The sequence below is a fragment of the Sphaeramia orbicularis genome, chromosome 24, assembly GCF_902148855.1.
Source record: "Sphaeramia orbicularis chromosome 24, fSphaOr1.1, whole genome shotgun sequence".
Classification (NCBI taxonomy): Eukaryota; Metazoa; Chordata; class Actinopteri; order Kurtiformes; family Apogonidae; genus Sphaeramia; species Sphaeramia orbicularis.
In genome coordinates, this window is record NC_043979.1 from 29389656 (window position 1) to 29458148 (window position 68493).

The 68493-nt window shown below is 36.6% G+C and overlaps 2 protein-coding genes across 2 annotated transcripts; both read right to left on the minus strand.

The window, feature by feature from the left end:
* Positions 1-27969: 27969 nt before the first annotated feature.
* Positions 27970-60571, minus strand: gpr176 (G protein-coupled receptor 176). Its single transcript, XM_030128944.1, has 3 exons — positions 59649-60571; positions 37763-38015; positions 27970-29581 (listed from the first exon to the last, which is right to left on the minus strand). Exons 1-3 carry the CDS (start codon positions 59932-59934, stop codon positions 28345-28347), a joined length of 1776 nt encoding a protein of 591 aa, XP_029984804.1. The 5' UTR covers positions 59935-60571; the 3' UTR covers positions 27970-28344.
* LOC115415389 (uncharacterized) lies at positions 32751-33575 on the minus strand. The gene has a single exon (XM_030128945.1). It carries the CDS (start codon positions 33492-33494, stop codon positions 32892-32894), a length of 603 nt encoding a protein of 200 aa, XP_029984805.1. The 5' UTR covers positions 33495-33575; the 3' UTR covers positions 32751-32891.
* Positions 60572-68493: the final 7922 nt, after the last annotated feature.

Consider the following 68493-nt stretch of genomic DNA (forward strand, 5'->3'; position numbering starts at 1 on the left):
AACAATGAACACAACTGTAGAGCTAGTAGAAGGAAAAGGTCAGGCAAATTAAATTAAAAAAAAAAAAAAAACACCCTGTCGCATAATGCTTTGTGCTCAAGCGGACAAATTTAGAAATGAAATGAAATGTCACATAGATCAGTGCCATGTGTACTAAATGTCTGAAGAACAGAATTAGCAATTACAGTCATGTTCAGGATAAAATGTCATCTCACTGGGTTGGTAAAATGTTAAGCATTTTATGTCACATTCAAATTCAACTAGAACATATGTCCAATGGTGTGCAGGGAATAAGAAAAAGTACAGTGTTAGAGCTCTTCTTATCATTAGGTCTTTATACTAGTATAGATTAATACAATAAAAAGAAAGAATCATGTTAATATTTCAATACTTAATGGATTAAATCTACATGTACATCATAGTGATAGCTACTTTTCTAAGATTTATTCATATCATGGTTTTTTTTTCATTTCATTTATTTATTTGTAGAGATTGACCAAGTTAAAATGTAAAAATAGAGATTAAAAGGTTAAAAAAAAGGTACATAAGTGCATTTACAACACAGTAACGCATACTCATACAAATTCTAACACATTATGAATTTTATGATGATTATTGAAAAATGCAGACTATTTTCACAGAGTATTACAAATAAAGAGAAAAATCTGGAAATATAGATAGCGGTACTTATATGATTATGATTATTATTGTTATTATATCACAAGAGATTGAATGGTGCAATAAAACTGTAAACTGGGAAAAGACAGATATAGTTGCAAGATGACTGATTTCACATATAAGTATTGTTGATAACTTGATTCAAGTGCATTTAACCTGTATTTACATTTTTCAGACCCATTCACAATCAGTCACTCAGACTTAGAGAAGGAATAAAGATAAAAAAAATAAATAAATAAATAAAAGACTGGGTTTTATATTTTTGGTCTGCAGGGCTGTAAAAGAATACAAAGAGCCTGTGGCAAAACACAAGCAGTGATGACTATTATTTAGCAAAGTGGGAAAGCAGCCTGTAGACCTGCCTTTAGGGTGCAGAACCAAAATGGGGTTGAATTGGGTCACAAATTGTCATGAACAAGAACACAAAAGCAGAATGATGTTATTATTACAGAATAAAAGAATTAATTAGAAGAGAAAAATATTATCATTGTTGACCAAACCATGTGAAATGCCAGAGATCTCAATCCTAAAGATGTCACAGAAAAGACCAAACAAGACAAAAATGACATAAGATGAAAATGTAAAATATGTAACATTATGGAAGCAATAAAAAGACAAAACACAAAAGACAAGTGACAACATTTCGACAGTAATAAAGTCAGCCATTTTGCTTTCCACTTAATTTGGGTTTTTTGGGGGGTTTTTTGGTGAAAGATGTGTTGCTACAGTTAGTAAAAATATACACATTAAAGAAATTTATATTTTTGTAAATTATTATTATTATTATTATTATTATTATTATTATATAATTATCAAATATCTTTTTGAAAAACTGATCATTTGGATCTTGAGCTGAAATTTTCAGAACCACTAAATTAGGCCAAAGGTCAGGAGCACTTGACATTAGTTTGCTGACGGAATGAACTATTGTATTTTGTTTGTCAATTATGGAAATTACTCCCATTTATCTGTGCATCAATCAGAATTACTAAAAAAAAACTAGTGTTGTACTTGGATATGAGAACACTTTTTGAAGGTATGGGTCTTATCTTGGACTCAGAGGAAAGAAATAATAGACGTGAGCAGATGTTTTTGTGATCTAAAACGGCATTTATGCGTGGACAAGAGGCTCTGACATGTCTGCATTAGTGTTAACAGAGCATCTCAAACCATCAGTCTTGTTTTTCTTGATGCATTCTGGTCTTGGTTTACACTCCATTATGAACCATGACATGTGGTTTGTTTGTGGTTTAATAATATTACATAATGGGAGGAAAAGTGGACTACTGGCCTCGTGACCGCATCATCTTGGATGTTGTAGTCGTTAATATCTGGGTTTATCCCCAGAATCCTTGTTGTGTTGCAGGGCCAGACTCAGACTCAGGAGGCCCTCCCTGTCACTACTCCTCAAATCAGCATCTGACATAAAACCCTGCAGAAATCAGAAGATGCCCCGGGCGAACACCGGCCTCCCAGAGGGATGATGCTCCGTCACCTGAACATCTCTGACAGGCCTCGGTTCAGCCCTGACCTCCTGCCCCCTCTGTCTCCAACACAAAACTACCGGTGACATGATTTAGACAGTAATTACTTCAAAATATCTTTCTTAGGTTATCTTAAAATATCTATATGTAATATTTCTACTAGAATTTATATTATATTGCAGACATTTGAACTGAATTTATTCACAAACTCAGGCCAACGTGTCACTGTGACTGTATGTGACCACTAGAGGGAGTAGTGACTCTGCTGGTCTCCTACAATGAGGAAAACTATCACCAAGATGGAGATGAATGCTGTGTTCCAGGCCACCCGTAACTCGTGTTTTTCCAGCCTTCTACCGGTGAAAATGCACTGGAATGGCAGTTATGGTGTCAAAAAAATCAGTATTTTAATCAAAAGTATTCAATTTGTATTCAAAAGTATTTAACCTGTATTCATTTGCATGCCAGAAGTTATTCTTAGTGTAATGTGTAGATTGTACCAGAGTAGCTGACTTCTATTTTCCTGGGAGACCCACAAAAGAACGAACACGTGAAGCCATCGAAAGAACCCGTGAAATTGCTGGAAGTTACAAAAAGGGGCGGGCAGAAAGAACATGTGAGCTCATGGAAAGTTTCGGAAAACGTGGTTTACAGAAGGAGTACACGTGAGTGGAAATTTTGGACATTCTGGGAAATAATTTACATACTCTGGGAAAAAGTTTAATATTAACATATGGTAATCAAATACTGGGAATTAGTTGTAAATGAATATGTTTTGACCAATCCTGACCGACACCAAAAAAACCATACCCTATCGGCGACAAGCTAAAAAGGGGGTTTCCGACGGGACTAGATTAATGTTCAAAATATGATAAAAAATGGGTGTGGTTTGTAGCTAAACCCAACCTACTTTGACAATATAAAAATGGTCTCCCAGAGCGAAAAGTCGGTTGTTTCTGCAGATATCAACTCAGTGTTTATTTTATGCATGAATAAACACTTCATGTGGCTCGAATTCGGCTCAATCTCCGATTTTGACTTGACTCTGTGTACATTTACTTGACGAAGCTCAGCCACATAGAATAGGGAGGACAGAGACATAAATTCAACATCCCAGAGTACAGTGTGGAAGAGCGTCAAAGGGACCAAAGAGGTCTCCCACCTGCGGCAGTAAATTTTACATGACACAGTCAAACCCATGACTTCCCTCCCGTGAACTCATACTAGATCGATGTACTCTCAGTTCTGAGTTCTGACGTCACGTAGCCCATGAAACAACAATGGCAGCCCCATAACAGCTTCTCTTGCCTTGTACGCCAATTTTTACTCCTCTGTTTCCCTCAAATAAGCAAGGAACAAGCACCTCTGGTGATAGAAATGACTGTAAACGAACACCAACTCCGTATGGTCCGCCATGCTGGTTCATTTACATCTAGTTACCACAATTCCTTGCGCTCAGGCATTTTGGCATGACTTGCCCGGAACATTACAAAGTCGTGAGTCGTGGTTTGTAGTCGTGATTTACGGGCTCAAAAACCGGCCTGGAACGCAGCAGAAAACCACTAAGAAACAACTTTTAGAGCTAAAGAAAGTGACGAAGGGATAAAAACTAGTAGCACAGTTGTTCGATTATGAGGCTTATGAAGTTATTATGGGATGTTATTATCTTTGCTAAGTCGGCCGTTTGTTGAACCACAGTTCAGACTAAACTGTGACAGTTCTGAACTTGTTTGGATGATTCCGAACAGATCTTTAGTGCAGCTACTGACAACACAAACCGTACAGAAAACAGAGATGATTTACAGTTTTAATGTGACTGTTTTTCTGGCAAAAACAAAGCTAAGTTAACAGGGCTGTAATGTAAACTATCAGCTGATGAGGCACATGAAGATTATAAGACACTGTTATTATGACGGACTATCAAAATAAGCTGCTGTGAGTTTCACTTGATGATACTATAATACAGATGTGTGTAAACAATGATTTTTATACTTTATTCAGTGAGTAATACAGTGTGTAGCTATATAGCATGGATTTATTGGTGGTTTTGGTAGTTTTAAGTGTGTTTTCGTATGTGACTTGTTACGCCCCGGCCTAGGGGTTCACCAGGGCGAACATAATAGGCTCAACTTTTGTCCCCTCCCAGCTCCCAAGCACACACGTCAGTCAAAAACTAAGATTCACAATATTTATTATCAGTATCTTGTTCAACTAAGGAAGGGTTAGGGGAGGGAGCGGCTAAAACAACAAACAAAATATCTTCTTTTACAATTTACTAACTTACCTAACCAAAATAAATGCAGGAAATAAAATACAGAAAACTTACCTAACTACCTAACAAAAACAGGAGAAAAGGTGAAAACAAAAGAGCCGACCTCCCCTACCAGAAAAAGGTTCAATTTAACAAAACTATTTACAACTACAAACAATCAGATTTTTCCAGGATCGAAGACTGACGGTCACACACACGAACACAGGGTTGGGAGCTGACAGGAGGCAAGAGCGAGCGAGGACAGAAGTTCCAGGGCCATTTTTAAAGGGCTGGGCAATCATGATCCACCAATCAGCAACCTGCAATAGACAGACACAAAAGGGCACAGCACACCTACAGGACGGGGGGAAAACACACACACTAAACAGAAAACACATACATATAAATAGACAAATTATGACCCAGGGTCATAACACCCCCCCACCTAAGTTTAAACATTTCCGCCCCTAAGGAAATGTTTAAAACCTAAAACCCAGAACAGAAAAGGGCTTCCATGGATTCAAATAAGTCATAACAAACAGGGAACTAATCAAATTAAAGGGAGGAGCTGGCTAAGTTGGCCAAAAGGTACAGCTGTTGAAGTCTATGACCGATTGCACTTTCGCCACCAGGCGGCGCATCTGCCGCAGCCGCACCCGGCTCCTCAGATAGGTGGCAACGGCTTTTCCTTGGATACCTTTGGCTGGGTGGAAAAGTAATGCAGCCCCCTCTAACCTATGAGAAACTCCACTCGGTGTTTTTGAGTTTTTCAACTGGGCACACGGAACTGAAACACACTGTCCACTCAAACAGTCCTCCTCAGGACTATAAGACGGGGTGGACACCCTCTGAACAGGGGTGACGCAGGACAACGGGGCCATGGCTGTCCTATCTGCGCCATCTGCAACATAAGACCTCAACATATTCACCTGGAAAACACACTTTTTCCTGCTATCTGGTTTTTCAATAACATAATTGGTGTCACTCACTTTACACTCCTCCTAAGGACCAGAAAACCTTGTGTAAAAACTTAAACCAACAATAAATAAAACAAGAAACAGATCACCTGGCTGAAACAGGCGCTTACGCGCACTCTTACAATGCTGTTTCAACATAGGTTTGGCAGCAGAGAGAGACTGATGGGCCGTCTCACAAGCAGTGGGTAACCGCTGTCTGAATGAACTGACATGGCCCAGCTCAAATGGTTCACCAGTAACTGGGACCGGATGTAAAGGAGCTGGGGGAATGGCCTGGTTATGCTTCTCACACACAGAACAAGAACGACAGAATTGAACATCTACATGCAAGTTATCTACATCTGGTTTTACATCGATACAAATAGTTTTATTCAACTCAGAAGGAGGGCTGCTCGATTCACGCGGCGCGCACAAAAAGGAGTCTGACAGATCCGGCAGATCACCCAGCCGGCGAGCCTGGGCACGCGTTACGGCGCACACCGGAAAAACGGTTGGATCACCGACGGCAGTGGAATTACCCTCGTCAGCAACGGGGCAGTCGGTTACTTCGGGTACGGCAGGAAAAACTTTTTGACCGGCCAAATCATTTCCGAGGATCAGATCAACCCCTGCCACGGGCAGCTGATCACGCACACCTACGCGCACGGTACCAGAGACCAGCGGACAGGTGAGTACAACAGAGTGCAGCGGCATGCGGAAAACACTCAGTTTTATTCCCCACACCAACAAATCAGAACCACAGTAGGATTTATCTGAGAACGGCACCACGCCGCGACGGACCACAGAATACTTCGCACCGGTATCTCTTAAAATGGTGATGGAAACCTGGTCCCCCTCACCTAGCGACAAAAAACCATGTGAAATAAAAGGACGGAACTCATCATCAAAAATAGGTTTTTCACATTTTGCCGGTTTTGTGGAAGACGCAGATTTACACTGTATTAAACCTACAGCAGAGGGATTTCTGGTTTTCGTTTGCTCTTTTTTCTTTAAAACCGGGCAAACCGCAATCAGGTGGCCTGGCTGCCGACAGTAAAAACACTCCCGGCTCTCACCACCTTCAGACACAAACGCACGCCGGGCGTTCTTAGGAGAACGCACCCGTTCACCATCAGAAGCCTCGCGGCGCACCGGAGTCATAAAGACACTTTTATGGGTCAAAGCAAACTCATCTGCGAGAACAGCAGCTTCAGAAAGTGACCCAACTTTCTGCTCATTCAGATACACAACTATGCGCTCCGGCAAACGCTGTTTAAATTCCTCTAAAAGGACGAGTTCTCGCAGCTGCGCAAAATCTGTAACTTTATTGGAGTGACACCATTTGTCAAACAAAACACCTTTTTCCCGCGCAAACTCCACATATGTCTGGTCAGGGGTTTTTACACACTTTCTAAATTTTTGCCGGTAAGCCTCCGGCACCAACTCATAAGCACGGAGAACAGTGGCTTTAACAAGCTCATAATCCAAACTCTGTTCAACCGTTAGCGTGGAACACACCTCCTGTGCTTTACCGGTCAGCTTACACTGGAGCAGCAGAGACCAAACATCCTTTGGCCAGTTCAGGGTGCCTGCTATGCGCTCAAAAGCACTGAAATAACAGTCCACCTCCGCCTCTCTGAACGGAGGCACCAGTGCTATATGCCGGCTCACATCGAAGCTGTCACGGGGGGAGTGTGGGGCTGTGTGTTGGACAGGTGAGTGGGGAGTAACAGGCTGACGTTCCAGCTCCAGGGCTTTCACCCTGAGGAGCATGGCCTCCAGCTCTAGCTCTTTGTGTCTTACCTCCACCTCCTTTATGCGCAGAGTCAGTCGGAGTTCTTCCGCCGACATCCTCTGCACAACCGGAGGTTCCGCTAATGCGGTGGGTGACGACGGCTGAGGCTGACGGAGCTCCGCCTCCACGTCACCAGCTCCTGCTGTGAACACTCCCCTCTCCCCAAGCTTCTCACTGAGGAGCTCCTTCAGCTCCTCCTTCCTAATAGTAGTAGGAAGCGGCACACCAAAACGAGTGGCAACCAGCATTAAATCCACTTTCCTACAGGCGTCTAATCGCTCCAGTGTAGGATGCGCAGTAAACGCTTCCAAATCAAAATCCATTACACACAGAAAAACCACAGACCAGAAATACGTACAAAATACTCACCGAACTTACCGGAAAAAAAAAATCACACGCTCAAAAAAACACGCGGGAAAAAATCGGACGAGCCCCCAAATTATGTTACGCCCCGGCCTAGGGGTTCACCAGGGCGAACATAATGTGCTCAACTTTTGTCCCCTCCCAGCTCCCAAGCACACACGTCAGTCAAAAACTAAGATTCACAATATTTATTATCAGTATCTTGTTCAACTAAGGAAGGGTTAGGGGAGGGAGCGGCTAAAACAACAAACAAAATATCTTCTTTTACAATTTACTAACTTACCTAACCAAAATAAATGCAGGAAATAAAATACAGAAAACTTACCTAACTACCTAACAAAAACAGGAGAAAAGGTGAAAACAAAAGAGCCGACCTCCCCTACCAGAAAAAGGTTCAATTTAACAAAACTATTTACAACTACAAACAATCAGATTTTTCCAGGATCGAAGACTGACGGTCACACACACGAACACAGGGTTGGGAGCTGACAGGAGGCAAGAGCGAGCGAGGACAGAAGTTCCAGGGCCATTTTTAAAGGGCTGGGCAATCATGATCCACCAATCAGCAACCTGCAATAGACAGACACAAAAGGGCACAGCACACCTACAGGACGGGGGAAAACACACACACTAAACAGAAAACACATACATATAAATAGACAAATTATGACCCAGGGTCATAACAGACTTCTCCCTGCTGTTGAAAGTTTAAATATCAGTACTATTAATAATAAAATTAATTAATTAATTATAAAAAAATAATAATAATAATAATAAATTTTTTGTGTGTTTTTGTATGCAACTGAGCTATTGTGACCAAGTAATTTCCCTTGTGTGGATCAATAAAGTTTGTCTAAATCTAACTATGTAGCTTTAGACCACAAACTGAACAGAAAACAGGTGATTTGTGGTTTTACTGTGGCTGTTTTCTGTCGGAGCTAAGCTAATAGCGCTATAATGTAGCTAAAATATCAGCTGAAGTAAAATGTGAAAATTATAAAACAAAATCAATATTTTGACTGCAAAACGCACAGATGTGTCTGTGGAGACATATCGTTACTTCATTGATGGTGTTTTTTTGTTTTTGTTTTTTACTGTGGGTGCGTTCTGCTTCAAGAGTTCCCCCTGCTCTGGATAGTTCAGAATATCAGTACTGCGTCTAATAGCTTTAAAAAATAACAGAATATGTGACACATGAGACACAAATAAGACAATAAAAGGTTTATAGCTGTTAAGAAAATAACCTAGAATGGGTTTTGTTTCAATCTTTTACGTGCAGATCATGGAAGAGACTGGCCTAGTCCTGCTTATTCCATCAACACTATGATTCTCAGGTTTAGGGGACAGGTTGCCATGGGGATTTGCTTCTGGTTGCCATTCTCCAGTTCATGTTATTGTTCCTCTTCTGTGTTTCTCACTCTCTTTATGGTCCTCTTCCACACACTCATTCACCACTTTACTGACATCTGAGGGTGTTATCACAAACCGGAATTTGTTGTTGTATTAAAAAAAAAAAGTCCCTGAAGGCATCAACAAGGGACATTTATTCAGTATACAAAACTATTGCTATCAAATGTGTTTGAAATATTTTACAATGAACAGATATTCACAGTGACGTATTATCCTTAAAATTCTATATTGTGCAAAAAAAAAAACATAGGCAAATATCACTATAGAGAAAATAAAATAAAGCTACATTTTCAGCTAATATCAATATCAAAATATAAAATAAAACAGAAATAATATTTTAATTATACTTCTTGGTTTTTCATTGAACTGTAGGCATTAATAAATATATAAATGTTCTTGTTTTTTTCATTTTCTTACTTGATAGGGTCATTTTCTTCGGGTAGCTAATGGACACTAAAGACTGAAGAACTATCAGGAGGTTGAGAGTTTTCCCAGAAAATATTTACTGGAAGGAGCTCATGAGAACAGACACTGGTTGAAAATACAAAATGGAGGAAATGTGTGTCTCTTTAAGTGGGTGAATGGTGTAAATAACAAAACAACCTGATCATATTCCAAACCATAAGGAAAACATGCCGGCTGACACTTATAGACACATTTTAAAGAAGACAAAATTACCTTTTCTATCATATTAAAGATTTAATTAATTAATTTAAAAAACAACTAATATCTATACTTAGAAAATGTGAAAATGTGATCTAATAATGGATCTGTCCCTACATTTTATGTTATTAGGGAATTTTCATATCATATTATTATCATATTATTTGTAACTGAAACTGAATAAGATAGTTTGTGTCTTCTACACTGTTGCCCAAAAAGTTGGAATAAAATATTTACACCTCGTCTCATGAAATGATTGTGACAATGTGATTTACTGTTGATAAATGAAGTGTAACTAGGACTCAGTATTACCCCTTTTCCACCAATGTAATCATTTTACCAGGTCAAAGGTGATTAATGATATGTATAAATAAGAATAAAAAAGAGGAAAGTGTCTGAAAACAAAATTATTCCAACTTTATGAGCAACAGTGTATATTAGTAACAAATAAGAAGCACATGTCAGCAGTGAAATGTTACTTTGAAATGAAATAACTTGGTATGAATCACTGTATAGTTTTATAACCTTAACCCGTAAAGACCAAGTGGTAGTTTTGTAGCAGTTCCCAAACAAATTTTTCTCTCTAATTAACCTTTCTTAAGTGATTTATCATCATTTATTATTATATTATCCTCTGTATTTTGCATCTTTCATTGTAAATCATGTTTTTTCCAATATTTAATTTCCTATATTGCATTTAGATGTTCATGAAAACTCAAAGTTATTTCAAATGCTATTATATCAAAACTGAGAAAACTGAAGAAAAAGTGACTTTTCAGCGCAGATATCAATAAGTGAACGACAGTATTGTTTGTATGAAATGCTGTAAGGCTACTTTAACTGGACTGAAGACATGATTGAACACACATTAATTGTCTTGCCTCAGGAAGTTTGCCAGCATCAATGGGTTGTCAACAATTGTGTGAGTATTACTGAGATACAGATTTTACGACAGTTGTTACAGACAATACCGTTTCCTGACTTTAGGGGGACCCCGCGAGCAAAATTTCCATGGTGTTGCTTTAACCCATAAAGACCCCGTGCTGCTTTTATGGTAGTTCCCAAATGAATTTTTCTCTCTATTTAACCTTTCCTAAGTGATTTATCACCATTTATTATAATATTATCCTCTGAATTTTATGTTTAAGTTAAAAATCTTGGTAATTTCCTGTATTTAATTTATTATTCTTGTAGATGTTCATCAAAGCTCAGATTAAAGTTGATGGTTATTATATCAAAACAAAGGTGAAGAAAAGGTGATTTTTTTTTTTTAGCTAAATATCTCATTAACTGAATATAAAACAATTGTGTCCATCCATTGTCATTGATCCAACTCCATGGGTTTTACTGGTGAATCAATGTTGTAGAAGATGATGGTGTTTCCATGTTCATTACAGAGCCTCTGAACTCCCAAATGGGTCATATCTGATGACCATGAAAAGATGACAAACTGTATTTTACACCAATTATTTGCATGTATTAATAGGATTAGTGAATGAACAGAATAACATTTTAATTCAGTAGATGCTTTTGGGTCTGGGTCTTTACAGGTTAAATCTACACCTGACTTTTAGAACATAAAGGTTCAGTAAAATAAGTTGCATGTCATGGTAAATAAACCATGAACTGATCTAATGTGAAAATGTTTCAAAGGTCACCTCGAAGCTAAACTCAGCTATTTCCTTCAGCTCAATATTTCACTAACACAGAGGATATTGATTGACAGCAATTACACATATTTCCCAAGAGTATTTACTTTCTTCCAATGGGGATGATGAAAATAGCCCTGTTGTATTTACAAATGGCCTTGTTTTTTCTAACCAGCGCTAATGAGGTAAAACACTTTCCCACATTTGGCTTTGCGAGGTCAATCAACTTTGTTACAGGCTAATTTAAACATGTTTCTGATGTTTTAACGGCACAGACTCACACATTTACATTGTCACTATCATCAGCGAGAAACAGGGATTTTCTCAGAGCGTGGATGGTTTGACATCATCAGCCTCCAGGGAGCCATCATGACAGGATTTTAGTCTCCGTGAAAATACTTTATGGATACAAGGAGGCAGAGGTGATGTGGAGGTGAGTTGAGCATCAGCACCAGAACCACAGGAATCATAACCTACAGGATTTTCACGCTTCGCGTTTTCACTGATTTCCATCCACATCAAGCAGAGAAATGTAAAAACGGAGCTGGTCAAAAACAGCGTTATACCGGTCCCAGGCTTTAGCAGCTGAGTCAAGATGACCTGACACAAACAGAGATCTCACCTGGTAACACACACGTTCACACCTACACAACACAATCACACACACACACATACACAGATCTGAAGCTTTATCTGCAGTGGTGAGTCCAGCTCCTGAATCAGACAAACCAACATTACTTCTACTTAGATAGTACAGCATTAAAAAATCTTGCCCATAAGTAGCTGGGATAGGCTACAGCACCCCCCCCAACACACACACACAAACACACACACACACACGCACAACCCTAGTGAAGATAAAGCAGGTTCAGAAGATGAATGAATGAATGAATGAAAGAATGAACGAAAGAACGAATGAACAAATGAACGAATGAATGAATGAACGCCGAAAAATCAACACTGTGATCTATCGTCACTGCTCCCACATTGACGGTGTATCTTAAGTTTGTAAGTATTTCACAAAAATGTATCTAAAGTCACTGCATATTTACAGCTTTAATAGCCCCTTAAGCCTGGTTACTACCAGATGCTTGTAGTATGATTTGCACTTCTTTTTCTAATTTCAGATCAATTTTTGCACTTTGAAAGTGTGTCAAGTATTTAAAGAACCTGTCAAACGAAAACAAAAAAAAAAAAAAAAACAAATGAAAAAAATTGCTAATAGCCTAATTTTACTGTATATGTTTAATTAAAGGGGTCATATTTTACTACACCCACTTTTATCATCAGTCCAGTTCTGAGGTCTCCACACTGGCTCCCTGTCTCTCAGAGAATAGACTTTAAAATTCCCTTGCTAGCATATAAAGCACTGAATGGTTTAGGCCCAAAATACATCAGAGACCTTCTAGTCCAGTAAGAACCATCCAGACCACTCAGGTCGTCTGGTGCAGATCTGCTCTGTGTTCCGAAAGTCAGAACTAAACATGGAGAATCAGCGTTCAGCTTCTATGCTCCGTATATTTGGAACAAACTACCAGAAAATATCAGGTCTGCTGAGAGTCTGAGTTCTTTTAAGTCAAGGTTAAAGACTCCTGTTCACTGCTGCCTTTGACTAAAAGGTTTTTGACTTTTTAAATTTTATACTCTCTTTCGAAACTCTGCACTGCAACTCTTACTTTAATATGTGTGTGTTTTTAAATTTTTGGATTTTATGTGTTGTTTTCTTACTTGCTGTTTTTAATCACCTTTTACATGTTTCTTTTATAATGTTTTAAATGTGTTTGTTTTTCCCTGTCATTGTATTTCAATGTCCTGTGTGAAGCACCTTGAATTGCATTGTTGCTGAAATGTGCTGTACAAATAAACTTGCCTTGCCTCGCTTTATTAGTATTTGGTACATTAATTTGTGTGTTTGGACCCTAGTAGTTCAAAAAGTTTGAAGTTGAACCCTCCAGGTGCTGCAAAGCTATCTTTACATTCATTCTGGCAAAAATCAAGTGGATTTCTACAACCTGTTTTAATTCCTGTTTAATTTGTTACGTTTTCTAACTAGTTATGTCACAACATTTCCACATATAAGGTCAAGACTTCCAACGAGCATTTTGCCAAGTACGCCATAACTGTTTATCAGCAGCACTGGTTGTAGTCCATACTGAAAATATGTCCAAACTTCGAGCCTATTACCTAAAATGTTCAGTTGCTGGTTGTATTAACGAACACAAGTGGTTGAACGGGACAGAGCAGCACAGCCAACAACCTGGAGGGGGTGGGGCATGAAGTGGCTGTACATTTAAAGGGCCAGTGCTCAAAAGGACCTTTCTGGTGTCATTACTCAGAAACAGGGTTGAGGATGGACCTGTGGTGTTTCATTAATAAAGAATTCAGACCCAAGCATAGCATTTAGACCAAGGTTCTAATAGTTTTGGATTTTTCAATACAGTTTAGTTTTATTTAGTTTTGACTTTTTTTTCTCTAATTCAGTTAGTTTTAATTCATTTTTAGAGCAGGTTTGCTAGTTTTTATTTGTTTTTGTTATTTTCTAAATGCTTAGTTTTAGTTTAGTTTTAGTTTTGCTGTCTCTTTTCTCTTCTTCGTCATCGTATTCAAATAACTCCCAGACAGGACTCTACTGCTTTCTCCCAACTTTAGTCTCCATGTTTCCTGGCAACAACGACAAGTGACGAGAAGTGTCAGACCGTTAAGTACCGTATGGTGTTGCTAGCTAAAATTGCTAGAGCGAAATAAATCGATTTCATATCAATCTGACATTGACAAAGACGAAAACGAAGGGAATTTTATCCCTTCGTTTTAGTTAGTTTTGTAAACACACAATACAGTTTCAGTTAGTTATCATTTTTTTCCTTTTAATTATAGTTTTATTTATTTCAGTTAACGAAAATGTTTTTTCAATTCTAGTTTTCGTCATTTCATTAGTTTTAGTTAACGATATCAACCTTGATTTAGACCACCACAAATCTTTTATCTTACTACTGCTCACAGTTCAACAAAAACAATGTCTACAAACGGGTACAAACACTCAAACCATTCTTTCTTTAGACTTTAAACTGTAGATGTTGCAGGTAACATTAGAGTCATTTTAGGTCAGGGACCACAGCCCAGTTTTATCTCAACTGGCCCAGTAAAATAATAACATAATAACCTACTGTATAAATGATGACACCTCTAAACTAGTGACTTGGTGATTTTTTTTTTTTTTTATATTACCATATTGTTACATATTTTCTTGAAGTGAAATTGGTTACAATGCAGTCAGTAAATATGTTCAACTCAACTATTTGCTTATAAATGAATCTAAATGTTGCCTTTTTAATTTACTAAGTATCACTTCACTCCCATCTCAGTTTTAGAGTGTATTTTCTCTGCAACATATATTGAAATAAGAAAGAATATATAAGTTTTCAGGAGACTATTTGAGCAAATCTATGAGGGTGATTCTGAAAGGAAGTGTAAAATTAAAAAAAATAATAATTTAAAAAGCATGAGAATTCTGTACAAATGGTAACAAATTCACTGTCTGCAATCATGTTCTATCACGCAGAGTTCTGTAGATTACTGATGTAGAGAAGCAGGATTTTCTTATACCATGAAGCAAAAAGCTGTAAAATGACATAGGGGGGAAATAACTTCCACTTCCATTTATCAGTTTGGTGAAATAACCTTTTAGTCCTCGTTGAAAACACTTTCTCTTACAGGGATTATGAAACACTGGTGAAGAGTTTGCAGTGAAGGTAACTGTGGTACTCACTTGTTCTGCAGGAGAACACGACTCTGACTCACTGCACTTTTCTTTCTTTTGCTCTCAGACGATCTGAGCTGAGACTGGTTCTGTCTGCCCTCTGGCTCTTCCACAGCTGCCTCCACCTGCCACATACATGTATTAGAACTACAAAAACAAGACTTTGGAGATCAGACAGATTTATAACACCCTCATGTCTCAGGCAAAAAAGCAAAACAAATTCTACAGAAACTATTGTTCTTGCTTCACAAGGGTATTATTTGTTTGATTTCAGCTGCTATTTTCATGTATTAAATATTTCAGACAAGGTTGGTCAATCCTGGGAGGTTTCTAAACTCAAATGAACAATTACAAAGTTCAGTGTGTAACATTTTATTTAATCTAATTGCATAAGTCAAACATAACATACCAAAGTAAATATCCAGTAAACTAAACAGCCCAGAGTAAACTTACAGAGCAAACCAGTGTTTTTCAACCTTAAAACAACACACACTTTTCTAATAAAAATCAAGTTCAAATAAAATGCAAGATATAATGGAAAGATTTCTTCGCCTGCCTGGCCCCAGCTAAGACTTCTCCAAGAGAAACTGAGAAACAGTCACCAACAAGGTGCATTATATACATTACACAGCCTAAATGTCATCTAAGATTAACATTTATTTCTACTGTGTGTATCATGTGGCTAAAACAGACAGAAAAGAAAAAACATGGAATGCCAAAAAGCACTGTTTTTATCAGTACAATGCCATAGCTATTGATGTAAGAACTGAAGTGATTTTGGTTATTGTTAAGAAAACCATGGAAAATGGCTAGATAACAACTCTTAAATTAAACTCTTATGAGCTATTTTTGTTGTTATCTTTATATTTGTCCAAACAAATGTACCTTTAGCTGTACCAGGCATTAAAATTAACAAGAAATTGAAGAAAAAAGGGTGGTCTAATAATTTTTTCCGTGACTGTCCTAAATACTGAAAAATCCTAAATACTGGAAAAAATCTCTTTCATGTTACAGATGTAAATTTCTTTTCTTTGTGGAGTATTCGAGGTCAAATTAATACTATAATTTGTAATTTATAATGCCAGGACAGAAACTTTTCTAAAACCCATCGATCTGCTGTAAGAGCTTACATAAGTTGCAAGGTGATGATAAAATATAAATGTTCTATATTATTCCGGTGGAGAGCACTTGAATGGAACTGAAATGACTGTGTTTCCATCTGCATTCATTGAATCTTTATGCTTTAAAACCATCTCTCTGTATGACTCTGTACATCCTTAGCCTCCAACTCCACTGCCCTCAGCCCATGTATTTGAAGGCAGCGCTGATGTAAACACTGGAGCCGCCACCAAATCTGCTCTCAAGGGTCTGGGTTACCTGTTGCCAGGCAACCGCACTAATTAAGTCAGTCTCTGCTTCCATTTATTAGACAAAGGAAAAGAGTTGTTAAAAACTCCACTTGTAAGTCCAATAACTGGACTTGTTATTGTTAATGAATGTGTCCATGGCAGCTCCAAAGGTTCTGTCAACCATTTACTGACTGATTTTCTCTAACTAGTTACAGAATAATAAAAGCATGTCAATTAAATAGTCATTAGTGCTGTATATATTACAATGAAATCAACATGATGCTTCGACAGCTAACAGCTGAGTGAAGATAAGATAAGATAAGATAAGATAAGATAAGATAAGATAAGATAATCCTTTATTATTCCCACAATTACGAAATTTGCAGTGTCACAGCGGCATAGGGATAGCAGTACTAAAGTAAGACATGTAAAAATATAAAAATATATATTTTATATATATAAAATATGTGAAGTACCACTCAGTAAAAACAGTAATACTACTACAACTACTACTTCTACTACTACTACTACTACTACTAATAATAATAATAATAATAATAATAATAGATAAGTACATAAAATACATGTAAAATAGCAAAGTATGCACAGTATTTGCCATAGGTCTTGAGGCCTATGTACTCTATAATAACTGTACTGCAATTGTACTGCAATTGTAAGAGACTGCAATATCACAAAGCAATTCAAATGTAGTGGGATACAAGCCTTTTATTTTTCACTCTTTAACTGCTAAATACCAGCTCATCTCTACTGCTCAAGACAGTATAGACTACTTGATGTGGGTAATATGAATATTCCAGGGTCAATTTTTTTTTTCTGTAGCGATATTTAATAATGTAGGAGAGAGTCAATGTAAATGCATAATTTATATGCTATAAAGTCTATAATGAACTAATAAGGCTGCAGCAGGGAAGAAAGGAACAGTTTGTAACACTGCACAGACTGTGAGCGATATCATTTTATAATTTGTTAAATCCTTTTAAAGTATACCAATTCTAAACACAACACAGTGTAATGGTTCTAATAGTTCTATTCTATCAATGTCTTTGCTTTTTTTCTGCAAAATACTTACACTGGGAAGTAGAATTTCACCAGTTCTTACTCTTATTCCAGTTGTTTATCTTAATGACTGTTGATTGACTATTGATTATCCGTATTATTCTGCCTGCTTAGTTCAATATTTTAATTCAGACCAACTTTCATGGTGCCAAGATGAGCTGCAACCAGCAAGTTAGAAGACAACCCCTCGTCTGGAACGTTCGCAAAAGTTTAGACCAGTGCAACAAGATGAGACTGTTTTGTTCCATCAGTAACAACTCTTAACTGGTAACTTTTGCAGACTTTTTTGAAGACGGATATATGTATGTATATATACATATACATATACATATATATATATATATATATATATATATATATATATATATACAGTGAATAAAAATAATGAAAGTGGACAGTCATAGTGAGTTATTAGAGCTGCAAATCCTAAAAATACAACACTGCAGGCATAGATCAATATTCTGCTTACAACAGATTAACAATTTCATTCAAAATTGATGAGAAAGTTGCAAGCCTTCTTTATTTATTATTTTTTTGTTGTTTTTTTGTTAATGACAAATGACAGGTTTAGATTTTTTTATATTAACTAATATAATTAAAGTATAGTTGTGTTTCCTGTGGAATTGATCTCTTGGTGGCGGTATGTCTTGTATTTCCAGTGTTCTTGCTCATGCGCACTACGTGGGTAAATTTAGTACCGCAATATGTATTCTGTACACCTGTGTGACCAGAAGAACACTAGCCAAAAACTCAACAAAGCCAAATGTCAGACAAGAAAACATAATCTAAACAACAAGCGCTTAAATGGGTAAATATATAAACCAAGCTAACAGTCTGAAACCATTGTACGTCATGAATAATTTAATAAAACGACGGAACAATAAGACAAACTTAGCAGTGCTAAGCTAACACTAAACAGATCCAACAGTACAAGTATTATTTCTGTACCGCTAAAACTCACTGAACCAAACAAAGAAGAGCAAAAATAAAGGTCACATTATGAAGCCGTGATAATGGATTTTGTCTTACCTTTGCTGTTTTCATAACATAATTACAACTGGATTAAATTAATGAAGCCTCTGTTATTGGCAAATCCATTGTATTGTGTTACGTTGAAATGAGTCCCACTGGAAACAAGTGGCTAACAGTATTTTTTGTTTGTTTGTTTTTTATTATTCTGAAGCAGATCCGTTATTTACAGTTAATGTCACATCATAAGTGGGATTCATATCAGAACCTCCCTCTTATAATACATAGGCAAAAAGTTTGGGCTATTTATCAAATGGAGCACTAAGGCGTAAGAAAGCCACCTTTACTAAAAGATGGGAACCTATGTTACCTTTAGTGCTGCAATAATAATACTTATTTGTGATGCCAAACCCCATGTTTTACATCAAAATGCTGTCATCCAGTTTCTGACTAGGAAGTATACCTATAACCTTATTTTTGGAGTGGACATAATCTATTTATTTGCTGTGATTGTTATTATTTTCTTTCATTTCCATCCTATATTGCCTATGGAGGTTTGTAAAAATACACATACAGCTGAGAAAAAGGAAAAGAAACATATTGAACTGTATTTCAATGCAGACATTGTATTGTACTGATAAAAAAAAATAAAAAAAATCTAATAAAAACTAAGCTAAAAAAAAGTGGGATTCATTGCAGAAGAAAAAACACACTAAATGCTAATGCAGAGACCAAATCAGGGATGATGTGAGTCAACATTAACCTTTTTAAATGCATCCAAAAAAAAATATGTGGCATGCTTTTAAAAAATCTTAATAGACACTGTAATGAAAAATATATACTGTATATAAAAATGTGGAAATAAAACACCCTAAAAATGGTTGGGTGTTCTTGTAATAGGAGTGAATTGACATCTTTATCTGCTTTTCTGTTTTCAGACGATTCCCAGAGTGGGATCTCTTTATATCTTCATGCCTCTAAACTCACACTGTTGATGTTTTTTAAAAATCAAAAGGTCTGCTCAAAATGTTTTTCTTTTCTGACTAATATGTAAATAATGGCCGTCATTGTGTTTCTAAAAAGCTGAATTTGATTCCAGAGTAAAAATGGATTTAGTCATCGAGAAGTGCATCTGAGGTCTGGCAAAGAGGAGAAGAGAGCTGCAAAATTCAAATGAGAAGCAGCACAGTAAACTCACATCGGCCTGAATACAGACTGGGGGGATTTGCATACATTTTGCGGCACGAAAAACCATTAAAATGAGCCAGAGTGATGCATTTTCAGAGGCCCTAATTTGAGCAATATTTAAATATGTGACAGCTGTTAATTGATTCGACAACTTCAAAGTAAAAGTTAGCGTCAAGATATTAAAATGAGCTTTACTTTTTTCTGAAAACCAAAAAAACATAAAAAAAATTTGTAGTGATTTTTCTGTGCTTGTGTTTGTATTTCCACTCTTCCATGGCTGGTTTTATTCCCTGATAACGCCGCTGAATCGATCGTCTACCCACGTGTCATTTTCCACAGCAGGAATAAACAATGACAACCCTGATACAACCGGTGATGACGTAATTAATACGACTGACGACAGTTCCTGCTCAGATTACAGTAAACCAAAGCTGATAACAATTCGACACTTTGTTCTCCTGTTTGTGTGAAAGCTCCTCATGTGCTCCGTCTCATACTCTTTCTTACACAGACCACAAAGAAGATTAAAATCTACCTTTAACAACCCAATTTCTGTTGCCATATTTTGGTTTAATTTCTGCTGCTCTTTTTTTTCTTCGTTGATCAAGTTACACAAGTTCAGAGCATTTCATCTTTGCACGACTCTGACAACCTGAAATAGAGTTTTATTGTTAACGTGTCTCTGGATGTCAAAGCCCAGCAGATATGCAGCTGAAAAACTACATCAGAGCGTTTGCGTAGGCAGTAAGCCTCTGATCTGTTATTAACACGTCTAGACATTTGCTACCCTCGTCAGTCACAACAACAAAACCCGTGAAAACATGCTTTCTCTGAAAAGTCAGCTGGGATTAGAAGAAAACATATATGTGCTTTATTATAATAGTATTTACACTGGTCCTATGGGGTCACAGGGTCACGGTGTGGTGAATTTAGACATTGTACTGGTTATCTTTTACAATTTTTTCTTTGTTAGAGCTAAATATTGAAGGCAGAAATGCTCCCACGAGGTAAGGAGGAAGTCATTTCAGTGGATTGTTTTATTTATTAGAAAAATATACATTGGTATAGACAGTAGGTGCATTAAAAATGTTATAAATGAGTGTTTATGGTTCTACAATGCCTAATGTCCCAGTATACTGTATTTACATTCATAGATTTTGTGTAATGTCATTTAAAGCTGGACTGTATCAGGTGGCATTTTTGTAAAAAAAAAAATGCGGTTAGGCTACTTTTAAGATGTGGTTGAACCAATATTAATTGTCTTGCCTCAAGAAGTTTGCCGGCATCAATTGCTTGTCAACAAATGCGCAAGTATTACCGAGATACAGATTTTCGACAGTTGTTACAGACAATACCATTTCTTGACGTTAGGGGGAGCCTGCGAGTATAAGTTCCATGGTGTTGCTTAAACCCATAAAGACACAATGGTAGTTTTATGGTACTTTTACGGTAGTTCCCAAATGAATTGTTCTCTCTATTTAACCTTTCCTAAGTGATTTATCGCCATTTATTATAATATTATCCTCTGAATTGTGTGTGTTTAAGTTAAAAATCTGTTTTTTTTCCGATATTTAATTTACTGATCTTGTAGATGTTCATTAAAGCTCAGATTGAAGTTAATGGTTATGTAACGTGAGGGTTCATTGGTGGTTAATAGTTCATTCTTTATAAAATGAGACTGCAGGATGGAGACAGATTTCTTCTTACAACAGTGCTTTACTTTACACATACCGTAACAACTACCACAACACTTCCTGAAACATCCTCTCACATGACCGAACCAGGCATTCAGGAACTAACAGCACCTAGATCGGTAAATGTAAGTGATTTAGAAAAGGCACATTCAGCAGGTTATCTTAGCTGCTTATATACAACAAATGAAAACAATGAAATGTGTGTACGTGTAAATAATTATTCCACAACATAAATGTAAATAGTTATTTGTGTAAACACTCTCAATATATTTTTTAACAAATACCTGAATTAACTTATGCCCTGTAATTTATTCCATTGTTAAACTTTATATTCCTTCAACATTAATTATTTTAACTTCTAAGCCTTACAGTTATTATATCAAAACAGACAAAAGTGAAGAAAATTTGACTTTTTTTTTTAGCCAAATATCTCATTAAGTGAATATAAAATAACTGTGTCCATCCACTGTCATTGATCCAAGTCCATAGGTTTTACTGGTGAATAAATGTTGTGAATCTGATGACATGAAAAGATTACAAACTGTATTTTACACCAATTATTTACAAGTATTGATAGGATTAGTGGATCAACAGGTATTAAACAATTTACATCAGTAGATGGTTTTGGTTAAAAGTGGATGTTTGGGTCTTTATATGTTAAACAATGGCATTAAATCATATTCTACCATAAACTATCTACAGTCGTGGGAAAAAATTATTAGACCATCAAAAGTCATCAAAAACAATGGTTATGCAATCAAGTACTAACTCCTGTGTGTATCATGTGACTAAAACAGACAGAAAAGAAAACATGGAATGTCTAAAAGCACTGTTTTTGGCAGAACAATGCCATAGCTGTAAGAACTGAAGTGATTTTGGTTATTATCGAGAAAACCATGGAAAATGGGTCGATATCAGCTCTGAAATTAAACTCTTATGAGCTATTTTTGTTGTTATCATTATATTTGTCCAAACTAATGTACCTTTAGCTATACCAGGCATTAAAATTAACAAGAAATTGAAGAAAACAAGGGGTGGTCTAATAATTTTTTCCATGACTGTATATTCTGGAGCTCTCAGTTATTCAATATGATCGTCTTTGCCTAAGCCTAAGCCTTCCCTGGTGGTCTAGTGGTTAGGATTCAGTGCCCTCACAGCAGTGGACTGGGTCACTGGGGTCAGCCGTGGCCTAGAAGGTTAGAGGATCAGCTTGTGACCGAAGGGTTGCCGGTTCGATTTCACTTAACCCTCCATTTGCTCCCCAGGTGCCTGACATGGAAGCCCAGTGCTCCCAGTCTGCAGTGTGAGGTGTGTTCCTGCATGTTCAGATAGTGATGAGTTCAATGCAGACAGTGTTGCATGTTCACATGTAAAACATTTCTCTGTCTTACTGACAAAACTTAGGATCAAAATTGGTAGCCTTTTCAAGCAGGATATTTTGTGTTTTTGTCTCTTTCCGCCAGTATTTAGCTTAGATCACTGTTGTCAAACATATGGATGAATTTGTGAAGTGGAAAAATAACACTAAAGATGAACAGCTAAGGGTCTACAGTCTAATTTGATCAAAACTGGGTTAGACTAGCACAATAATAGCATAATAACCTAGAATTTCTAGGTATATGACAACCTAAAATTTTGAACTCCACAATTTTCCAAATGTTTTGCCTCATACTAAATGTTTTGTGCATTTTCAGATCCACTATGATCTATAACTTGGAATCCACATGTATAAATGATAAGCTCAGGCATAATAGCATCAAAATTGTACATTTTTCTGAAGAAATTTCACGTTGTTCATGGATGTCCATGTTATTCACATTTTCTGTCAAAGGATAGTTTGTAGATGTAAGCATTTTCATATTTTAATTGTACTTTTTGTAATAAAACAAAAAGAAAAATTTGGAGTTATCATTATTTATAGGCTAAAATGCTATTATTCTACTAGTCCAACCCATTTTAGATTATTTTGGCCTGCATGTTTCATCTTTTTAAAAAAAAAAAAAAAAAATGTTTTGAGCCATTTTATGTTGTGTTAATTGTATTTAAGTTTTATATTCTGTTAGTTCATTTATATTGTACTGATGTGCCTCTTGGTCAGGTCTCCCTTGAAAAAGAGGTTGTATCTCAAGGGACTTCCTGGCTAAATAAAGATTAAAAAAATGTTTTTTTTTTTTAAGTGTGGCCCCTGAACTCAAATGAGTTTAGATTATTGAAAGGATCATACAGGGGTTGGACAAAATAATGGAAACACCTTCACCTCAAGATGATAATGCCCCAATCCATACAGCTAGAATTGTTGAAGAATGGCATGAGGAACATTCTAATGAAGTTGAGCATTTCGTATGGCCGGCACAGTCCCCAGACCTCAACATTATTGAGCATTTATGGTCAGTTTTAGAGATTCAAGTAAGACGTCGATTTCCACCGCCATCGTCTCTAAAAGAGTTGGAGGGTATTCTAACTGAAGAATGGCTTAAAATTCCTTTGGAAACAATTCACAAGTTGTATGAATCAATACCTCGGAGAATTGAGGCTGTAATTGCCGCAAAAGGCGGACCTACACCATATTAAATTATATTTTGTTGTTTCCATTATTTTGTCCAACCCCTGTAGAAAAAAAAAAAAACGAGTAACTTAAAAAGGAGTAGTTATAACTATGTTCTGTATGATGTAAAAATGCTTGATAACATTAATCTTAGCCTCCTTTTATACTGTTATCCTAGCTATGGAAACTGATGCTAATGAAAGCATAAAAAAAGTTTTTTTGTGTGTGTATGTTACTGTCAATATTCAAGTCCTAATGTGACTCCTCCATGTGGAAGAGTACTGCTGTAACTTTGAGCATACTGATGAGGAGTTTCCTTTATGATTTTGAGGATTTTAGAGGGATTCAAATATTAAAAATAGCCTTACAAAAGATTTTTTTATCCTAAATTAGACTATTTTCAGGCAAAACAAAACCATATTTGCAGTTTAACTGCGCTAAAAAGTCAACGTGTAAAAATGACAGATGAATCCACACCTCTGTATTTTACCTTTCTCACCACCGTGCTTTTTTATTGCATCCAGTATCTGCTTTTATGACAGTGGGAGTTAAAGATTGCAGTGTTTGAATAAGCCTTGAATCGAATCAGGTGGGAAGTACCGCATGAGCCAAGGCCGGAGTATTCTGTAATAATTACACCAGAGAAATCAATGATGCTGTTTAGTGAATTTCCAACCATATTCTCAACTCGGTGTTCGTTCAGCGCTGTGAACCTGTGAATCTACACACACATACCTACTGTAAACCGCACTGATACAGTCATCCCCAAAAGTGATGAATCAGAATAAACATATTAACAGTCTAAGTAGGTGCAATGGTCGTTGTTCCTGGTCAGGCTCGACTGCGCAATTTCACCTGATAACAGCATGGGCAGGATGCAGAGCGTAGATTCAGCTTCTTTGTGGATGTAGCGGGGGATTGTGGGTAACCCCAGAGGGAGTTACGGCTTGACAAATATTTGAAGTGCAGCTCAGCTCTGTTTACATCACCCAGCGGTTCAGGTGGAGGCTGCTACTGTTGCATTATGCATCACAAAGACGACAGATCCAACAACGCTGATGTCAGAGTCAGAGACGTGAACATTTTTGGACAGTTTCACAGTTTTTCATGTTTTTTTTAAGTCTGTATTTTCACCGTTCTATTCTACTCTGTTCTCTGGGTTTTACAGCTAGTTGAATGCACAATTGATTTACTAGAAACCTGGAAGAAATCAATACTATTGATTAAAGCAGACTGACAATAGATCCTCACCCTGAGGGATTTCTTGTTACCCCACCCCCTGAAGGGGAGGCAAGGGGTAATGTTTTTGGTTCGGTTTGTTTGTTTCTTTGTTTGTGAACACTCTAGCAGCAAAACTACAGGTTGAACTCATACCACATTGAATTTATAGATTACCAGTGACTCAGAATAGATCTGATTACATTTTAGGAACAGTAGGTCAAAGTTCAAATTTTTTATGAATTTTTTAAATCTTTTTTTCTCCCATTTACATATAATGGGCAAAATTTCACATGTCTGTAGCAGCAAAACTACTGGTTGAATTCATACCAAATTTGGTTTATATGACCCATAAGAGATGTGGTTACACTCTGGGAAAAGTTGGTCAAAGTTCCAGTTTTCTATGAATTTTTAAAAGCTTTTTTTTTTCCCCATTTACTTTTAATGGGCAAAATTTCAAATGTCTATAAAAACATCAATTTTGTTTCAATTTACTTCAAATTGGGCACACATATAGAGGCAATTGATGTGCTGACATCACCGCATGTATAGACATGATTACATCAGCTGGATTGATGCCAAAATAAGCTACAATACATGCAAGGGGCGGGGTTTGTTGTGCCTGGCACCATATATATCTGAAAATACAACCTAATTTGAATATATAATACACTTTAATGCTTCTAATTGGAACTGGTTGCTAAAAAAAAAAAAAAAAAAAAAAGAAGCACCAACACAACAGTAAATTCTCATTTCACATTTTATAACATGTACTTGCATACTGTACATTTGCATTTTTCATTTTTATCAAATCGACTTACATTTAAAGTACAAACAACAACATCTACCACATTAGAAGAAATGTTCCAAAAGCAGGACTTCAGAAAAGGGCCAGGAAGCGAGTTAATCCAAAGTATTAAAGTAAAACCTGTTACAAAAACAGTCCTACAAAGGATTAAATGAAAGGACTCACACTGGGATGTGTTCATTTACAGAGTGCAATCACAGCATAACCATTTTACAAAGTGTTTTGCTTGGAGGTTCAATATCCTCACTTTATTGTTTTGTATGGAAATACATTTTCCATTATCAGTGCATCTGTCAGGATAATTCGATTTGTACAGTGTGTTTCATTTGACTGTTGATGGCAGCTCGACTCAGAATGGACAGCTTTCTAAAGGTATCTGTCATCTCTATTACGTAGCCATTAAAGAAGTCCCCAGTCATAAAAGGTTTTCAACTCACAGCAGATTTTACACATGAAATATCTGAAATTTTATCAAATACAGTAAGAAAAACCTGCTGCATGATTTGTAAAGGAAAACCTGGACTTCTACAATGGTTACAGCTCAACTAGAGTACAATGTTACCATTTACACTCCTGCAAACCACTGTCATATCCACATACATGTTATGAACTGATAATGTACAAAGACTGGGTCAATTATATTTCTCACAACAACAAAACACAAAAACAAAATGCCTGGTTAGCTCTAGATTGTCTTGCTTATTTTGGCTACTTACAAAAGAAATCAGCACAGTGAGAGACTATATTCATTTGATGATGATTTTATTTATATAAAAACATGTCCACGGTCTATGATCTGAGCCGCATCCAAGGCAACAGGTCTTTAACACAGAAATGTATGTGTGTAAATGTCAAATTTTGTTTGTTTTCACATCACTACAAAATTATTCTGATTAGGCACTAACAGCACTTGGTTCTGAGATTGTTGGTTTAACCCATAAAGACCCAAACATCCACTGACGGTCAAAAGCATCCACTGATCTAAACTGTTTAACACCTGTTGATCCACTAATCCTATCAATACATGTAAATAATTGGTGTAAAATACACTCATCTTTTCATGGTCATCAGATATGACCCATTTGGATGTTCAGAGGCTCTGTAGTGAACATGGAAACACTGTCATCTTCTACAGCATTGATTCACCAGTAAAACCCATGGAGCTGGATCAATGACAGTGGATGAAGACACTAGGAAAAAGCAACTTTCTCTGTTTTGATACAATAACCTTCGAGTTTGCTCTTTTTCATGAACATCTACATGATTGGCTAATAAAATATAGGGGAAAAATAGATGATTTACACTGAAAAATGCTAAATACAGATGATAATATTTCAATAAATTGTAATAAATCACTTAATAAAGGTTAAATAGAGAGAAAAATTAGTAGCACTGGGTCTTTATGGTTCAATACAGAAAAAGTTTGGAAAAATGTGCTAATGTAGACTCACATTGTATTTAGTGATAGTAGTGATACCAACCACTGTCTTTTCCTAACCCTAACCAGAGTGCCTCTACTGCACATGTGTCAAACATGCGGCCCAGGGGCCAAAACCGGTCTGCCAAAGGGTCCAATCTGTCCCGTGGGATGAATTTGTGAAATGAAAAAATTACACTGAAGATATTAACAATCAAGGATGTTAAAATCATTTTAGGTCAGTTCAATCTAAAAGGGGTAAGACCAGTAAAATACTATCATAATACCCTATAAATAATGATTAAAAACAATATTTTCTTTGTTTTAGTGTAAAAAAAAAAAAAAGGAAAATTACAAAAAAAATGTTTACATTTACAGACTAGCCTTTTACAAAAAAATGTGAATAACCAGAGCAAATATAAACAACCTAAAATGTCTTAAGAGAAGTAAGTGGAATTTTACCAATACTCTGCCTGTTAATAAATGTTTTGTGTATTTGTAGATGTGTGATTTGCATGTATAAATGATAAAATGGCGCAATATTGTTAAAATTGCACTTCATTTTCTTAAGAATTTTCAGGTTATTCATATTTGTTCATGTTATGTTCAAGTACCGTTCGTAGATGGAAACATTTTCTTTATGGAATTTTACTTTTTTCACTCAAAAACACAGAGAAAACTTTGGTGTTGAGATTATTTATAGGTTCTTATCCTATTATTTTACTAGTCCGGCCCATTATAAATCATATTAGGCTGTATGTGACCCCTGAACTAAAATGAGTTTGACACCCCTGCTCTACTGCCTGAAAACCTCTGATGTCAAAGTCCTGGATTTTCAACATCTGCAGTCCACCTCAAATGACCTTCTATCTCTTGAACACATGTTGACATTATCAGTGTGTGTGGATTTGCAGAAATGTACAATGGTAACATTTTTTGTGGCAACTGGGAAAACAGCTGCATCTGTGAGATTTTTGGGGCCAAAACTATCTCACAGAACAGCTGGACACATCAGCCTCCTGCCAGGAGGTCTGACCTGTGCTGAGCTGCATCCAGTTCTAGAGGGGGTGGGTTCAAGGGTCCACAGTGGGGATGGTGCTGACCTTGTTGTTCCTGCTGATTCGCCGTTCTGTTCTCGGCCTGGGCAGTTTGGTCTGGATCAGCTCCTCAGGTGTGTTCCCCAGAGGAGGCAGGAGTCTTTTTTTACTGTTTCTGGTTTCAGGTAACCACTGCGGCGGCAGCTCAAATGGCCCAAACCCAAACTGTGTGGCGTCTTCGGCTTCTGTGGGTGTAGCTGGAGCCACCTGAGATGAAGAGGCGTACGCACACGTTTGGACCGGAGAGGCCCGGGGCGCTATGATGGAAGGGGGGGCCTCCTTTGTGATGACTAGTCCACTTCCTGAGCCCTGAACCGGGTCCTTTTTAGTGACCACCTCCCCTCTGAGGCTCCCAAGTTTGGACCCACCCTTATTGTCCTCCTTTGGCCCAGAGCAACCCGCTGAGCCTTGAGAGGCGATCTCATTCTCCACATCTTCCTCCTCCTCCTCTTCCTCAGAAGGTCTGAAGATCTGTTGCTGCCCAATGTTGAACATCTCCAGTAGCTGGCTTCCAGAGCGGCCGGCGGTCTCCAGTCCCACTGGCTCACCGATGGCACCCTCCGCCCCTAAAGACGCCAGACCCCCGGTGCTGACCACGTTGCGGCGGCTGTAACGTCTGTGAATCCGTGCAAGCAGGTCCAGCCAGCTGTGACGTGCTGAGCGGTTAACAGTCAGAAACAAGACTGGGTTTGTGAGCAGGGACACTTTGGGAAGCCACAGGGCCGTGAGGTACAACAACACGGGCAGCTCTGCGGCATCGGTCAAAACAGTGCGATAAACCACAATGGCTCCATAGGGGGCGCTGCAGGCGGAGAAAGCCAGCACCACAGCTAGAAGGGTGGCGTGTAGCTCCGCCTCTCTCTGTGACACATATGGGATGGAGATGCTGTTCTGTGGCGTCCGCAACGCTGCGATTATCACCTTCTTCTTCTGGCTGGCACTGAGCGCTCTGCGGATCAGCAGCATGAAGAGGAAGACAAGCGCCAGAGGAAGGATCAGCGTGGTCACGTTGTAGATCAACACATACACCATGTGGCCTAAGGAGTGGGCGTGGTCATCGGAGCAGGACGAAGTGGCGTACACGTCTGTAACGTTGGTCACGGCAAACACGGGGAGGCTCGCTACCGCAGCGTGGACCCAGATATAGATGACCAGATCGCGGGATCTTGCATCTGAGATCTTCCTCTCCAACGGATACAGAACTGAGTAATATCTGGAGGGAAAACAAGAATAAAGCATCAACCTTTCAACAAATTATAATGGTGATCTCCTGTAAAACTAAAAACTACCTCTAAAGTAAAAGAATCACAACTACAAGGAAAAATTAAACAAGTATATTTAAATGCAAACATCAACAGTGTGTGATTCTGTGGAAAATATTCAAAGATACTGAATTAAGTCAAACAGAAACAATGAATCTCTCCATGAATTAAAGCTACAAATGCAAATTTAATCGGGAGAAAAACATTTTATCTTGCATTTGTAAGAGCTAGTATACAAGTATTTACGTTTATATAATTCACAGGTAAAATGCAGGTAATTGGTAAAAACTTGACACCACTTATTTTACCTGTAAAGAAAAACCAACAGATTAAATTAAAATGTTTTAATGTGTGTCTTATTGCTTTTATCTCACCATTATAACAGAATATACAGAGCAATATTGTTGCAATCATGCCTCATATGGTGCATTAACAGTCCATTCTGACACTGCTTTTAGACAATAACTGTCAGGACGAGTGCAGAATCTTCCACAGAAGCTGCAGAAAAACAGGAAGTGGTTGTCAGTTTTTGGTAAAAAAGGCTTTTATCCTCCCCTGTTCTTCATTCTCCAAAGGTTCAAGTAGTTTTTCAAGGTCCAAGTAACAGGTTAAAAGCTATTTTTCTGCATCAGTGGAAGTAAATGAAACCTTGAAAGTTGATTCAAACCATTCTTATAAGTATCCTGATTTTTGTTATTACTTAGAAATGCTCCATCTAGCCATAGGTGCTACTTATCAGCTGTTGAACACCTATGGGCTGGTGTCTCTGGGCTCACTTAAAAAAGAAATGGGAGTAGGATTTGGGCAGACAGATCTCAAAAGAACAGTGGCAAAAAATAAACAACAAAAAATTTACATCTTTTATATGTTTAGACATGTTGTAACTCAATTCAGAGTTGTACATTGTCTTCATTGGATGAAAACAAGACTGTGTAAAGTTAAGATGGATCTTGACCCGACATGTGACAGCTACCCTGGTACACATGTTCTAGACATGTTCAAAATTGAGCAGCTGTTGGGAAGCAATTTTTGATTATTTGACTAAATCCAACCTTTTTTAGCTCACTTTGAAACAATAAACCCTGATGAGATTAATTTGTAGAGTGTAGTGTATAAGTATATGTGTGTAAAATGTATTTTCCTCTGGAATTTGTAATGTTTCGGGGGGGGGGGGGGGGGGGGTGCTTGTAAAGTAAATGGAATTGTATTTATACTTTTCAAAATTGTAATAAAAAGCCTTGATTAAAAAAAATTAAAAAAAAACCCTCCATCTGTAAAAAAACAAAAACAAAACACTACACTCTCTTAAGAACACACTCTAAGAACACTCTCTTATCTGGACAACATTCTACTGCAGGAAGCTGTATATTCTATTGAAATGGAGGGAAAATTGCAATTAACAAAGGACATTAAACAGCTAAAAGTGTGGTTTAGAGGAATGTTGTAATGTTAATAATATTTGTCATTAGAAGAAAACAGCAAATACTGTCAATAAGTTAAAAACTGAAAATTGTAATCTGGTTTGAGAAGAGTTAAAGGAGTGATATTTGGCATTTTTAAATGGAATTATGCATTTTAAAACATTTCCCTGTGGTCTACATAAACTGTAAATGCTACGCTTGGGTCTGAATTCTTCATTAATCCAACTCCACAGGTCCATCTTCAACCCTATTTCTGAGTAATGACACCAGAAGAGTCATTTTGAGCGCTGTCCCTTTAAATGCAAATGAGCCACTTCACGCCCCACCCCTTCAGGTTGTTGGCTGTGCTGCTCTGTCCTGTGCAACCAACAACTGAACATTTTAGGTACATTAGCTTGAAGTTTGGACATATTTTCAGTTTTTACTACAACCGCTGCTGCTGATGAACAATTATGTCATACTCGGAGAAATGTTTGTCAGAAGTCGTGACGTAACTAGTTATAAAACGTAACAAATTAAGTAGGGATTAAAAGTGGTTGTAGCAATCCACTCGATTTTTGCCAAAATGAATATAGAGATAGGTTTGCAGCACCTGGAGGGTTCAAATTCAAACTTTTTGGACTATTAGGGTCCACAAATATACAAATAAACGTGGGATTAGCAAAATATGACCCCTTTAATAAAGGTAAAGGGTCTATATTCACTTTCTTTCCATAGCTGTAGTAGTAAATGTGGGTGTTCATAAATGCACAACAGTAAAGCCTCATCTCCTCATATTAAAATAACAGATAATATGTAAAGCCCCTCACCCTATGTTTATCCTTTCATTGTGGTCAAAGCAAATCACATGAAGGACTTGCTTATTTCCCTGGATTGTCTCTTAATCGGCAGTCGTTGGAGTGTATGTACACGAGCCTCCTCTCACCACTACATCCACAGCTTCGACTCCCTCATACAGAATAAATAATTGATAACATTCTGACTGTATTAGTTGCTATGGAGGCAATGTAATCTTTTTCAGCTGTGTAACCAGGGCTGAGATGAAGCTGCAGCAGCACACATTCTGCAATCATCATAAAACATGCATGAAATTTTCAAATTTTCAAACGTTCATTTGTTATACTGTACGGAGGTCGTTGCTCAAGTGCCAACGTGTTTGTGAGTTCAGCTGTTGTTCTGGCTATAATTAACAGTCAGCTGTTAAACGTCTTTTTATGTTTAATTTATTTGCTCACTTCCACTAAGACATTCCATCTCATGATCAGAGGTGGAGGGTTAAGGTTAGATAAATATATTCAACTTTAATATATTTTTGAGTACCATATTCCCCCTGGCAAACTTATGTTATTTTCTTGTTGTATACATTGTTTGTATACTCTACTTCATTCAATAAAGATTTAATTAAGAAAAAATAAACTTCTGTGGGTTCATCACATGATACCATCACAGATTTGAGGTCAGAGCAGTGCCTTGCATTGTGGGCTGCTCACGAAAACGGCATGCTGACTTCTGTTGTCTTTTGTAGTTTTACCCAAAAATCGAAAATCGAGTTTTTAGAGGAAAAAATCGGGATTTTTTTTTTTGCCAAAATCGTGCAGCCCTACTTCAAAGGTAATTTACAAAACGTCAAAGAAATATAGTTGCTGCTTTGCATAACCCCTTGTACTCGTACTCATACTCGTACTTGTACTCATCTTCATCCGCTTATCCGGAGGGCAGCGGCCTCAGCAAAGAAGCCCAGACAGTCTTCTCCCCCAGACACTTCCACCAGCTCCTCCAGGGGAATCCTGAGGTGTTCCTAGGCCAGCTGAGAGATATAATCCCTCCAACATGTCCTGGGTCAGCCCCGAGGTCTCCTCCTGGATAGACATGCCCCAAACCTCTCCCCAGGGAGGCGTCCAGGAGGCATCCTCACTAGATGCCCGAACCACCTCAAGTGGCTTCTCTCGACATGGAGGAGCAGCGACTCTACTCCAAGTCCCTCCCAAATGTCCAAACTCCTCACCCTATCTGTAAGGCTGAGCCCGGCCACCCTGTGAAGGAATCTCATTTTGGTCATTACCCAAAGCTCATGACCATAGGTGAGGGTTGGAACGTAGATCAACCAGTAAATCGAGAGCATCGCCTTTTGGCTTAGCTCCCTCTTCACCACAACGGACAGGTTTAGTGTCCGCATCACTGTAGATGCTGCCCCAATCTGCCTGTCAACCTCCCGCTCCATCCTACCCTCACTCGTAAATAAGATCCTGAGATACTTGAACTCGTCCACCTGAGACAGGACATCCTCCCCAACCCGGAGTGGACACTCGACCCTTTTCCGGCTGAGGACCATGGCCTCAGACTTGGAGGTGTTGATCTTCATCCCAGCCGCTTCACTCAGCTGCGAACTGCCCCAGTGAGAGCTGGAGGTCGCTGCTCGATGAAGCTGAGAGGACCACATCATCCACAAAAAGCAGAGACAAGATCCTCCCACCACTGAACTTGACCCCCTCCCCCACCCGGCTGTGACTAGAAATTCTGTCCATAAAAGGTACAAACAGACCCGGTGACAAAGGACAGCTCTGGCAGAGTCCAACCCTCAGCAGGGAACAGGTCCGACTTATTACCAGCTATGTGGACCAGGCTTGCACTCCTTCAGTGCAGGGACTGAATGGCCACCAGCAAGGGGCCATCCACCCCGTACTCCTGGCACACCCCCCACAGGATGCCCCTGGTTGTAACCCTTCTCCAGGCTTTGCATAACCTATTATTTCATAGTAGTTAACAGGAGTGTGACAAAATATCAATATGGCGATGCAAATATTTCATATTTGAGATTGCGTAAAATCTTAATTGTGTCCAAAAACTTTTTTCCACTACTGTAGATAGACCAAAACACATTTGTTGCCTGATTTTCCCTGTCCTTCACTGATTCAAAGTTCCTATTTTCCAAAATGAACCTGCCACTTGTAAAAACAAAAGCTCATTTATGTGCTATGTGCTGTGATTTTTACTTTAAAGCTGTGCCAGGGTTGTAAGACAAAGGGAGAGGCCAAACACAGACTTGAATGACAACAAACTTTTTTCTAAAATTACTTGCAAAATAACTAGGGAGTTGAACAGAAAATCCGAAGAGACAGAAGCTGCACAAGAGAAACATGGGGAAAAAAAAACAGGAACACGTGAGTAATACTGAGTAACACATTGCAAATTGACAGAGAACAAAGAGGTGAGTGGTTTATGTAACAGCGTGATTACAGAAAAGAGAACAGGTGAGTGTGAGTGGAGACAAAACCAAAGGATGGAAACTGCACTGGATGGAAGAGGAGTGGAAATCTACTGAGACAGAGATGGACAGAGGAGTGGAGTAGAAACACAGGTGAGACACAACAGGGCTGATGGACAAGACTAATGAACTAATAAAAGACAAAAGGTGTTTTTCAGCACATTTACAACAACGCAAAGTGCCCAAAGTGCTGTACAAGGACATAGGTAAAAACAGAAGACATAACTAGAAAAGCACTCAGAGAGAGCAGACCTCCGCCAAGGCAGATCAGTCCCCCCCAACCCCCATCACCACCAAAATTTTATAATTTGTTCCTGAAAATTTCATCCAAATCTGTTCATAACTTTTTGAGTTATCTTGCTAACAGACAAACAAACAGACAGACAAACCCCGATGAATACATTACCTCCGCTGTTACACTTGGGAGAGGTAATAAAATTGATACAAATATAAAGATACAGAAGATAAGATTGGTAAAACTGGTAAGAACGGCCTCAGAGAATGGACTTCCTAAGAAGACAGGTCTGTGTTATTGGATCAGTTACTTGTGAACCTTCCTTCCTGGTTCTGCTGTATTTCCACCACCATATATCCATCAATTTGATTTCAATACATTTGTACTACTATTTACCTGCCATTTGTATATATACACATATACATATATATATATATATATATATATATATATATAGAGAGAGAGAGAGAGAGAGAGAGAGAGAGAGAGAGAGAGAGAGAGAGAGAGAGCCCTGCAGGTCTCTGTTGCATGTTTTCTCCCATGTGTCTGGATAATCTACACTTCTGCACCTCACTAACAAGAGCTGCTTGCAACCAGGTAAACTGTTCATATTCGTCTTCACTGGAATCAAGTTTTCTCTGTTTTGCGCTGCATGACCACCTGCCCATGCGCCAATGTCTCTAACACACGGGACTTTTGAATACGAAGATTCAGAAAAGACTGCTTTCAGAAACTAATGCTTATATTGCAGTCGGAACATAAACTTAAAAAACGCAGCTCTCAGATTACAAAGCACACCATCAGCATCATTCTGAAAGTCAACTCTGTGTTTAAGAGGCTGTATGTGGGCAGCTGCAGCCATTCCAGCCAGGATTTAGCTGCAGGTTTTAGCACCATCTCAGCCCCCTACCCTCTCTGATCCAGGCCCCAGGGTGCAGATGGAGATAGAAAAAGGTTCTCTACTTCCAAAAAAACAAACCAAAAGAAAAGAAAAGCAATCATTGAAAGTTCAGTCCTGTTTGAAGTGGTCTCATAGATGTTTCAACTTCTGTGTCTCCACTTTCAGGGACCCCCGCTGACTGACCCCGCTAAGCAACGTATAGATAAACTGATCAGAGAATCGATAAGTCATCCACTTCCCTGGAGTGGTGCTTCCACATCAGGTAAAGTGAGTGGGAGGTGAACACTAGCCCTTTTTAGACACAAGTACCCTCATCTGACTCAGGGACATAGCGCTCTTTTGGTTTTGATCTGTTGTGTAAAAGATGTGCTTTAATTTTAAGTACAAACAGCAATTATCTTTTATCTAAACACTGCCTAGCCCAAAATAAAGTCCTACACAAATTTTTTTATTGTCATGTAGAAAATCAAGGTCAGTGATGTTACCATATTTGGTCCCTTGCCCATAAGTGGCTATATACAGTCATGAAAAAAATAAACAGACCACCCTTGTTTTCTTCAATTTGTTGTTCATTTTAATGCCTGGTACAACTAAAGGTATATTTGTTTGGACAAATATAATGATAACAACAAAAATAGCTCATAAGAGTTTAATTTCAGAGCTGATATCTATCCATTTTCCATGTTTTCTTGATAATAACCAAAATCACTTCAGTTCTTACATCAATATCTATGGCACTGTAAAGCCAAAAACAGTGCTTTTAGGCATTCCATGTTTTCTTTTCTGTCTGCTTTAGTCACATGATACACACAGGAGTTAGTACTTGATTGCATTACCATTGTTTTTCATGACTTTTGATAGTTATATATATATATATATATATATATATATATATATATATATATATATATATATATATATATATATATATATAATTTGTTTGTTTGTTTGTTTTCACACTTACGGGCAAGGAACAAAATATTGTAATGCCACTGACCTTGATTTTCTGCATGACAATTAAACATTTTGAAAAATATTACAGAAGTAATAAAGTCTCATTATGTCCTCCAATAACACATAACAGTTGAAATTTTGAATTTCAGAGTATTTTGTATCAGTGACCTATAAAGGGTTAAGAAATAAGAAGCTACTCAGTATATTAGTTAGGGTCAAACAACTTGTTGCAGCTGAAAAATATTAACCAATACAGTATTTATTCAACAGAAGGTTCTTATCTATTTGCTTAGAAAAATCCACTTGGGTTTTTTTGGCCAGACAGTGTGTCTGTTCAGTTCCTTTATGACAGTAAAAATAACAACAGCACAATGTCAAAATACTCCACTACAAGTAGGAGTTCTAGATTCAAAGCTTTACTTCAGTTAAAGAAACTGACTTAGAAGTCGTCATTGAACAGTGAAATGGTCCCTGTCAGTATTTTCATTATAATATATGATATTTTTTATTCATTTTACTGCTGCAAATTTATTACAGGTGTATTCCAAGATGAACCAACATGAATTACTTTATCTAATGTGTTCTAGTTTAATGTACACCAAACCATCATATTCTAGTTCAGGAGCCACATACAGCCCAGTATGATCTCAAGAGGGACCAGTAAAATAATATCACAAAAACCTACAAACGGTAACTTGATTTCTTTGTTGTTTAAGTGCAATTTTAACATTATTATGCCACAGCTTCTCATTTACACATCTTGAGAAATTTCAGGAAATGAATGGTTTAGAATAGATTATTCATATTTTTGTGAAAAGATAGGTTTATAAATGTGAACATTATCGTGATATAATTTTATTTTTTTCACACTGAAACAAAGATAAAACATTTGAAATTGATATTATTTACAGGTTGTTATGGGTTGAAATTGGGCAGTATGTGTCCCCTGAACTAAAACGAGTTTGACACCTTGTTCTAGAATATGATGGTTTGGTGTTAAAAAAAAAAAGAAGGAAAAAAAAGTAAAATATTGTTAAAATTGCACTTTTTTCAGTAAATCTTATTCATGCTATTCACATGTTTTAAAGGCTAGTTTGCAGACACAAAAATTTTAATAATGTAATTTTACTCTTTTCACTCTAAAGCACAGAGAAAAGTTTGGAGTTGACGTCATTTATAGATTATTATGTTATTATTTTATGTATGTGGCCCCTGAAATAAAATGAGTTTGACACCCCTGACTTACGGGTACCACATGCAAACTGTCAGACAAATGCAGTAGAGTAAAAAGTAACAGCCTGTTAGTACAATTGTATGATGTAATTAAGAAGTGTGTATTTATTTGTCTGGACTGACCGGTCGAGTGCGATGGCGCTGAAGCTGAGCACAGTGACGGAGCAGAAGAGTTTATGCAGGAACTTGATGGCCTTGCACAGCAGCAGAGTGTGGAGCCACCAGCAGCAGCGTGGACTGGCCCCGAGCGCCACGTCGAAGGGGACGCACACCAGGCTGGCGCAAATACCCGAACACGCCAGGTTCTTGATGAAACGGTTGGTCACGGACTTAAAGACATTAGTGCAGCAGGTGCACCACAACACCGTGGCATTTCCTGTAAGGAGGAACAAAAAGACAAGGAGTTTTAGAGCACAAACACATGCAGGAGGTCATCCTCAGACACTCTAACCCATAAAGAGCCAAACATCCACCATCAACCAAAACCATCTGATCTCAGCTGTTTAACACCTGTTGATCCACTAACCCTATCAATACATGTCAATAATTGTTGTAAAATACAGTTTGTCATCTTTTCATGGTCATCAGATTTGACCCATTTGGGCATTCAGAGGCTCCGTAGTTACCATGGAAACACCACTAACTTCTACAACATTGATTCACCAGTAAAACCCATAGAGTTCACTGGAAAAAATCTAAATCTTACCAAGTGTATTTTTCTCATTTCTAGTAAACATATTTAATCACACTTAAAATAAGACATAATCACCTACCAAGATAATTTTAACTTGTTCCATTGGCAGATTTTTTTTGCTTAATTCAATTCAATTTTACTTAATTCAAGCAAAAAAATCTGCCAATGGAACAAGTGAAACTTATCTTGGTAAGATTTCTTGAAATAAGATTTTCAAGATCTATTGTATAAAAATAAGTTCTTATATCTACCTGAAAAGTTACACTTTAGGTGATTATGTCTTATTTTAAGTGTGATGAGATATTTTGACTAGAAAAGAGAAAAATACACTTGGTAAGATTCAGATTTTTTCCAATGTTAGATCAATGACAGTGGATGGACACACTTCGTTTATGTTATATTTTACTGAAAAAGTCAAATTTCTTCAGTTTTCTCTGTATTTTAAATAATAACCCTCAACTTTAATCTGAGCTTTTATGAACATCTACATTATCAGTAAATTAAACACAGAAAAATACCTGATTTTCACTGAAAAAACACAAAGAAAAGAAGATAATTTTACAATAAATGATGATAAATCACTTAAGAAAGGTTAAATATAGAGGAAAAAATCATTTAAGAACTACCACAAAAGTAGCACTGGGTCTGTATGGGTTAAATACCATCTTTTTCATCTTTATGCACGTTTGTTTGGAGTCTTATGACCTGGTGACATAAATTATGAGTAAAACGATGACAGGTAATACTAGTATCTTTCAGTAAACACATAAAATATTCAGACAGGATGTTACTGTTGAGGTTTCACTCAGTCCCAAGAAAGGGACATAGGCGTCTGTGTGATCTATTTGTGTTGAAACAGTAAATTAAGTCCATCCGGTGCCTCTGTGAATGCTTAATGCACTCTCCTGGGTATTTGACTGCTTTGCATTAGTTGTGTACTCGCTGAACTGTGTAATGTACCTACATTCTGACATTTGTATAATGTGTATGTCTGCATGTCATGTTGTTTTTATTCATCCCCTGGGGTCGGGGATGTGTTCGACTCTATCCTTGCTGTTGAGTCTGTTCCATTCTCCAAAATTCTATTAAATATTGTGTATTAAAAACAGAAATGAAGACTTTGCCAGACTGTTAAGTCCAACCATTTCTTGCTTTTCTCAGGGGATATGATGCACAATTAGGCGGACACTTGCTGTGTAGTACGGGTCAGCCGATGTGGCTGATACTGATTATTAGTAATCAACAGTCAATCAGTAAACATGGAAACACCGTCATCTTCTACAACACTGATTCACCAGTAAAACCCATGGCATCAATGACAGTGGATGAAGACACTTAGATAAGATAAGATAAGATAAGATAAGATAAGATAAGATAAGATAAGATAAGATAAGATAAGATAAGATGATGTTATCATAAGATAACAAAACATAACAAAACATAACATAACATAACATAACATAACAAGAAAACATAACATAACATAAGAAAACATAACATAACATAAGAAAACATAACATAACATAACATAAATAACATAACATAAGAAAGCATAGCATAACATAACATAACATAACAAGAAAACATAACATAATATAAGAAAACATAACATAAAATAACATAACATAACATATTCCTTTATAAGTCCCACTGGGCAAAATTCCAAATTTACAACAGCAAGAGTTTATGTTCAGTTAATGATATATTTTACTAAAAAGTCCCTTTTTCTTAAATTTCCTCTGTTTTAAGTAATAATAAGCCTCAAATGTAATCTCAGCATGATGATTGAAGTACACGATGAAAAACAATAACTGATTTCCACCAAAAAACTGCAAAATAGATAGAATATTACTATAATAAATGGAGATAAATCACTTAAGAAAGGTTAAAAAGAGAGAAAAATCAATTTGGAAAGTGACATAAAAGTAGCACTGGGTCTTAATGGGTTAAATATACGAAAACACATGATTTACACTGAAAAATGCAAAATACAAAGGATAATATCATATTTTTTAACTTATTATTACTGCTGTCAAATGATTAAAAATTTTAATCAGATTAATCACAGGGTTGCTGTGGATTAATTTCGATTAATCAGGATTAAAAATCATTCATTTTTTGCATGAGCAAACAGACTCAAGAAAGAAGGGAATGCATATGACTTCAACAGTTTCAATAAAACAACTTGAAACAAAACAACTTGAAACAACTGTTCTGTCTTGTTTTTTTTGTCCTCATATTTCCATCTAGAGGACCAATGTGCTGTTTAGCATCTTCCATCTTTATTGGTTGGTTCTGCTGCCTGTCACTATCGGGTCAACTGCCCATTTCCACATGCACGACAGTAACTCTACTTGGACAAACCCAAAATGCGTTGTCAGATGAGTTAATTGCGTTAAAATTTTTAATCCGATTAATCGTGACAATGGATTAATCTGGGTTAATTCGTTAATTTTGACAGCCCTAGTTATTATATTATCTCCAAGGAAATCCAAGATAATGCATATAATAATACATGAGCAACTATAAATATTCTTAGAAGCAATCTTTTAAATCTCAACCCAGTGCCGATAAAATGAGGTGCAAAGCAGAGAAACAGGCATTTTGATGTTGTAATTTCTGCAGAATTTGTGATGATGAGACAGTAATGATGGATAATGAGGTCTATAAAGGTGAACTTTATCTATCACAGTTAGACTTTCCAGGAAGAAAGGAGCAGGTTCAAGGCACTATCCTTCCCGAATGATGCCAGGTCACACTGGGAGACGTGTGATAACAACCTCTTCAAATGTAATTACCCACAGAGCTTTAGCTGAGCTGTTATTGAGGAAACACAGCAAGATGTTCTGCACAGAAGAAAGCCGGTGTCAGCTTTTGCCTCGGGTTGTGTTTCGGAAAATGTAAATAAACAGTCCATTTTTTAATGTCCCATAAAGACGATCACTATTTCGGTGAAGCTGAGTGGTTTGTGGCGGAGCTGGAACACATTGTGCTTTACTGCACACAGGAGCGTTCCAGGGAAACCCTAATCTACCATTAATTAATGAATTACACTCAGCCTCTGCATTCTGTGACTCACACTCACATCAAGGTAAAATTAGCACAAATACTCAGGTTGTTTGGAGTGCAGCATCACATAAACAGGAAGTAAACGTGTGATCATATTTATCTCCTGTAGATTCTGACGGCAAAGGTAGTGATTATGGTTGTGTTTCCAAAACGTCTTCAGATCAAGAAGGAAAAGATAAATGTTTGGTAGCCTCAAGATTTAAATGTACAAAGTTTAAAGTGCAGTGTCATGAATTTTATATTACATTATTACTGTCTCTTCCAAAACCAAAACAATTTTGAATGTTATTATTATTATTATTATTAGTAGTAGTAGTAGTAGTAGTAGTAGTAGTAGCAGTAGTAGTAATAGTAGTAGTAGTAGTAGTAGTAGTAGTAGTAGTAGTAGCAGTAGTAGTAGTAGTAGTAGTAGCAGTAGTAATAGTAGTAGTAGTAGTAGCAGTAGTAGTAGTCGTAGTAGTAGCAGTAGTAATAGTAGTAGTAGCAGTACTAGTAGCAGTAGTAGTAGTAGCAGTAGTAGAAGTAGTAATAGTAGTAGCAGTAGTAGTAGTAGCAGTAGTAGTAGTAGTAGTAGTAATAGTAGCAATAGTACTACTAGTGGTAGTAGTAGTAGCAGTAGTAGTAGCAGTAGTAGCAGTAGTAGCAGTAGTAGTAATAGTAGCAGTAGTAGTAATAGTAGCAGTAGCAGTAGTAGTAGTAGTAGTAGTAGTAGTAGTAGTAGTAGTAGCAGTAGTAGCAGTAGTAGTAATAGTAGCCGTAGTAGTAGTAGTAGTAGTAGTAATAGTAGTAGTAGTAGTAGTAGTAGTAGTAGCAGTAGTAGTAATAGTAGTAGTAGTAGTAGTAGTAGTAGTAGCAGTAGTAGTAATAGTAGTAGTAGTAGTAGTAGTAGTAGTAGTGCATTAGTAGTAGTAGCTAAGTAGTCCGTAGTAGTAGTAGTAGTAGTAGTAGTAGTAGTAGTAATAGTAGTAGTAGTAATAGTAGCAGTAGTAGTAGTAGTAGTAGCAGTAGTAGCAGTTGTAGCAGTAGTAGTAATAGTAGCAGTAGTCGTAGTAGTAGTAGTAGTAGCAGTAGTAGTAGTAGTAGTAGCAGTAGTAGTAGTAGTAGTAGTAGTAGTAGCAGTAGTAGTAGTAGTAGTAATAGTAGCAGTAGTAGCAGTAGTAGCAGTAGTAGTAGTAGCAGTAGTAGTAGTAGTAGTAGCCTAGTTACTTTGTGGTAATCATTATTATTTTATGATGATTACAATAATCGTAATCATTGTTACTACTGATATTAGTGATATTGTTTTGTCTACTATTACTATTATTACTAATGATTATTATTATTACTACTTCTCTCATTTGTTATTACTAGTATTTCTAACGCAATTGCCCATTTTACTACTGTTTTTATAGACATTGTTACAATTATTTTCTTTTCCTTTATCTTATCATTCTTCTTATTTTTCAAGAATGACTTCAAACAGATTCTTCTACACTATATTTGGGTGTCCTTTTTTCCACCACTTTTTTCCACCACTGTACAAGACAACTTAAACTACATAATTGACAAAATACTTATTTAAAAAAAGTAGCTGGGTGAAAACCTGAAAAAATTCTGTGTAATGCTGTCAAGTGGCCTGTTCTATACTTTTTCTTTCTTTGCTACCACAAAATGAAAAATGCTACAAAAAATAACGTAAAAACCAATATTGAATAAATGTATGTTGCAGATATTTTAAACCAGGGGTGTCAAACTCATTTTAGTTCAGGGTGATAAAATACAGCCTGATATGATATAAAATGGGCCGGACCAGTAAAATTATATAAATAATAGGAAAATAATAACTTCTGAGTGAACAAATTTAAATTCCATAATGAAAATGTTTACATCTATGAACTGTACTCGAACATAACATGAATAAATATGAGCAACCTGAAAATTCTTAAGTAAAATAAGTGCAATGTTAACATTATGCCTTAGTTTATCATTTATACATGTGAATCACAAGTTAGAGATCACAGTGGATCTACAAATACACAAAACATTAAATAACAGGAAGAAAATTATTAAAATTCCACATACTTCGCTTAAGACATTTCAGATATTCACTTTTTTTTTTTTTTTTTAGAAAAGGCTAGTCTGTAAATGTAAATATTCTTGTGTAATGTAACTTTTTTTTCACTCAAACAAAGAGAAAAATTTGCAGTTTTCATAATTTATAGGTAATTATGTTAGTATTTTACTGGTCTGATCCACTTTAGATTGAATTGACCTAAAATTATTTGAACATCCTTGATTGTTAATATCTTCAGTGTAATTTTTGCATTTCTCAAATTCATCCCAGGGGCCGGACTGGACCCTTTGGCGGGCCGAATTTGGCCCCCGGGCCGCATGTTTGACACCTGTGTTTTAAACAGTCACAGGTCCACAGTATGGTTGATAAGAGTCAGTTCTAACCAAAGCTCAGAGTGACTCCATCTTACGCAGACTTACACTAAACCTCTATTTAAGGAGTCACTCTGGTCTCATTTGTTTTGTTTGGAGTCTCTGATTAGTCTTCTGGTGGTCCGTCATTACACACCCAGGACAATTTGCCAGTTGTTTACACGGCTGAAGTTTACTTACAGGGTGAGTCAGAAAAAACGCTCTTTTCATTTAAAGAAATTGTACCACTGAAATGGAAATGCTTATTTTTCTTTTGATTATACAGTCATATTGATGTGGTTATTGAGCATGTCTGGCGATTGAATCATTGATTTATGGCATAGCATAACAGAGGGAATGTCCATTGTTTATTGTGCACCGAAATATCTGCCAACACAGTTTATGCCACCGTGAATGAAATAAAAATTGTCAACCATTACAGCATGTTTACTCGCCATCAAAATGTTTTGTCTCAACGAAGTCGTCCGGCACGACCTTCAACCTGGCTACCATTCAGATTGATGCAAATCTGTGCTCGTTGTCACATCTCTAACACAGCTCTTCTCGCCATTCGTGTTCGTCATAGGGCTTGGATTTCAGCTGTGATGCGATTTCGGAGTTCCTGAAGAGTTTGTGGAACAGTCTGATACACACGGTTTTTAAGATACCCCCACAAGAAAAAATCAAGGGGGGTCAAGTCCGGGGATCTAGGTGGCCACTCTCTCTCCTGACCCAAACAGACAACTCGATGAGGAAATAATACCTGCAATCGCTGTGGTCTTGCCATGATGAAATCTCCCTGTGCACTGTCATGTAGGCCTATGTCCTGAGTGTGAAAGCAAAGCCCCGACTCCTGTAATTGTTGTCAATTTCAAGTTTGTTCACTGTGGCATACATTGTGTTGGCAGGTATTTCAGTGCCCAATAAACAATGGACCTTCTCTCTCTTATGCAATGCAATAAATCTATGACTACATCACCAGACATGCTCAATAACCACATTCAATATGACTGTATGGTCAAAAGAAAAATCAGTGTTTCCGTTTTAGCAGTACAATTTATTTAAATGGAAAGAGCATTTTTTCTGACTCACCCTGTACAAAAAACCATTAACGTCCTCAGACCCAGCTATGGGTTTTCTGTTCACTTTTAGAAGGTTGGAAGGTTGCCTTTATTGTCATTTGACAGTACAAGTACATCAAACGAAATTCCATTCGAAGATTAGGGTCTTCAGCCGCTGCAACACGCGCCGCCACAAGACCCATCCCTCGAAAAAAACTGCGTTAAAAGTACAGAAGAAGATAATGCAAAGCACAAATATAAGACATCATACATTTTTCACACAGTACTCGTGGGCACATTCTGGGATTTTTTTCATGGATTTGAAGGGAAATTGGGGAACGGTGTGAACATCAAGGCCGACAGCAGACGTGAAGGGGAAAGGGGGGTAATGGGGGAAGGGGGGATGCATGACCTGTGTAATACTTGTGGAATGTGTGTGCGAAGATAAGAGACTCCAGTGGGTTCGCTCTGTCCATACAGTTAGTCCTTCAGTCTTTATCAGTTCTTATCAGTTCAGTCCACTGTTGTCTTGACCATGGAAGATGTTTTGACTGCAGTGGGAGTAAAGAAAGAATGAAAGAATGCTGCTTCCTCAGTTCTCAGGGGAAATAATTTAGGCCGTGGGGGAAACTTGATTGCTGCATAAATTTAGTATAACTTAATTTTTGTTATACCTGGCCTCAGCATTCCTTAGCTCCTTCGTCCAGTGAGGTCTCTACGCAATTCCTCAACCTTTTGTGGACAAGAGTTTCACAACCTTATACAAAAAAAAAAGAAAAGAAAACTGTCCACCACAAAGAACATTCCATAATTTTTTTTAAAACTGCATCTGAAAAAACTGTTGCATCATGATGTTTCCAATATAGGCACTTATTTAATAAAAACAAAAAAAGCTTGTACTTTGCTGACATTTCCTGGGTCTTAGGAGGTTAACGCTCACATTTACACCTACGGGTGATTTCGATTCACCATTTAACCTATTATTGTGCATGTGTTTGGATGGTGGGAGGAAGCGGATTACCTGGAGAAAACCCACACAGACTAAACCCATAAAGACCCAGTGTGACAACTGTGGCAGTTCCCAGATGAATTTTTCTCTCCATTTAACTATTCTTAAATGATTTAACACCATTTATTATAATATTATTCTCTGTATTTTGCAAGTAAGTATTTTCTTATATTTAATTCACTGATCATGTAGATGTTTATAAAACCTCAGATTAAATTTAAGAGTTATTATATCAGAAACAGAGAAAACTGAAGAAAATGTGACTTTTTCAGCAAAGATATCAATAACTGAACAAAAACCAAATGTCTCTATCCACTGTCATTGATCAAACTGCACGGTTTTTACTGGTGAATCAATGTTGTAGAAGATGATGGTATAATTACGGAGCCAATGAACATCCAAATGGGTCATATCTGATGACCATGAAAAGACAATAAACAGTATTTTACACCAATTACTTCCATGTATTGATAGGATTGATGGATCAATAGGTATTAAACAGTTTCGATCAGTAGATGATTTTGGTCGATGGTGGATGTTTGGGTCTTTATGGGTTAAAATTATCCCTGTGTTAAAAAGATCTGGAGTTTAACCCTTTCATGCACAAATTATGAGAACCTTAATCAAAATTTTTTCCTGAGTGTTTTTATTCCTCTTTAGGCATGAAAAAAACAATGCGACTGAAAATTTTCTTCTGAAAAATAAATAAAAATAAATAAATAAAATAAAAATAATTGGAAAAAAAAAATACATTAAAAAAAAAAAATGAAAAAAAAAAAAAAAATCTTATGAACCTATTTTTCATGAAGTTGCAAAAATGTCCACTCCGCTGGACACCACATGTTTAATTTTTGATGCACAGAAACATGTATTTACTGATAAATTGTGTGAAAACTATGGGGAGGGCTTGTGATTCTGGGGGTTTATGATCAGGAGAGATCTACATAATGTTACCAATTCATGTCAGAAAAGATATGTAGTGTCTTAAAACTTTAATAAAGATATGTGTAAGAAAAACAAAAACAAAAAAAAAACAAAAAAACAAAAAACAAAAAGAACAACAAAATCCATGAATATACAAGAGAACAGCTGTAGAATAGCTGTCCACTGTAGTGACCACTATGCATGAAAGGGTTAATAGAAGATTTTGATGTTTGCTCACCCAAATCTGAGATAAGAAAAAGAACTAAATAGTGTCCAACACAGTAACTGCTTTCTGATCGATACAACTGTTTCCAAAACCATGAAACTCTCACATGGTTAAAATAAAATCAACATACATTATGGGAAGCTCTACTACCAGACAAAAATGTATACAAATGTAAATAAAATACTGTTTCAAATATTTAAATGAAAAGTATTCCCATGTAAACAGCCTAAAGATGGAGAGGCAGGAAAGGAAAGCAAAGGAAAGGAAAGGAAAGGAAAGGAAAGGAAAGGAAAGGAAAGGAAAGGAAAGGAAAGGAAAGGAAAGGAAAGGAAAGGAAACGCAGCAGGAAAATGTCAAGGACAAGAAGCAAAGGTTAGAAGACGTAGGAGATAATAGAGGAGAAATCAGAGAGGAGACAAGACGAGCTGGAAATACTAAAGCTGGAATGAACTGGAATTTAACCCATAAAGACCCAAACATCCACCATGGAACAAAAGCATCTACTGATCTAAACTGACTAACACCTGTTGATCCATTAATCCTAGCAATACATGTAAATAATTGGTGTAAAATGCAGTTCGTCATCTTATTGTTTTATTTTTATTCTGTTGTTTTATTTGGTAATGGTTATTTTTTCTTATTTTTTGTTGTTATTAATTGTACAGCTTTTTATGTATTTTAATGTATTCTTGTATTTTATTCTTTTATTTCGGTTTTATTTATTCTTCTGTACAGCACTGTTTTCTTTTTTTCCTTTTTTGTACAGTTGTTCAATGTCTTTTAATCTATTCTTGTATTTTATTATTTTATTTTGAATAGAATAGAATAGAATAGAATAGAATAGAATAGAATAGAATAGAATAGAATGCCTTTATTGTCATTATACATATGTACAACGAAATTATAAGATTTTTATTTTTTATTTTTTATCTTTTTTTTTTAAATTATTATTATTTTATGGTTTTTATTTATTCCTCTGTATAGTACTTTGGTCCACTGCGGGTGTTTTAAAGTGCTTTACAAATAAAGTTGGATTGGATCTTTTCATGGTCATCAGATATGACCCATTTGGATGTTCAGAGGCTCCGAAGCTACCATGGAAACACTGCCATCTTCTACAACATTGATTCACCAGTAAAAACCCATGAAGTTGGATCAATGACAATGGATGGAGACACTTGTTTAATGTTCAGTTAGTTATATCTTTGCTGAAAAAGTCAGTTTTTCTTCAGTTTCTTTGTTTTTTGTATATTAACCCTCAACTGTAATCCGAGATTTTATGAACATCTACATTATCAGTAAATTAAATACAGGAAATACAGGATTTTCACTGAAAAAGTGTAAAATACAGAGGATAATATTAAAATACATGGCGATAAATCACTTGATAAAGGCTAAATAGAGAGAAAAATTCAGTTTGGAATTGCCAGAAAAGGAGCGCTGGGTCTTTATGAATTAAAAAACACCAGGTTATTTTTATTCTAAAAGTCCAAACGTCAAAAATCAGTATCAGTTTTAATATCCAACCACTGTCTGTAAAGTGCACTGTACTGTAGGTTATGTTATGTTCTAGTGTATGTTCTAGTGTTTGGCAGGAGCTGTGTGAAATCTAACTATAGTACGACAGCAAAGGTGTGATGTGTCGCACTGTCTCAGTGAATGTATGTGGTATGTAAACATTATTAACACACTAACACTACATTTTATACCAGAAGAACATCATTTAACATATGGTAGAAGCCCCTAAAGTTCTCTATTTATATAATCTTGTTTAAATAATTTGGTTTTTTTAATGTTTGCGGGTGAAAATGGCAGATCTAGAAAAAAAAAACAGGCCATTTGAGCTTGGTTTATAGCCGTTTTAAAGGCAAACTTCATGCATTCACTAATGAACCCTTCATTCAGTGGGCGTCTCTTGTCATTTTTGATGGTCAGAACACTTTGTCCGTAAAAAAACACTTGTGTTCTTTGTGTCTGAAACGTTCGCCTGAATGCTCTTTTTTCTTATAACTATAGGATGCAACATGGAAAATCAGAATATTTTGAGAGAAAAAAAGCTTAAAGCTGCAAAGCAAGCTGTGTCACATGTGACTTATTATCACTGAGCTGCTGTTTCTAGTTTCAAAAACAAGACTTTTCCAAGAGTCTAAACATATTGTCCTGTTAAAATTAAAGTGTGAAACAACAACATGATTAACACCTTCTTAGTCACTTCCCTGTGGTGTGATACGTAATTATAAATATACACTTAAGGAATTTATGAATGGAAACTAATAGTGTGCGTTGACGCGGTGTGATATTTCCTCACATGCAGACCTGATTATAGTCATTAGGACTGTTAGCCTGCAATGGTGCCATGTAATCTGTGGCACATTAATCAGATTAAACTCTGATCTATGTTTTATCTGTGGAGGAAAAAAAGCCACAAGAGAATTCACTGTTACTGGTTTCATAGGCCTGGTTTAAAATAGTAATTGCTTTGTGGTGCATTTATGTTGTGTTGGAACCTTATGTTTTCAGAAAACATCTGACTTGATTTTCATTCAAATTCACATTGTGTTTATGTCTATTAAAAGCCAAAGGGATTAAATATATTTTATAAAATCAGCCAGAATAAAACACTGCCATTTCTGCAAAACGTGGATACATATTAATTTAATTTTCTGAAGCAAAAATACCTGACATATTAATATTTCTTTGGCATGGACATAATGTAAATTGTGCACAGATGTCATATTTAGCTTGTTTTCTGCCAAAGGTAATGTCATCTCCATTTACAATGTGAGCAGGTTGTTCATGGCAGCATTATTACCTCTAGAGCAGGGGTGTCAAACTCATTTTAGTTCAGGGGCCACATTGAGCTAAATTTGAACCAGTAAAACAATAACATAATAATATATAAATAATGTCAACTCCAAACTTTTCTCTATGTTTAACAGCGAAAAAAGTAAATTTACATTATGAAAATGTTTACATCTGCAAAGTATCCTTTCAATCAATGGGAATAACATGAACAAACTGATAAAATAAGTTTAATTTTAACAACATTCTGCCTAAGTTTATCATTTACACATGTACATTATAACTTACAGATCACAGTGGATCTACAAATACACAAAACATTTAATAACAGGAAGAATATTGTTAAAATTGTACTTACTTCTCTTAAGACATTTCAGGTTGTTCATATTTGTTCAGGTTATTCCCATTTTTTGCAAAATTATACTTTGTTTTAGTGTAAATACATAAAAATATTTACATTTACAAAGAGAAAAATTTGGAGTTGTCATTATTTATATGTTATTATGAAAGTATTTTACTGGTCCTGCCCACTTGAGATTGAATTGGTCTGAATGTGGAACCTGAACTAAAAGGATTGTTAATATCTTCAGTGTAATTTTTGCATTTCACACATTCATCCCAAGGGCCGGACTGGACCCTTTGGCGGGCCGGATTTGGCCCCCGGGCCGCATGTTTGACACCTGTGCTCTAGAGGGAGTAGTGAGTCACTCTGCTGGTCTCCAAAGATAAAGTAAACTATAAAACCAGGGGCTGAAGATGAGAACAATGAAGAAACAACTCCTGGAGTCAAAGAAAGTGGCAAAGTGATAAAAGCTAGAAGCACTGTTGTTGTTTTCACCACTGGATACAGCTCTAAATAAAAATAATAGAGTCTGATGCTGAAATCACAACGTTTCTTTTCAGTTTAATTAAGAAGCTTATGAAGGCATAAAGTTATTAGTTCACCATTTGTTGATCCACAGTTTAGACTAAACTGTGACAGTTCTAACCAAACAGATCTTTAGTGCAGTTACTGACAAGACAAACTGTACAGAAAATGGAGGTGGTCTGAAATTTTACTGTGACTGTTTTCTGTCTAAACACAGCTAAGCTAACAGAGAAATAATGTAAACTATCAGCTGACACAGCACGTGAAGATGATAAAATACTGCGTTATTCTGACCAGCTGAGTTTTTGTTTGAGGAAAACTTGACAATACCATCATACAACAATTGGCTTCAAACTTTATTCGGTGAGTGATACAGTCTGTGGATATGTAGCATTGATTTGTTGGTGGTTTTGGTCGTGCTAAATATGCTCTGGTACAAGATTTCCACCTCCTATTGAGAGTTTAGAACAGGGTTTCTCAAACGTTTTGGAACCAAGCCACACTAACAGCATCATCAGCCTACTGGCAGCCCCCCATGCCGAAAAAATTTGTGGGATGGGGGTGGGGGATGTACTTCTACAAGTAATGTGACGGACCTGTATGTGGAGGACATGGTGGATTATATAAATAAAGTTGTGAGAAAGCGAAAGTGAGCTCCCTTCACCTTATCAAAACTCTGCCGCACGTATCATCACCAGAACCCCATCCATGAGTCACATAACACCTGTCCTGCAACAACTCCACTGGCTTCCTGTTAAATTTTGCACCATATATGAAATTCTACTTCTTACCTTCAAGGCCATAAACCACCTTGCCCCTCAGTACCTCAGGAACCTCCTCAACATAAACATTCCCACCCGCAGTCTCAGGTCATCTTCATCTGTCCAACTCACCCTCCCACCTGCCTGATTACCATGGAGTCCAGAGCTTTCAGCCGCTCAGCCCCCCGCCTCTGGAATGCCCTCCCAGAACACATAAAAAACTCTGATTCTATTACCACCTTCAAATCCCAGTTTAAGACTTATTTATTCAGACAGGCCTACTCAATTCCATAATTTCACTTTTATCTACTGCCATTTTATGTACCTTTGTGTTTTATATATGTATACAGGGTAGGGAAGCAAAATTTACAATATTTTGAGGCAGGGATTGAAAGACAGTGTATGACCAATTAGTTTATTGAAAGTCATGAGAATGTATTTGCCACAAGAAAATGGACATAATAGAAAATGTTTTTATTCTATGTGTCCTCCTTCTTTCTCAATAACTGCCTTCACACACTTCCTGAAACTTGCGCAAGTGTTCCTCAAATATTCGGGTGACAACTTCTCCCATTCTTCTTTAATAGTATCTTCCAGACTTTCTCGTAATAGTTTTGCTCATAGTCATTCTCTTCTTTTCATTATAAACAGTCTTTATGGACACTCCAACTATTTTTGAAATCTCCTTTGGTGTGACGAGTGCATCCAGCAAATCACACACTCTTTGACGTTTGCTTTCCTGATTACTCATATGGGCAAAAGTTTCTGAAAAGGTATGGATAATAGTGTTAGGTATGATTATGACATCAATATATGTTTGGTTTCAAAACAATTGACGTAGTGCCTGCTGAGAAAAAACAACTAAATGTTCATTGTAAATTTTGCTTCCCCACCCTGTATATGTAATTTAATTGTGTTTTATTTATTTTTAACAACTTTGTACGGTGACCTTGAGTGTCCTGAAAGGCACCTATAAATAAAATGTATTATTATTATTATTATTATTATTATTATTATTATTATTATTAGTGACTATCTGCAGTATGTGCCGAGAGATTTACAATGTCGTGATGTACAACAGTAGCCGCTAACACACCCACCAACATGACGTCACTCGCAACATCCCCATGTGCTTGCACCCCCTGGGAGAGAGTTTCCCCCCGACGCACCCCAAAAGTGAGTCACAAACCTGTTTTCATCGGGTTGTGGGCCTTAGTCTGAGCAAAAAAAAAAATTAATAAAACCAATCCTGTGCTTTATTTTTTATGGAGCGGAGCACTGTCCATTCACACTGTCCAACAGTAGGTGGCAGTAATGCACTGTAATGCTAATTAACACCAGACATTTCACAGCATTAAAGAAGATCTTAAAGTTTCTATTCATATCATGACAAAACTTAGGTATGGCAATGACTACAATCAGATATGGTTTTATTTACACTGAAGACAAAAACTTCAGTGTAGATATCAACTGAAAGAAAAACCCAAGACACTCTCTTTAAACATTAAAATGCCTTTATTGACATGGCACGGTCATATCTACACCTAGATATGATCTAGACTTAGATATGGTCTAGATATGACCGTGCCATGTCAATAAAGGCATTTTAATGTTTAAAGAGAGTGCCTTGGGTTTTTCTTTCAGTAAATAGCTACTTTTTGAATCCCTTTTTCCAAAGAGCACCTCGAACAGACTCTTTTTTGGGCCGAGAAACATTCCTTCCCATGAATTTTTTAAAAAACTTCAGTGTGTTTAAATCTTGAATAAGTGACTTAATGCATTTTTAATTTTTTAACTTTGTGTACATTTTAGTTTTGGTTCAAATGTACCTAATTTAGTGTTAAAGGAAATATTTCCATATTTAGCATGCCCACCTGCTGGTCAGTTTGGTTTATCATTAAACTCGTCTTCTGTGTTTTCATTCTATGATATTCTGTATCTTTTCATTAAATAAATTTGAGAAGTCTAACTTTTATCAGTTTGGGTCGCAGTTTGTCATTGAAGTGTGATAGTGGGTCCTGAAGCCAGACCAGTTGAGAACCACTGGTTTAGAATATCAATACTACCTTAAACTACTTTAGGTCATATCATAAAAAGCCTTCCTCAAACGTTAAGCTAGTTCATGACCTTTAATATAACCAACAGGAGGTGGATGCTCATTTCACTGTATTTCATCATAGTAAAACGCTGGTTCAACTCGTCTCTCGCAGAAGTCACAGGAGGAGTAATCGCAAAAGATATTTTGGGCGACAGCATTTTGAGACATGATGTTACAGCCACGTTTGTGACACATACAACATTCACATGCAGCGCTCATTCAAAGCAGGAGGGATTATGTTTCTGGCTGCCGATATGATGGAGGGAATGTCAAAGCCTGGACTGTGTACAACTGATGCGGCCCATTAATTCACACAGCTCCTTCCTCACTCCTCATCATCATCAGCAGCAGCAGCAGCAGGAGGCTGTGCTTCTGTTGGTGGCAGCACATCGTCTGTCACATAGCCAGCACATATTCAGGGTGAAAAAAAGGTAATAATTTAGAAGTGATTGCCAATAATCACTGCCAATTTCTTGGTAGAGCAGGTAATGTTAGCTTACAGAAGTTAATCATACACCTGTTCAGTTTACATCCTTCCATCCTTCCTCTCCATCCTCTGTTTAAATTCATGCTGCAAAAAACTGTCCAACAGGAAGTGAATATATAGATTTTATCATGACTTCCCTGAGGCTGCCAACATGAAATCCACATAGTATTCTTCTCGTCTCTGCATGTGTTCTTCACAACATACCTGTGAAGCTGCCCAGCACCAGCTCCTCATGTTGAAGAGTCAGACTTTCAATTATTCTTCTAAAAATATATATTACCCGTTCATGCCAACCTTTCACCATTGCGGTGTTCGTAGGCAGGTTTTTTTTTTTCCCACCATAAAGGCTAAGGTGTAGCACCAAAAAACAGTCTTTTTGGCACCGCCAAAGCCAAACTACTTTAAAATCACTGCCAAAACTGAACATAAAAAGTCACTTTTAATTGTTGACTTCTTTCTATTAGTAGCATAAGTGTTGTGAGCATTCTTTCTTAAATATGGAAAGGACAATAATTGAAAATATGGGGAAAAAAGTGGGAAAAAGTTGAAATATTAACTTCACAAAGGACCTACATCTGTAAACATAGGATGATGATTGCAAAACTTTGGGCCAATACAATACAATATTTAAAATGGCGATATAATGATGTTAAGTTCTGTTGATTTCTTTCATTTTTGTTGTCATGTAATCTCTGTTTTGCTCCATATAAACAAGGAAATCTTCAATATTTATCTCAAAACCACCCTCTCACCAAACTGTCTGAGAAGTAAATATTAACCCTTTCATGCATAAATTATGAGAACCTTAATCAAGATTTTTTTTTCCCGAGTGTTTTTATTCTTCTTTAGACATGAAAAAAAAGAATGCAATTGAATTTTTTTTTTATTTTTATCAACCTATTTTTCATGCAGTTCCAAAAATGTCCACTCAGCTGGACACCATGCGTTTAATTTTGGAAGCAAAGAGACATGTATTTACTGATATATTGTGTGAAAACTATGAAATAAAAATATTTTTAATGCTGCTAATCTGTTGTCTTTTCACATTTTAACATACTCTAATACTAGTCATTACTCACTTCATGGAGATATTATGCAAAATAATAAAAAAAAAAAACTTAATTGCAGTTTAATGACAATAACACACAATTAATTTACACTCAAACATGTTACTGCAGATCAAGTTTATCTAGAACAGCAAATTTACAGTAATGGTATGAATTTCAGTGTTTAGGATGATGCACAAGTGTCCACTGTTTTGGCTGATATGGAAGTAAAACAACAAAATACATGAATATATAAGAGAACAGCTGGAGAAAAGCTGTCCACTGTAGTGACCACTATGCATGAAAGGGTTAAAACTTGTTTTCTGAGCAGTAAACAGAGGAATCTTTATTATTATTTGTCAGTATATTATACATGCAAGACAAAACTAAATTAACCCATCACAAGTTGAACACATCACAGACAAGGTAGGTTGCCATGTCAGGCGTCCAGAGAGTAAATAGGGGGGAAAATGTCATGCTCAAGGGCACATGAGCAAGCAATTTATCTGCCAGTCTGGGGAATTGAACAGACAACCCTTTAGTCACAAGCCATTTCTCCAACCTTCTAGGCTATGACTGTATTATCATCTATGCTGGTGATAATGCATCCAAAATCAACAAAACTACAAAAAAATCAAAATAAAATGGCATTTCTTTGGTGAAAACAGCTCAACTTGCCACTTCCTGTTTTGAAATCATATTAACCCTTTCATACATAAGTCACTCCAGTGGACAGTTATTCTCCAGCTGTTCTCTTGTATATTAATGGGTTTAGTTGTTTTATTTCCATATCAGCCAACACAGTGGACACTTACGCATCATCTCATATCCTGACATTCATACCATTACTGTAACTTTGCTGTTCTTGATGAACCTGATCTGCACTAAAATGTTTGACTGTAAATCAACTGTTATTTGTTAGACAAGAAGGGTTTTTTCGCACATTATCTCGATAAATGAGGAATTAATAGCATTAGAATATGTTCAAGTGTGAGAAGACATCAGATTAGCAGCATTAAACATGTTTTTATTTCATTGTTTTCATATCCCTCTCTGATATTGGGTTTTAAACACATGTTTCTTTACTTCAAAAATTAAATGCATGGATGTTTTTGCAACTCCACCGGAAAAAAAAAACTGGATCGCATTGTTTTTTTTTCATGCCTAAGGAGGAATAAAAACACTGAAGAAAAAAATCTTGACTAAGGTTCTCACAATTAATACATGAAAGTGTTAAGCCACGATGATGATGCAGAGCTGTACGTTGGAACTAATGTGGAGTATGAGCCTATATCATCAATTTTGCATAAAAAAACACCAAAAAATATCATTGTTCTAATCACAGATGTCCAGTCCAGGTCTGAATGGGTCGCCCTGGTCAAGAGGACTGGGATTTTGTCTGAAAAAGCTCTTCGTTGATCAGTCTATCACCTTCATTCGACAGTCTGAATCCACAATAATGTATTAAAACACAATAGTGACACAACACAGGCTGCAGAGTTTTGTTTAAGTCAGCAAATTCTGAGATCAAGAGGCTTCAGGGTTTCAATTCCTCATGAGAAAAGACTGTACGACAATGCGGGAAGGCAGTAAAAATACTCTACATATACTGCATACTTAAATGAATATGGATATTTTTTGTTAAATAGTTCTTATTCAGGTGGTAAAACCAGTATAAATAAATAAATATCAGCCACTACTGTATGCTGACAGCTGATATAGGCAGATATCAACCAATATATCTATGCATCCATTGGATTCTAGGTTCTTAGCCTGGGTTGAGCTTATATTTTTACATACACTTTTGACTAAATGCAATTCAGAAATTTTTTTTTTTTCAGTATTCACTACACTCCATCTCTTATTCAGCCCAATTTCTTTCTTTTCCTGATGTGAAATTTCAGGATGAAGAGGACTGAGGTTGTGAAGAAAACTATATAATTTCATATAATATAATTTTGACCTTTTCCAGATAGAATTTATGGAACAGAGTGAGGTTTATGGGGCTCCTTCCATGATAATTATAAAGGAATAACACCGGCAGACGCTTTCATAGCTCTGCTCCAAAATGTAAGGAGTTTGTTCCATGTCCACCAACTTCCATGAAAATCAGAGCAGTGATGTATGAAGGAAAACATCAACAGTGCAAAAAAGTTTTCAATTCATCACGAGGCTGATTCCTGAGCTTCTTCTGTCCAAACAAAACACTGAACCTTTAATTGGTCCTAAACATTTAAGAAAACCACCCTCAGGACATAAGCAGACACATCTACACTAACATAAACTGTACGCGGTGAGTTCATAAATTAAAAGAATAAAAACAGATGCTTATTTTAGTTCAGGGGCCACATACTGTACATAAAATAATAACATAATAACCTATAAATAATGCCAACTCCAAACTTTCCTGTATGTTTTAGAGTGAAAAGAGTAAAATTACATGATGAAAATTTTTGTGTCTACAAACTAGCCTTTAAAACAGGGGTCTCAAACTCATTTTCCTTCAGGGGCCACATTCAGCCTGATTTTTATCTCAAGTGGGCCGGACCAGTAAAATAATAGCATAATAACATATAAACAATGACAACTCCAAGTTTTGGTCTTTGTTTTAGTGTAAAGAAAAAAAAAACATTAAATTATGAAAATACTTACTTTTATAAACTATCCAAACAAAAAAGATGTGAATAACCTGAAAAAACTGAAATTTCTTAAGAAAAATAAGTGAAATTTTAACAATATTATGCCCCAACTTATCATTTCTACATGTACATTATGGATCGGATCTACAAAGACACTAAACACTTAATAACAGGCAAAAAATTGTTAAAATTGTGCTTAATTTTCTTTAGACATTTCAGGTTGTTCATATTTCTTCAGGTTATTCACATTTTATTGTTACACGATAGTTTGTAAATGTAAATATTTCCATAACTTAATGTTATTTTTTGCACTAAAACAAAGACAAAAATTTTAAATTGTTAATTCAAGATTTTTTTTTGCTTAATTCAAGATTTTTTTGTCTTAACTCAAGATTTTTTTTTACTTAATTGAAGATTTTCTTGCTTAATTCAAAATTTTTTCCTTAATTCAAGCTCTTTTTTTTTTTTTTTTTTTTCTGAATTCAATTCAAGACTGGAATTTTTGCACTTTGCAAAAATGTCCCACGATCCGGATTGGAACCTTTGGCGGGCTGCATTTGGGCCCCGGGCTGCATGTTTGAGACCCCTGCTTTAAAACATGTGAATAAAATGAACAACCTGAGATTTATTGAGAAAAAAAATAAGTGCAATTTTAACAATATTATACTACAGTTAATCAGTTACATATGTGTTTTACAACTTACAGATCAAAGGCATAATATTGTTAAATTGCATATAAAACATTTCACGTTGTTCCTATTTCTTCAGATTATTCAGATTTTTTGCGAAAGGACAAACATTTTCACACAATTTGACTTTATTTACACTAAAACAAACAGAAAAATGTGGAGTTGTCATTATTTATAAGTTATTATGACAGTATTTTACTGATCCGATCCACTTCAGATGGAATCAGTGAGGCCCCTGGGACTAAAATGATTTTAACCCCTTTGATTGTTAATATGTTCAGTGCAAGGTTATAATAGTTTAGGATTTTTCATTATAGTTTAGTTTTATTTAGTTTTGACTTTTTTTCTCTAATTCAGTTAGTTTCAATTAGTTTTTAGAGCAGGTTTGCTAGTTTTTATTCATTTTTGTTAATTTTAAAATGCTTAGTTTTGGTTTAGCTTTAGTCTTCTCATATCTTTTATCGCTGTCATATTGAAATAAATCCCAGACAGGACTCTGCTGCTTTTTCCCAACTTTAGTCTCCATTATTTCCAGGTGAAGTGGAGACCAAAAGACGACTCTAAACCACAAGTGACGACAAGTGACGGACTGTTAAGTGTTGTATGGGGCCGCCAGCTAAAATTGCTTAAGGGAAATAAATCACTTTCATACCAATCTGACACTGACAAAAATAAAAGGAATTTTATCCATAATTTTTTTTTTTTTTAAATAAGTTTTAGTTAGTTTTGTAAGCACACAATACAGTTTCAGTTAGTTACCATTTTTTTTGTTTTAATTATAGTTTTTATTTATTTCACTCAACAAAAATGTTTTTACAATTCTAGTTTTCGTCATTTCGTTCGTTTTCGTTAATGATAATAACCTTGGTTCAGTGTAATTTTATGCATTTCTCAAATTCATCCCACTGGCCGGATTGGACCCATTTGGCGGCCCCTTTTGGCCCGCGGGCCGGATGTTTGACATCTCTGGAATAAGGGACCTAATTTGTACAATCCAGTTTAATCTCTTTTGTGTACTTGTTACATAAGACTGTATTCATGCAACATTTTTTGGAACTGTTACTCAACATGTTTTTTTGTTGTTGTTTTTTTTAAAGAATCCAACAAATACATTCAATCAGTAAAAATCTTCAATATTTCAATTTCGCAATATTGCAGGGTTATTTATGGGTACTTTTGTGGGGCCTGTGCACTGATTTTTGCAGAATATATTTCATGCAGAATCCGACTTACCGAGCAGCGAACCTATGAGGATGAGAACCTGAATGGTGGTGGTGAAATCCCGGTAGACTTGCTCTCGAACCAGGCGCTGCGGGTCGTCCAGTCCGGTTTCCTCGGCCGGTGGACCGATGCTGGTGCTGATGATGCTGATGCTGGTGCTGATGCTGCTGCTGGTGCTGATGCTGTCCCACCGGGTCGGGTTCGGGTTCGATGCGTTCAGGAAATCCAACCAGAGGTGAGCTGATGTGAAATTGGCTGCACCGTCCCCTACCGTCGCAACCCGGCTCCCACTGTCCATGTTGGCCCCCCCACCTCCACCACCACCACCACCACCACCACCACCCCCAGGCGGCGATGCAGACGGTGTTTAACGGGGTTGATGGGATGTCAGCCGGCAATACAGATGCATTTCTGTCCGTGAGGATTTTAGGCTGCAAATGTCCAAATATGGACTTTATGTGCAGAGGAGATCCCAGGAAGGCAACAGCCGGCAACAAGATGATCTACTGTCTGAGGAATTATAAAAAAACATGGTGCAATAATAATAACCTCACATCACATCAAAGCCGAGGTTGTGTGTCGGGTGTATTTCCAACGCAGATGCATGGTAGAAATCCCAGAAATCCGTGCGCCCTGACATCCAGTGTCCGTTCTGGAGGATGAAGCGTGAATCCTGCAGCTCAACACACTACCATCACCTCTCTCTCTCTCTCTCTCTCTCTCTCTCTCCGTCCAGAAAAATATTGTGGCTGACAGGCTGCTACTCCCGCTGCCGCTGCCAATCGCACAGTCAGAGAGTGTTTATTGGAGGACTGGCTGGTGTGGGGAGACTCCACTGAATATTCCACAGCATGAGGCGCAAGACTGGAAGCCCCTCCTCTTCTACCAGAGCCAAGAAACTCCACTGAATCTTATGAATGACCAGCAGTCTGGAAAAGGAGAGGAGCACTGGACACACACGGAAAAATACTGTTTAGTCTTTGTTGTTTTGTTTTCTTCTTCCCTTTATTTTTCTTTTGCAGAACAAAGAAATACACTGGGTTACAAAAAAAATGTTTTTTGCAAGTTGTCTAGGTTTTTTCAACTGAATTAGGACCATTTTGCACCGCTAAATCCAAAAATGACATCTGTTTTTCTCAATCAGGTCAGGGTTTTTTTTTTTGCCAATTTGATTTTGAAAAATTTGATCTTCTCACAAAATTGATTACATTTTTGTGACTTTATCAGTTGATTTTTTATATAGTTCTCACCCAAAATAGGTTTTAAGAGAAAAAAAAAAATCATTTTCTTACAGGATTCCTGTTAGGTACAATGGTGTATTCACCGCAGATGTAGCAGAATACGTCAGGCTTATTTTTGCAAGATCTTCTAGTCGAAGCCATTTCATTCACCTGTCATATTAAAAAAACATTAATCATAAATTGGCAAAAGTAAAATCTTCAGAACTCGTTTATTGCAAGAAATGTGAAAGAACTTTGTATCATATGATGTGAAAATGCCCATAAATGTAAGCAAAAATGTTAAAAAGCCAATATGTAGCATAGTTCAGAAAGTTGACCTGATTGAGCAAAATTAATGTGATTTTTGGATTCAGCACACCAAAATTATCCTAAATCAGCTCAAAAAACTTAAACAATAAATTTGTTGTTGACCAGTAATATCATTACCCCAATCCTGGAAAAAAAAAAAAAAAAATCCACACATACAGAAAATACATACTTAACCCTCCAACACCGAATGTGTCATATTTGATACGTGACTTTTGAAGCCCTCTACATGATCAGTGTGATATTTTTTTCTTGAAAACCCAATATACCAGTGTTTTTCAACCTTGGGGTCAGGACCCCACATGGGGTCGCCTGGAATTCAAATGGGGTCGCCTGAAATTTCTAGTAATTGATTAAAAAACAAAAAAACAACAACTTATTAACCCTTTCATGCATAGTGGTCACTCCAGTGGACAGTTATTCTCCAGCTGTTCTCCTGTATATATTCATGGGTTTTGTTGTTTTACTTGCATATCAACCAACACAGTGGACACTTATGCATCATCCCATAATACACTGACATTCAGACCATTACTGCAACTTTGCAGCTCTTGATAAACCTGATCTGTAGCAACGTATTTGACTGTAAATCATTGCTAATTGTTATTAGACTGTGTTTAACAGGGGTATTTTTCCCAAAGTTGTTGTGTTTTGTTGTTTTTTGCATATTATTTGAGTGAGTAATAACTACTATTATAGTATGTTAAAATGTGAGAAAACATCAAATTAGCAACATTAAAAAAACATTTATTTCATAGTTTTCACATACTATGACAGTAAATGCATGTTTCTTTGCTTCAAAAATTAAACACATGATGTCCATCTAAGTGGATATTTTTGTTAATCCATGAAAAAATAGGTTCATAAAAAAAATAAATTTCAGTAACGTTGTTTTTCGTGCCTAAAAAGGAATAAAAACACCCAGGAAAAAAAAATCTTGATTAAGGTTCTCATAATTCATGCATGAAAGGGTTAATAGAAAATATATGGTGAGTTGACAGAGACAATCCCAATCCATAGAAGACTTGATGAACTGAAGCTGAAACTGAAGCACGGTGATACTGTTTATGTTTTAAATGTTCATTGTGGTCGGTTTCAGATGCTGCAGCTCTTTCATAATTCATAATTTGAGTCACTGTTTGTTCAGTATTAATTTTCAGCCTTGTAAATCCAAGCTGGACTGACTGTACATATCCTGACCAAGGAAAATAAAATTCACACTTTGTGCAGTAATCTACACCTGGCTTTTCTGCCTCTGTCCATAATAATATACATTATATAGACTAAATGTCGTCTAAAATTAATGTTTATTTGCAACATAGTATAGTAAACTATTACATGATCAAAAACAAATTAATTTTAGCAAAAAAAAAAGTCTCTGTTTTGAATGTCTGGGGTCACCAGAAATGTGTGATGTTAAAATGGGGTCACGAGCCAAAAAAGGCTGGGAACCACTGCAATATACAGTGGTGTAGTGGTCCCTGGAGAAGTGGGTGTACTCAATTTTTGGCTTCTATTTTTTTTTTTTTTTTTTTAAGTCCAGAAAAACGCCGTTTTAGAAGCAGTGACCTGTCAAACTACTCTATTTAGTTAGCCCAAAAATCCATCAGTAGTATTTGCTCACCTTTATAAAATTATCAAGACTTGATCAGGAGCAGTTTGTAGGTATTACTGGTCACACAAGCAGCTGCATGGATGTAAATGTATTCAACATGAGGCAAACATAGGATAATGTTAGCCTTTCATAACGTTAACCTACTCACACAGTTTAACTATTGGTGGAAAAAATCTCCTCTTCTCTAAATGTGTAGTCATATGTCCAATAGTTTAACAGTGGATAAACATTCTGAAACCACCTTAAAACTTACCTCAGAATTATGTATTCCATGAAAGTAGGTTCTCTCAATATGTGTCAGTCATTTTAAATATGTTTATTCTGCCTTTCTTGTTCGCATTTCCAATAATCACACATCTTTCAACGAGAAGTGCAGTGACCTGTCAATCAACTGGGGTGGCACTGGCACCTGAGGTGTCCAGTCAGGCTCTAGAGATGCCCAGTGCTGGTCAGCAATATTTTCCTTGGTGTAACCCCCCCTACTCTGCTTCTGATTGGCTCATCAGTCCTCATGCCTAAAGTCAACCAATCTAATCAGTGAAGGCAATGAGTGCTAGCCAGTTAGAGGCAGAGAAGGCCAGGTCATGGCTTCACCATCCTGGGAGAAAAAATGTGCAATTTGGCTCAGATACTACTGACTGGTGCACATCAGGGGAATTAGGAGTGGGTATACTCAATGCTGACTGAAAAATAAGTAGGTATACTCCATATACCCCCATACCCCTGCCAATATATACAGGGTTATTCAAAAAGAATGAACCGATTTCATTATGCAATATTTTCATAAGGAAAAGCAATAGAAAACTCCAGTCAACTCACAAGTATTCTACACAATCATCTTTCATTTCCTGTCTTACAAGTGTTCAATGTGGCTATCACCTGCAGCACAGACAACATCGATGCGATAAGAGAATTCCTCCCAGACGCGTATCAGCATATCATGATCCACTGAGTTGATCGCTGTTGTTATTCGATGTTTAAGGTCATCGAGGTTAGCCGTTCAAAACTTAAAAAACTCCTCTTTCAAATGGTCACTGACTTATTCCATGACGATGACTGAGAATTGAAGCAATGCGTCATGATATCGGTTCATTCTTTTTGAATAACTCTGTATAATTAGATACATGCAATAGATGGATAATCCACCAGGGGGGAGGAATTCATTCACCAGAGGCCTTTCTAGTGACACTAAGACTGACAGGAGGCAGAACTTTGCCAATTTTGAAAAAGAACTACCAATTTGTTAGACATGTTTGTCTTATATTATGTTTTTGTTTGTTCAAAAATAATAATATTTGAGCACTGAGACCCGATGTATCAAATATGATACAAAATTGAAAATCATACATGGAAATTGATATTTGGAAAAAAAAAATTGGGGGTTGTTCAGAAGGACCAAAAAAAGCTCCAGTTTCAAATAACTGGTAATGATTTAATGGTTCAGGCTTTACAAGGTTAAAAGTAATTACCACAAAACTGAAGATTTTCTAGAAATAGTAAATAAAACTAAGTAAATTAAATAAAATGAAATAAAATAAAATAACAATACAATTATAAAACTAGAAGCACTCGGAGAGCGCAGACCTCCGCCAAGGCTGATCAGTGGCCCCCCCGTGGGCCCCCCCACCCCCGATCACCACCAAAATTTAATCATTTCTTCCTTATCCCATTTCCAACAAACCCTGAAAATTTCATCAAAATCTGTCCATAACTTTTTGAGTTATGTTGCACACTAACGGACAGACAAACAAACAAACAGACAAACAAACAAACAAACCCTGGCAAAAACATAACCTCCTTGGCGGAGGTAATCAGACCATAGTAGTGTACAACTGTAGCACAGAACAGACTAGAAGCACTCAGAGAGCACAGACCTCTGCCAAGGCTGATCAGTGGCCCCCCCCCCATGGGCCCCCCCCACGCCAAGGAGGTTATGTTTTTGCCAGGGTTTGTTTGTTGTTTGTTTGTTTGTCTGTCTGTCTGTTTGTCTGTCCGTTAGTGTGCAACATAACTCAAAAAGTTATGGACAGATTCTGATTAAATTTTCAGGGTTTGTTAGAAATGGGCCCCCCCGTGGGCCCCCCCACCCCCGATCACCACCAAAATTTAATCATTTCTTCCTTATCCCATTTCCAACAAACCCTGAAAATTTCATTTTATTGGGGTCAGTTTAGTTTTTATTAAACTGGTGTCAGACATGAGGCCAGCGGGCCAAAACTGGCCGGCCAAAGGCTCCAGTCTGGCCCTCCAATTTTGAAATGCTAAATTTACACTGAAGGTATTAAGAGTCATGGAAATGCATAGGAATTGACATCATAATCCATTTAAAGGGGTCATATTTTGCTAAACCAACTTTTATTACTCTTTGGTCCTTTTATTTGTGTATTTGGACCCCAACAGTTCAAAAGTTTGAACCCTCCAGGTGCTGCAAAGCTATCTTTGTATCAATTTTGGCAAAAATCAAGTGAATTTCTACAACCTGGTTTAATTCCTGCTTAATTTGTTACATCTATAACTAATTATGTCACGACATTTGCACATGTAAGGTCAAGACTTCCAACATTTCAACAACAGTCGATAAAATTGTAAAGATATGACTCGTAATATTTGGTTCCTGAGGAGTCTGTTTTGAGAATCACCATACAGTCTCCTTTCATAATTTCTGTTTAGACTCTACTGTATAAAAAAGAGAAGCATCCAGTGTCCATTGTGGTCATTTAAGACAATTAAATTGTAAGTTTGGGTAAAAAAAAAAAAAAAAAAAGCAAAATGACTGTAAACATCCAAAGAATTCAAGAGCAAATAAGTGTGAACTGAAGAAAAATGTCATCGCAAAAAAAATTCCATAAATCACTTTTCAATGTGTTATACAGTCAATACATATCAATACATTTAAATTAATATAAAAAAAAATCATTAAGTGACTTGCAATAAATGTAAAGGGAAGTTGGAGTGAACTAGAAGTAAAGAGCAGTTTAAATATTTCTGAATTGCACTGTAGTGTAATATTTTAGTTATATTTCACCTGGATCTTTGTTCAGAATGGTTATAATTCCTGAACCGCTGATGCAATATTTTCGTTAAACCCCTTGAATTACAGCTGAGAGCCCACACTTCGATCGCATCCCCACTGCGTTGTTTCCGATCCACTGTGGCAGTTTACAGAGGCGACGCTACAACGCTTCAGTTACTGTCCAAATGCATAAACCTGGCTTGTCCTTTCACAACACTGCTGCTAATGTTGTCGTGTTCAGTCTGTTCTCTCACAGCAGCTCGTCACATTCCGCTGTGGAGGGTGAAAATACCCCAGCGCATGCCTCAGTGAAACAAAACAGCATTTTATAGTCGACTGCAGTGAACTTACAGGCTTTTAATTAATAGCAGAACATTCTTTTAATGTCCTTCAGGCTTATATGGATTCACTGTTTCAGCTAAATAAGAGATCGGTGAGTAACAGCATTAAATCTTAAACTAAAGATCCTCCACTGTTCTTGCTCAGCCTCCTAATTTATTAATATTATTAACCCTTTAAGTGCCAAAGTTGCAATATTGCTACAAGCAGCATAACTGACTAAAACAGACCATAGCTCCAGATAGTTTGCCATATCTTGTTACCACCTTCCAACAATAGGTGGCAGACATGTGCCCCTTCAATCCTAATACCATTTCAGGGCATGCATCTATTCAACGGGAAGAAAGAAGTCCAGTTTGAAAGACCAGGTTCCGAGCTGATCGAATAAGTAAAGTTTATTACCACACCCCCCAAAGGTTGTTTTTGGTTCGGTTTGTTTGTTCCTTTGTTTGTTAACACTCTATCAGCAAAACTGTTGGTTGAATTCATACCAAATTTAGTTTATACATTGCCAGTGACCCAGAATAAATGTCATTACATTTTGGGAAAAGTTGATCAAAGTAAAAAAATTTTATGAATTCTTAAAATCTTTTTTTTTTTCCCTTTACATTATTATGGTTGAAAATTCAAATGTCTGTAGCAGCAAAACTATTGGTTGAATTCACACCAAATTGGATTTATATATTGCCAGTGACCCAGAATAGATGTGGTTACATTTTGGGAAAGTAGGTCAAAGGTCAAATTCTTTATGAATTTTTTTTAAATCTTTTTTTTCTCCCATTTACTTATAATGGACAAAAATTCAAATGTCTATAAAAACATTACTTTTGTTTCAGTTTACTTCAAACTTGGCACATATATATAGAGGCAAGTGATATGCTGACATCAGCAGGACTGATGCCAAAATAAGCTACAATACGTGAGGGGCGGGGTTTGTTGTGCCTGGCACCACTTGTTTAGCTTTATGGAAAAATTTGGCTACTCTGCTCCTTGGCTTAAAAGATGCTAAAACTCACTGCGTTTTAGTTTCAACAAATAATTAAGTTCATTTAAGGAAAAGATGAGAAAAAAACACATGGAAAACTTCCACGTAAATATGTCCAAAGTTCAATTTTACTAAAAGTTAAGCAATCCAATATGTCTGCCGCCCTGTGACGTTACAATATATAAATTGGATGAGTACATTTACTGCCATTTTTTCATTTAAAAATATTTGAAACAAAATTTTGCCCTTTGAGTATGTTTAATATTACATTTAGACCTTTCCAATTATGTGTAATATTTGTCTTAAACTTGTTTGGTTCAAAAGTTAAGAATCAAAACAGTACTGGGCTGTCCATCTGTGACTCCCTTGACCTCGCCCTTTAGTAGATGCATATCATTTCACAAATATATATATTTACACCATATAAAACATTTCAAATCAGTTTAATATCAACCAATACTGGTATAAATATCAGTATGTCATGAAATAGCAAATGTTGGCATAACCATCTGAACAAACATCAATAAAACTCCTCAGTGCCTCATTTCTGTCTAGTCTGAATTATTCTCAGCAACAAAATGCAAACACAGGAATAGGGAGAGTTTATTCATTATTCATAAAGCTTAATAATACAGCACTAATGGTCAAAAGAGAATGAATCTGAAAAAAATACAAACATCTTCAGTCTCAAGTGGTGGTTCTAACCTTCGAAGTGCACTTACGCTCTAATAAAAAGAACGAGGAGCTGAACTGAACCACTTCCTGTAAATTGTCAAAGATGACGGAGCGTATTCATTCATACTGTGTTCACCTGAAAACATTCATTAGCATTTGTCCCTCACTGGAAACATCTGGAAGCCATCAAGGATAAAAATGTCCATGTCAAAAGAGATTCTATGAAAATTTTATACATTTACTTTATTTTTGATTTTAAGAGTAAGATCTTTTAATTTTTTAGATCTTTTATTACAGTCCTTTTTTTTCTGTTTTAATCCGCTAACCATCAGTTTAAATGGGTTTTACGTAGTACCGGTGTTTAAACTCAACAGCAGGAGGAAGTCACGTACCAGAACACACTTAGAACTACCAAAACCATCCAATCAAAACTATGCATCCACAAATTATTGAATCATTGAACATAAAATAAAATATAAAATCATTGACTGAAGTATAAAGCTCATTGTTTTCACAAATCTGTATTATAGAATCATCTCATTTTCAAACTCATAACTGCTTATTTTAATATCCATAGTGACATTTTTTCTTATCTTCATGTGCTACAATAGCTTATAGTTTACATTATAGCTCTGTTAGCTTAGCTCTGTTTATAGACAGAAAACAGTCACAGTGAAACCACA

What these genes read in the sequence shown, in the direction of transcription:
- LOC115415389 (XM_030128945.1), bottom strand. Translation starts at nt 33,494, where the DNA reads ATGATGTGGTCCTCTCAGCTTCATCGAGCAGCGACCTCCAGCTCTCAC.
- gpr176 (XM_030128944.1), bottom strand. Translation starts at nt 59,934, where the DNA reads ATGGACAGTGGGAGCCGGGTTGCGACGGTAGGGGACGGTGCAGCCAAT. An exon ending in CCTCATAGGTTCGCTGCTCG is followed by an intron (nt 38,016 to 59,648) that starts GTAAGTCGGATT and finishes TCCTCCTTACAG; the next exon opens with GAAATGCCACGGTGTTGTGG. An exon ending in AGCGCCATCGCACTCGACCG is followed by an intron (nt 29,582 to 37,762) that starts GTCAGTCCAGAC and finishes TTTTCCCTCCAG; the next exon opens with ATATTACTCAGTTCTGTATC.